Source organism: Primulina tabacum, chromosome 6 (genome assembly GCF_025594145.1).
Source record: "Primulina tabacum isolate GXHZ01 chromosome 6, ASM2559414v2, whole genome shotgun sequence".
NCBI classification, from domain to species: domain Eukaryota; kingdom Viridiplantae; phylum Streptophyta; class Magnoliopsida; order Lamiales; family Gesneriaceae; genus Primulina; species Primulina tabacum.
In genome coordinates, this window is record NC_134555.1 from 7,025,099 (window position 1) to 7,097,187 (window position 72,089).

General features: G+C 34.9%; 6 protein-coding genes and 1 long non-coding RNA gene across 8 annotated transcripts; 3 read left to right on the top strand and 4 right to left on the bottom strand.

The window, feature by feature from the left end:
• The first annotated feature begins 2,367 nt into the window (after positions 1 to 2,367).
• LOC142549052 (putative alpha,alpha-trehalose-phosphate synthase [UDP-forming] 7) lies at positions 2,368 to 7,876 on the top strand. The gene is made up of 4 exons (XM_075657797.1): positions 2,368 to 2,665; positions 2,939 to 5,032; positions 5,828 to 6,101; positions 6,737 to 7,876. The coding sequence occupies exons 2-4, from the start codon at positions 3,045 to 3,047 to the stop codon at positions 7,073 to 7,075; spliced, it is 2,601 nt and encodes an 866-aa protein (XP_075513912.1). The 5' UTR covers positions 2,368 to 2,665; positions 2,939 to 3,044; the 3' UTR covers positions 7,076 to 7,876.
• Positions 7,877 to 8,861: 985 nt separating this feature from the next.
• Positions 8,862 to 11,327, top strand: LOC142549053 (nifU-like protein 3, chloroplastic). The gene is made up of 4 exons (XM_075657798.1): positions 8,862 to 9,136; positions 9,230 to 9,347; positions 10,265 to 10,563; positions 11,052 to 11,327. The coding sequence occupies exons 1-4, from the start codon at positions 9,074 to 9,076 to the stop codon at positions 11,241 to 11,243; spliced, it is 672 nt and encodes a 223-aa protein (XP_075513913.1). The 5' UTR covers positions 8,862 to 9,073; the 3' UTR covers positions 11,244 to 11,327.
• Positions 11,328 to 11,885: 558 nt separating this feature from the next.
• Positions 11,886 to 12,470, top strand: LOC142549975 (uncharacterized). The gene has a single exon (XM_075659221.1). The coding sequence runs from the start codon at positions 11,886 to 11,888 to the stop codon at positions 12,468 to 12,470; it is 585 nt and encodes a 194-aa protein (XP_075515336.1).
• Positions 12,471 to 14,069: 1,599 nt separating this feature from the next.
• On the bottom strand, positions 14,070 to 17,501 carry LOC142549054 (cytochrome P450 CYP72A219-like). Its single transcript, XM_075657799.1, has 5 exons — positions 17,126 to 17,501; positions 15,816 to 16,036; positions 15,381 to 15,625; positions 14,779 to 15,163; positions 14,070 to 14,658 (listed from the first exon to the last, which is right to left on the bottom strand). The coding sequence occupies exons 1-5, from the start codon at positions 17,421 to 17,423 to the stop codon at positions 14,215 to 14,217; spliced, it is 1,593 nt and encodes a 530-aa protein (XP_075513914.1). The 5' UTR covers positions 17,424 to 17,501; the 3' UTR covers positions 14,070 to 14,214.
• A 9,787-nt stretch (positions 17,502 to 27,288) lies between these two features.
• Positions 27,289 to 35,228, bottom strand: LOC142549056 (putative sugar phosphate/phosphate translocator At1g06470). Its single transcript, XM_075657800.1, has 13 exons — positions 35,031 to 35,228; positions 34,027 to 34,832; positions 33,774 to 33,940; positions 32,027 to 32,112; positions 31,313 to 31,362; positions 30,723 to 30,790; positions 30,465 to 30,565; positions 30,301 to 30,313; positions 29,815 to 29,999; positions 29,073 to 29,159; positions 28,808 to 28,902; positions 28,066 to 28,200; positions 27,289 to 27,611 (listed from the first exon to the last, which is right to left on the bottom strand). Exons 2-12 carry the CDS (start codon positions 34,545 to 34,547, stop codon positions 28,098 to 28,100), a joined length of 1,476 nt encoding a protein of 491 aa, XP_075513915.1. The 5' UTR covers positions 34,548 to 34,832; positions 35,031 to 35,228; the 3' UTR covers positions 27,289 to 27,611; positions 28,066 to 28,097.
• A 17,671-nt stretch (positions 35,229 to 52,899) lies between these two features.
• On the bottom strand, positions 52,900 to 53,375 carry LOC142548043 (uncharacterized). The gene is made up of 3 exons (XR_012820848.1): positions 53,270 to 53,375; positions 53,098 to 53,124; positions 52,900 to 52,974 (listed from the first exon to the last, which is right to left on the bottom strand). It is a non-coding gene; the product is annotated as an uncharacterized LOC142548043 (long non-coding RNA).
• Positions 53,376 to 55,010: 1,635 nt separating this feature from the next.
• Positions 55,011 to 56,843, bottom strand: LOC142548044 (uncharacterized). 2 transcript variants are annotated; one of them, XM_075656409.1, is made up of 3 exons: positions 56,645 to 56,843; positions 55,797 to 56,124; positions 55,011 to 55,490 (listed from the first exon to the last, which is right to left on the bottom strand). In XM_075656409.1, exons 1-3 carry the CDS (start codon positions 56,766 to 56,768, stop codon positions 55,166 to 55,168), a joined length of 777 nt encoding a protein of 258 aa, XP_075512524.1. In that variant the 5' UTR covers positions 56,769 to 56,843; the 3' UTR covers positions 55,011 to 55,165. The 2 variants fall into 2 exon arrangements, with proteins under 2 accessions (XP_075512524.1, XP_075512523.1); XM_075656408.1 differs by having other exon boundaries at positions 55,797 to 56,142.
• Between the last annotated feature and the right edge of the window lie 15,246 nt (positions 56,844 to 72,089).

A 72,089-nucleotide genomic window follows, 5' to 3' on the forward strand; every position in this document is an offset into this window, starting at 1 on the left:
TTCTAGATATACAAAATGATGATATATGGTATGTCATCACAGACGGACCAATGAGGATCATGAAAGCAAACACCGCCATTGTCATTTCTGATGGTACTCCTCAGATGATTGAAAACCGAGAATGGAATGGACTAGTGATGACAAGAAAAATTTAAATCTGGACAATGTTGTCAAGGACATACTGTACAAGATATTGGATAAAAATATATTCAACAAGATCAAAATGTGTCCCACTGCCAAAGATTCATTGGATAAACTGATATAGTTATGCGAATGAAATGATAAAAACAAAAGAGAACAAACTGTATGTGGCAATACAAAAATTTGATAGTATCAAGATGATGTTTGGAGAATCCATGCCAGACTTCGATGAAAGTGAGCATCATTATTATTGAAATGGTTGCTCTTGGAAATGGATATGGTAATAGATAAATAACCTTGAAAATTATTAGGACATTCCCAAAAGAATGAGATGTCAAAACAATGTCTATGTGAGAATCAAAGAAACATAACAAGCTTGAACTCTACGATCTGTTTGCAGATATCAAGGCATATGAATTCAAATTAGAAACAAGAACTGATATGGATCTTCAACCAAACTGACAAAGGCTTTAGCTTCTGCAACTACTGAACAAAGTAACTCAAAAGAAAAGTCAGTTGAACAATTGAACAGTGATGCAATGCACAATTTGTAACAAAATCTGGGAAGCTCTTAAGAAAGAATCATGGTAACTTTCAAAGCCCAGACAACACAATCAGCACAAGAAACAGTCTACCAATGAGGATAATGCATGTTTTAACTGTGGGAAAGTTGAACATTTCATAACCGACTATCCCAAGACAAATAAGGATGACAGGAAGTCATTCTAAAATAAAAGATACCAAAAGGTGCTTGCAGCTGAAGACAACAAAGCCAAGTGAGCTGACTCTGAGTATGACTCATCATAGTCAGACTGCTTAACCAGTGAAAGTGATGAAGATGTGGTACAATGCCTCGGCACTGATGTTGAGCTGGAACCTATCAATGACGAGGTATTTTACTTTAACTCAAATGATTTCACACGAGAATATCTCATCACTCACTTAATGACATGATAATAGAGTACAAGAGATTTTCTCGATCATTCGAGGAAGTGAAAGCAAAGCAAGCAAGCCTAACTGACAATGATGTTGAACGTAATTGGGAACGGTCAGGAGAATTATTAGGTCTTAAGGAAGAAATTGCTAAGTTGAACTGAGAATAAAAAAGTAATGAATGAGTATCAAAAGCTTAATTCTAAGAATAAGAAACTAGCTGAATTGATCAATATTTAAAATAAGTCATTAGTAAAGTCTTGAGAAAATGCAAGAGCCGCAAAAGCATTCAGGAAACAAAACCGGTATCGAATTCAGCGGTAATGATAGCAATCCTACTGACTGTTGTACTCAATCGAAACTAAACATGTGCAAAGAGAAATACATTCAATTTTTAAAGTCCAGTACAATATATGATCATCAGAATCTAACTAATCAAGCTTAGAAACATGTCGAACTAAAGAACAAAGACAAAAACTTTGGTATTAGGTATACACCAGAGAGTTCATTTGTCAAACCCAACTGGTCTAAACACCCCCATTGAACGACCCTTTGCATTAAGTCAGCTTATCTGTCCGCATTTGTCCATCCCTTTACAAGGATTACCTGATGTCCTCATCGAAGATCGAGATTTGTTCTTGACTGCTAACACGAGTTGAGAGCCTCAAGTTTTAGAATATGAAGTTTCTGTGAGGTGTTTATTCATCTCCTCTAAACATCTTCCTAATCTTAATATAATATTTCTATGAAAGAATAAAAAATTTAATCGGTAATATTTATGTTTACCTGGAGACATTTAATTTTTTTATATATATAATCTATTTTGGAATCCTATATTACAGAGCATGATATATTATGAAAGAATAAAAATATCTTTAAAAAAATAAAAATAAAAATAAAAACAAACATTCCCACAATTAATAAATACATCGTGTATTATTCTATTATCAAAATAAGAAAAGTCTACTCTACCGGCCACTTCATTTTTTTCAAAAATCAAATGTTGAAATCGTTTTTGGTGTTCTTGTGTGTGTAATTTCCAGCGCAGGACCTACTTGCACTTTTCAAATAAATTAAATATTTAATATACAAAATCAAAACTCAATTGGATATGTAACAAATAAACTATACTTTGATACTTTCGTTTTCATATTATTATCAACTCGAACTCGAACTCGAAACTGAACTCGAACTCGAATATCAAATATGCAAATAATGAGGTGAATTGAATGGGTTTGTGTTCAAATTGTATTCTTTAATTTGCAGACACGTTTTGTATTGCAGCCCAAATGATATTCTGTTCACTTTACCTAATAAAATAAAATATAATAATAAAATGAAATTATTCTCTTGAATATTCATATCCATTGCTTTTCTTTCACATTATTTTTTGCAAGAGGGGATCGCGTTGATTCATTTTATATATCCATATGCGCAAATTATTCTACTGCCGTAGCCTGCATATTTGTTTTCCCTCTTGACGTGAAACCCTGACTCCCATTTCGCTGAAGATTTGAGCCTTGAACACCTGAAGAAACCAATATTTCAACCCAGTTTCATCCCGGAGGCGATCTTTGATTCTCAATTTAAGGTACTTTTTTGGGTTTCTTTAGATGTTTTTGGAAATTAGGGTTTTAAGAATTGGGTTCTTTCACAGATGTGTTGACGTTTTACTTTATGGTGGAAGCTCTGACGAGTTATTTGTTGGAGTGTACTTATTATGTTGAATGTCTTATCGATTAATTAATTATTGGTTCGTCTGGTTTACATTTGATTGACCATGTTCTTGAATTGATTTGGAATGTAATGGTGTTCATTACGGTATGTTGATATGAATAAGTACCTTTCCCCATTTCTCGTTTAGGTTATTTGATTTTGAACAGAGAGGGGATTGTGATTTTTAGCAGTTTGCGGGATTTGAAGAAAAAGTTTGTATATTTTTGGAGGTTGTTAAAGGAAATTTTGCCAAGATGATGTCAAGATCGTATACTAATCTTTTGGATTTAGCATCCGGAAATTTCCCTGTTATGGGTAGGGAGAAGGAGCGGAAGCGATTCCCAAGGGTAATGACCCTCCCCGGGAATATAGCCGAGCTTGATGATGATTCTGCCGTTAGTGTCGCATCTGAAAATCAGTCTTCTATCGCGGGTGATAGGATGATTGTTGTGGCTAATCTTTTACCGCTGAAAGCAAAGAGAAGGCCGGACAATAAAGGGTGGAGTTTCAGTTGGAACGAGGACTCTGTGCTTTTGCGAGTCAAGGACGGATTTCCAGATGAGATGGAGGTGCTATATGTTGGGTCATTACCTGTTGATGTTGATCCAATTGAACAGGATGATGTTTCCAACTATCTTCTTGAGAAATTTAAATGTGTTGCTGCCTTTTTACCTCCTAATATTTTGACAAAGTATTATGACGGCTTTTGCAAGAAGCAGTTGTGGCCTCTTTTTCACTACATGTTGCCTTATTCGGCAGATCACGGGAATCGTTTTGATCGATCTATGTGGGAAGCATATGTGTTTGCAAATAAAATGTTCTCGCAGAAAGTTATCGAGGTGCTAAATCCGGAGGATGATTTTGTGTGGATTCACGATTATCATTTGATGGTTCTACCCACATTTTTGAGGAGGCGCTTTCTCCGATTAAGAATGGGATTTTTCCTCCACAGTCCATTTCCTTCTTCTGAAATATACCGGTCACTTCCAGTTAGAGAAGAAATACTCAAGGCTCTTCTCAACTCTGACCTCATTGGTTTCCACACCTTTGACTATGCTCGTCATTTCCTCTCCTGTTGCAGCCGGATGTTGGGTTTGGAATATCAGTCCAAAAGGGGTTATATTGGATTGGATTACTATGGAAGGACTGTTGGGATAAAGATCATGCCAGTTGGAATACACATGGGCCATATCGAATCTGTAATGAGACATGCAGATAAAAAAATGAAATTCGAGGAGCTAAAGCAGCAGTTTGAAGGTAAAACAGTGTTGCTTGGAGTAGATGATATGGATATATTCAAAGGTATCAATTTGAAACTTTTAGCGATGGAGCAGATGCTCAAGCTACATCCAAATTGGCAAGGACGGGCTGTTCTGGTCCAGATTGCAAATCCTAGCAGAGGGAAAGGAATAGACGTGGATGAAATTCGATCTGAAATAGAGGAGAGTTGCAAGAGAATTAACAGGGAACTTGGGAAGCCTGGATATGAACCCATAGTTTTAATTCACAGTCCATCATCAATCAGCGAGAGAATGGCTTATTATAGCATTGCTGAATGTGTTGTAGTGACAGCCGTGAGGGATGGGATGAACCTGACTCCTTATGAATATATTGTCTGCAGACAAGGAGTATCTGGTGCAGAACCAGGGTCTGATTTGAGTGGGCCTAAGAAGAGCATGCTAGTGGTTTCTGAATTCATCGGCTGTTCTCCTTCCTTGAGTGGTGCGATTCGTGTCAATCCATGGAATGTTGAATCAACTGCCGAGGCAATGAATGAGGCTATATCAATGGCTGATCCAGAGAAGGAGTTGCGACACGAGAAACACTATCGTTATGTTAGCACCCATGATGTAGCTTTTTGGTCAAGAAGCTTCTTGCAAGACATGGAGAGAACTTGTGCTGAACACTTCAGGAAAAGATGCTGGAGTATTGGACTTGGTTTTGGTTTTCGAGTAGTGGCCCTGGATCCTAATTTTAGGAAGCTTTCTATGGATGATATTGTAGATGCTTACTGTCGGGCTAAAAGCAGGGCTATATTGTTGGACTATGATGGCACATTAATGCCTCAGAATTCAATTGTTAAGACTCCAAGTGCACAAGTTATCTCTCTGTTGAATAGACTCTCTGCTGATCCCAGGAATATAGTTTTTATGGTAAGCGGAAGAGGAAGGGACAGCTTAAGCAGGTGGTTTCTTCCATGCAAGAAGTTGGGACTTGCTGCAGAACATGGCTACTTTGTAAGGTATATCCCTATTTTTCTGCCTTGTCATATTTATTATCTCTTGTTCTTCCATTTAATACGAGTTAACTGTTACTGTAAGGATTATCAGTGAAAAATTTAGATAGCTTTTTGCTATTGAGTGGGGTTTCTGCGTGGATAGGACTTTAGGTATGAAGTAACCATGGAAACTGCATGAAACTATTGTGTAGCCTAAACATACCTTCCTCGTGGTATACCTATAAAAAATAGAAAAATATTGTGCATGGTTAATTTTATTTTCATCTTATTACGGAGGAAATGTTTGCCTGAGAATTCTTGAGAATAACTAATATTTCCCTTCTTTCGATATTTCTTGACCGGGTATCTTACTTTTTCCTTGCATTACTCCATCTGTTGTATGCACATCTAATTTTTGTATGATTAATGTTTATGAGGAGGAGATGTACATAGGTCAAATGCACATGCGGAACTGCAGTGTGCAATTTTGTGTGAAGGCTATGTTCAGTGTTCTGGGCCTCATTTCATATGATCATGGATGAACTTTATTATTTTTTGTGCTGGATGATTCTTTTTCTTGTGTCTGTCTTACAAGTAAGTTTCAACTCTATGTTGTCCTCAGAGATGATCTTTTTTTTCCTTAGTTGTTTCCCCTTCTTTGTTCTTTTCATTCTTGGGGAGTTGTGGGTGAGAAAGGGTACACAAATACCATCAGTAATTTCAATAAATTCTAATTGGTCCTTTGATCTTTTCTATGTCCTTTTTAGTTTTATTGTATTGTTTTGCTACATTATGGCATATGGATCTTAAATTTTGCAGATGGCCACAACTAGAAGAATGGGAAACATCTGCCCAGAGTTCTGATTTTGGTTGGATGCACCTCGCAGAACCAGTTATGAAATCATACACTGAAGCTACTGATGGTTCTGGAATAGAAAGAAAGGAAAGTGCATTGGTCTGGCATTATCAGGATGCGGATCCTGTATTCGGCTTTTCACAGGCGAAGGAAATGTTGGATCATCTAGAGAGTGTTTTAGCTAATGAACCAGTTGCTGTCAAGAGTGGGCAATTTATTGTAGAAGTCAAGCCTCAGGCATGAATTAATAACTGTCTTTCTGCCCTTACATTTTCTTTTCAGCTTTTTTTTCCACTAGTTCTATATCTTTTGATATTTGTCCAATGTGGAGTCTCATTTAATGTTGTCCAGCATGTCCAACCTTGGTTTTCATAGCCTTCTACGGGGTCCAATCTCTCAAGCTTAAACTTTTCACAATCATCTCTCTTTCATCAAAATTCCATTCTAGTTGATGTATGAAGATTTGTGGCAAATGCGACTTGTTTCAGATATTTAATTTCATACTAGTAGTGTACAACTTAAAACATCTGAAATGGGTAAATTCCTTATTAAAAAAAAAGGAAAACAAACAGGTGAATTCCTATAGCCAGAAATGAAAATTTTGTGAGAGTTCTGACCAAAATAATATTGTTTTTAGTTCCCTTATTTTTCTTTTAAAATATTTTTAACAGAGGCTGGCAATCACATACGTCCACTATCTGCATCCCGCTCCCACATTACGTGACCTGCATCTTAACTCTCACTCTTTTCTCTTTTACCCTTTTCCTTTGCATGCATAGGCAGATGTTTATCCACTTGAAAATTTTGGGCTTGTGTTTCTATAATATAATTTGAAGTTGAGTAATAACAATGTGAATGCCTCTTCGATTCAGGGTGTAACCAAAGGCCTAGTTGCAGAAAAGGTTTTTGCATCAATGACCGAGAATGAGAAAAAGGTTGATTTTGTGCTCTGCGTGGGTGATGATAGATCCGATGAAGACATGTTTGAAATAATCGGTAATGCAGTGTCGAGGCGACTTCTTTCTCATAACACTGAAGTTTTTGCCTGCACAGTGGGGCAAAAACCAAGCAAAGCCAAATATTATCTGGATGACTCATCTGAAGTGATAGAAATGCTAGAATCTCTAGCCGAAGCTTCTGGTTCTCCAGCTTCATCTGATGAGGAATCTGATAGCTCCCCAAGAAAAGGCAGTCACGTATCATTTATTTGAATCTGTTTAGTTCTCCAATCGGACTCCCTAGAATCAGTTCATGCTGTCAGTCCTCATGTTAGATTTTAGGTTCTTAAGAATGTATATGTTGCAATCTTCTGGTTTATCACTTTTCATCTCCTTGCTATTCTTTACTTTTAGCCGAGTCTAAAGGTGCAATTACTTATGATTTTATCGCATGGGATACTTTGGGTGATTCTAGGTAGAAGTCTGGAACTAGTCGAGAAATCAGTTTCCTAGGCTATTCTTATAATGCTCTTTTAGATAGTAAGCAAACTTTGACTGATCTTTTGGCATCATAATGATTCTTGCTGCAATGAAAGAGTAGCAGAATATCTTCTTCAAACTAGCATGAAGTCCACCGAGAGAGATGTATTGAGATTGGTTTCACCTCTGTTTCATATTAATCAATCTCAAGGTGAAATTTCAAGTTCTTAGAAGTCTTGTTCGTCGATTAAAGCAAACTCAATGTAACATGACCAATGGTGTACTCGAACTGATAAATTCTTGTAAAGTTGCTATCGTGGCAGCCTATCCATGTCGATTGGCTCTATTGACTTCAGCAAAGTGCTATATATACAGGTCAAACCTGTTTTCTGTTCCGTGAAGGGGATCCAGACAGATAATATGTGCATATGGGTTGGATAATTGCAATAAAGTCTTGCAGAATGTTTAAGTGACAACTGATAAATATTCATCATTCTTTTTTGTTTTTGTCTTTTTTCTTTTTATGAATTCTTGGATGCTTCGATTGTTGCATTGTTTCTTTTAGCAGTATGAGTGTTGGCATTGTTGCTCTCATTCTCATCTACAAAGTGTATTAAGAAGTTGGTAGTTGGTGTTTGGTGCGCTGTATTTTGTGGCTTCAGAGTAACATTTAGTTTTGTATAGGCCTCGAGGAATGAGCATAAACAGGATGATCAATGGTATTGGTAGCGTGAGAAAAATTATCGAAGTTGGTATAGTTGCCAAGTTTCGTCTGCTCAAAATAGTCATTCCATTCCATCAAAATTCTTGAATATTCTTCAGGGCATGAAAAATTGTTGGAGAATTCGTTAGCTTTCAGTGTTATGTCCTTTAAACTTGGAGAATGGCTGTTCTTGTTATGTTAACACTTGCTGTCATGTATTCGAACATAATTTTTAAAAAAGAAAATAAAAATGTAAATTGCTTGCTTGTAAAAAAAAACAAAATACAGATTCCAAGATTTAAAATACATATTCCAATTAATACACAAAATTATATGAGTGGTTGTCCTATTTTAGTAATCCGGAATTTTATATATTTTTAATTTAATTGGGTTTTTTTTAATATTTATATTATTTTATAATAATCAAGAGACTGATAAAAACTGTTTTGACGATGATACTAACTTTTCTTCCCAATCTACCTTTTTATTTATGATTAACATTAACCATCTCATTCTATTTGTGTATTTGGAATATTGTGCGGTTATTTTTTCTCAATCTATCTTTTTATGATTAACATTAGTCATCTCCTTCTATTTGTGTATTTGGAATATTGTGTGGTTATTTTTTCTCGATCTATCTTTTTATTTACGGTTAATTTAACTATCTTTTTCACTTGTGTGCTTGTAATATTTGTCTGGTTGATTTATTGTTTTTCATAATTCAAATATAATATATCAACGACATATATTTACGACACACAACATGCCTACCTCGATGATTAGTTTTTTATTATAGATTTACAAAATTTACCCTACGGTTGATATTGTTATCAACCAAGAGATTAATGACGTGGCCTCATCTCAGCTCACCTGCAAGAACTCCTATTCTATCCACGAATTCAATCCTATTTGTCTTCTTCCTTAAAAAAAATGGCATCTTTCAACCACAATTTCGTTATTCGTTTCAATACCTCCTGGAATTCTTGTATGTTTTTCTTCTGTTCTTCGTATGAACTATTATTCAAGTAATCTTTAATCTGATACTGGGTTCTCTCATGATTCCTTGAAAGCAAACGACAAGGTGCACGATGTGTGCGCTCTCCGCTCATATGAATCATTCTTTTCAGCAATTTGTTCCTTCTTTTCGGAAGGTAATGAGCTAAGATTTCCTTTTTGTTTTAGGAAATTTCCCACGTTTTGAAGTGCGATTAATCTTTTAATTTCCCTTTTTCTTTTCTTGGCAGAATCCCATTTTAGAGTGGAGTACATTTTCATCGAAATGGAGTTCTTTTCATGCAGGTAGATTTCATGGCAAACACTTTATTGGATTTACATTCGGTCGCCCAAGGAAACATAATGCCGGTAATTGACGCGAGACGTTTATTTTTTCTCTGTTTGTTTTTTCAGAATGTTGTTTTTTTAGATGTTTATAAAGTGGATATTTTGTGTTGCATCAACAAGGTTTTGTTATCCTTTAGAATTGGTTACGGAGATTGAATAATTTGGTATTTTCTGCAATTCAACTTTGTAAATGATGGTTGTATGATTTAAAAATAAAGTGACCTTGTGTTTCAATGTTAAGTGTTGTGTGCGAACCAGACACAACGTGCAGCGGAATATTTCAATATACAAAACTTTATGCAAATAAAACAACATACAAAGAATTATGTACAATTATGTTCATTTCTGCGATGTCTTAGGATCAAAAGATTCATTAAAAAATATTTTTAATTTACACAAAAAACAATAATAGTGAATTAAAGAAAATCAAACTCCATTAATAGAGTGAGAAAGCAAAGAATAACCAAAACACTTATCAAACTAAATAACCAAAACTATATATGCAGCTTTTATGAAGTCGAAAATCTTTTTGATGAACAACACACTAGTATGCACTTTGATTAGTTGTTGTGTTTGCGTGTCTTCTACACTTCACGGAAACACAACAATATGCCTTGACTTGAGCACTTATCTCTCGATGTAAATCTTCAATTCTCGTGCTTGTTTCTGTGGCGTCTCTCTTCTCTCCTGCGCACACCTTTCATAACAGCTATCTTTTATATTTATATGCTTCTTTTGTCTTAGATTTTATTCCATAAAAAAAATCATTCAAGATTTGGAAACAAGAATTTTATTAGAAAGTAAACTCTTTGGAGAATGAGATCTAAAGTTGAATATTTCGGGCTATTGTGAGAATCTGAATAATATTCGATCCAAGTTCATGATTCTTGAAATTTTGTGTGTTATAAATTGTGACTTAAGTTGTTTGATGAATGAAGGACTTGTGGTTTCACCTATTTGCGTGTTGCCATTAACTGAGTATAATGTTGAGAAGGTGTTGGATGAAGTGAGGCCAGGTCTTATGGCAGATGGAGGAAATGTTGTACTACATGAAATTGATGGTCTTGTTGTGGTACTTAAGCTCCAAGGTGCTTGTGGATCGTGCCCGAGTTCAACCATGACACTCAAAATGGGGATTGAGACTCGCCTAAGGGACAAGATCCCCGAGATTGAATCAGTTGAGCAGATACTTGACACGAAAACCGGCCTCGAGTTGAATGAGGAAAATGTGGAGAAGGTAACGCAGGCATTTTTCTTTCAGACTATAGTTTTTAAGAATTTCAACGTTCCATCAAGATGCCCTGGAGCTGCTCACTACTACTACTTTCACAGTAATAAACGTTGATCTAAAACTATGTCATAATTCAATATGATACTTTCAAACAGAGTTAGAGGGAGTTGGTATGTTACACTTACTTTGTTTCATGGGTCTGAGTTTTGATGGGGAAATACCAGACTGCAATCATGTTTCTTGTTAAATTTATCAATATTTGGAAGTTAATCGAGCTTGCAAATTATAGCCATGATTCAAACATTAGCTTCATGGAGCCCGACACTAAACGAATGTTTACGATGAACTGAAGTCTTGAAACTCCAACTCCAGCTTAGCTTAAATAATAAAAAGTTTCTTTTTTGGAGCTTGGAATCAGTTTGAGTAAAACACAAGCTCTAGATGTAAAATATAAACGGAGAACGACCAATATTTGAGCTTTGATTCTTTTCCAGGTTCTATCAGAGATCAGGCCGTACTTGTCTGGAACGGGCGGTGGTATACTCGAGCTCATCCAAATAAACGACTATGTTGTAAAAGTTCGACTGAGCGGACCTGCGGCTGGAGTGATGACAGTTCGTGTAGCTCTAACGCAAAAGTTGAGAGAAAAAATACCAGTTATTGCTGCTGTTCAGTTGATAGAATGAAATATATATTTTTTTGTAAGAATCCAAATTAAGGTTGATTTACATTTCCAGAACATTTTTTTATGGAGAAAAGTTCCGACTTTAGAGGATTTATTTAATTGAAACCTGTTTTGCAATATTTAATTAATTACATTTAAAAAAAAACAACGAGCATGGATCGATGGGCAGTTTGTTTGGGCAATACAGAACGCTACAACGCAATATCCACAGTAGCATGTATCACCATGGCTGTATGGACAAATTAATTACATTTAAAAATCATATTTATAAAAATCAGACGTAAAATATCTTAGAAATAAAGTAAGGCAAAAACTTATGTGACATGATTTTACATGTCGTATTTTATGATACGCGTCTCTTATTTAAGTTATCCATGAAAAATATTATTTTTTATGTTAAGAATATTAATTACATTTGAAAACTCGTATTTATCCACAATATCCACAGTAACATGTATGACAATGGTTGGATGGGACAAATTAATTACATTTAAAAACTCATATTTATAAAAATCAGATATAAAATATCTTAAAACCAAAGAGGTTGAAACAAACCCCCAATATCGGTAGTTGCAGTTTCTTGATTGTGTACCAAATTGACTTTGTCCCACCTCTGCCATTTTCTTCTCTGGGAGCTATGAAAATGGCGAAGTGCGTACCCTCTATCCTCGTCCTCTGCCTCCTCGCAGCCGCCGTCTCGGTCTCCGCCCGCCCCTGCAAAACCATATTCTTTATCACCACCACCACCACCACATATTACCCCCGTGACCCTAATCCAGATCCCCTTCTTCAGAACCCCCGGTATCTCTCTCTCATATTCACCACCGCCGCCGCTCGATTCCCCCACAGTCAGCCTTCTCTCAGATTCGGCTCAAACTCTTTCGACGACGAAGCCCACTCGTCGTCGATGGCGTCATCCGAAGCTCCTGTGAGATTCTACTCCTCCGTCTCCAGCTCTATTCGCGATCGCAGCAAAGATATCATGGGAGTTGTTGGGGCTCTTCTTGTTGGTGTTGGTTTTGGGGTCCTCACCGGCGCCGCGATATTCTTTGTTTGGGCACTCTTCTCCCCCCGCCATTTTGACTTTTCCGATGGTTCTGACAGCGAAGACGATGACATCAGCGCCGCCAAGAAATTCGGGTACGTTAAGATTCCTGCAGAATCTAAGGTGATTGATGGTGGTGATGCCGTCAAGAAGGCCGCGCCGCCTGCCAATGAAGTGGTTTGATCCTTTGTAGAATTATCTTCGTATGATTGTTTTTAAGAATAATCAAATACATTCTGTATAAGGATCTGTATTGATATGTATCAGTTCATGTTATGGAATTGTGTTTTGTCCGGTATTAGTGTATTACTTGCATATTTCAATTTGCAGCTAATTTCCATTTGCTTCTGTGATATATATTATTAAATTTGGGTCCGTGATTTGAACTTTGAGATTAATGGGTTACACTTAACTGCTTCTGATGGTAAATTTCAATGGCCCTAACAATTATTTGAATTTGAAAAGTGAATTTAATTTTTGTAAAGCCAATTTTGCATGATACATTAGGGAGACGGAATATAAATCCAAGAAGCTCAAACCTATGCATCCAAATGCTGTTTTAAAGTTTGATATTTTGTTTTTTTTAAGGATAACTGGCCCTCAACCACCACTGAATTCTAATAATTTACTTCGACCTTGTAATAGAACTTGCACGTATGGTATAATGGACTCGGTGAGATGTAGAATGTATTCTCTACTTCATTGCATTTGTTAAACTTGGCCACTGCTTTCAGTGTGGGAATAATTCTGGAATTTGGTTAGCATTTGTCTCGAGTTGAATCCAAACTCTAGTTTACCCATAAGTGTGACCTTGTCATAGAACTCGCACATATGGTATAATGGATTCAGCGAGATGTAGAATGTATTCTCTACTTCATTGCATTTGTTAGACTCGGCCACTACTTTCAGTGTGGGAATAATTCTGAAAATCCAAACTCTAGTTTACCCGTAAGTGTTTTCTTGTCATATATGAAACACGCTTGGGAGTTAAAAAGTATATATCTCGGAGTAGACTCGGCCGAAGGCTTGCTTACTACAATGGGTACGGTGAGATTTGGAGGACCCCTAGGGATAGGGTGTGGTTTTCCTTGAAGTTTCAGGTTCTTTATTTTGTTATCTTTATTTCTTGAATGTTTGAAAGAGATTACCTAAAATCATCAAATCATGTTATTTAACAACTCAATTAGAACGTGTGCTGTGCATTAGGCTTACTTGTTTTGTTTTGCGATTTATGTAGAAAGATGACTGAATTTGATTTAGGGATATTTATTTTTAAAAAAATTACCTTAAAAATTCGAACAGGTTTCTATTTAGCAAATCCGGTCTGCATATTTGATCATGTTCTGTTGAGCATCAACCAAGATTTGTATATGGAATATCTGAAATCCTGAAAACTTATTCGAGCTGTGAAGCTTCTTGAGCAGGGTGCTCCACGCATGCAAAATGGTGTTGCACGATAACTGGAAATCCTTTGATGGCAAAGAGAGAAGCCATGGAATCCCAACTTATGCCACAAATCAGTATCTACATTTTGAATTCAGATACCATATTGCTTAATTCCTGGTTTATCTTAGATGGCTACTCATCATATTTTGTGTCGTTAAATTACGTAGCTGCCTTTAACAACCCAAGCAGTCAAGAATAACTGAATGAGTTTTATTTTTTAAAAATAAAATAAAATTCACCCAAACTTTTTTTTTTAAAAAAAATTGTAATCCAATCGCATGATAAAATAGTGTTCTTAACATGATGCATCACTTGTAACGAAAAGTAGCATCGATATCGAGCACAAAGCAAGATATATTTTATAATAATATCATACCAATTATCCATATATCATTATCCCAATGCTATATCACGCCCTTATTGCATCACATTAGCTATGTGGTATGGGGTTTAATCAACACATGATATGCTACTATTCTAGCTAATTATTTTGCTTGATGATACACTTTTTCAGGACCAAGTGTGCACCATGTTGAGGCTGAAGAAGCACAAATCCCTGAGGAGCGTGCGTATAGGAAGCTGAAAGCTCGAAAGAGAATCGTTGCAGAATCATAACCATTGCCATTTTTGCCTCTACCATTGCGAAAGTTTGTCCAACGCAAATTCGGGGTCCCCAACCGAATGGGAAGAATATGCCCTGGCCTTTTTGTGCCTTGGACACTCCATAATTGAATCTTTCAGGATTGAACTCCAATGCATCGTCCCCCCAAATCTCGGGCTCGTAATGCAATAACATTATCGGCATGGACAAATGCACGCCTTCCGCAAACGTAAATTCCCCTAGTTTCATTTCTTCAGTAGCCCTTCGAGTAAGAGCAACTACAGGTGGGTAAAGCCTCAAGACCTCGTACAAAATCATGGTAACCTGGAAAAAAACAGAGAGAGAGTTACAAAAAAAAAAAAAAAAGATGCTAGGTCAAACATGTATCAAACATTAGACTTGTATGATTAGGTAAATGCAAATGTTGAATTGAGAACTACAAACAATTTTCAGTTGATTCAAGCCATCGAATTCCGGATTTTGGTTCCCAAAGACTTGCAAAACCTCTTCTCGAGCTCTCGCTTGCCACTCGGGATGTTTACTCAATAAGATCATTGCCCACACGAGTAAAATAGAAGTAGTCTCCTGTCCAGCAAAATAAAACAGTTTGCACTCTTCTACTACTTCGTCAATGGTCATTCCATCGCTCTTGTCACCACTTTGTTCGATTTCTTTGAAATTTGATTCCAACAATATGCTCAATAAGTCGTCATGTCGTGCTTCCCCCGCTTTCGTTGCCTTAACCCTTTTACTTATAATACTCCTTATTGAAGACTGAACTTGTTTTTCAATCTCTTTCATTCTTCTGTGCCTTTTAGTAGGCACAAATCTGAGAAAAAAATGAAAGTAGCATGATCAGAAATGAGAAGCTCTCACAACTCATCGAACTAACGAAGATGGTTCAATTCTTGAGAACAGTTTCTTGCCAAATTTCACTTATCCTTTACTTAAAATCTACATGCTGCGTCAACTTCTATAATATGAAGTCTCTAGAAAAGATTATATGGAGATGTAGAGTTTACAAACCATTATCTCATTTTCGTTACCTCCACCCAGGTATGTAAACTGATCGGACAACCTTAGCAAAGTGCTGCATCTGTTCTTTTTGAAGTTCGAATATTTTTCTTCCTTCTTGATAGCTACTACCAAATGCCGTTCTTGATATTGCATCACTCGTTAAGTTTTGTAGATGTGGCCACACGTCCACCTCGCAAGATCCTTCTGGGGACATGCTTTTATCCCACTTGCTCAACACGTCCTCACAACTCAAATTGAAGGCCGGAATCATTAGCTGCTCAAAAGCAAAAGAAGCATATCAACATATACAGTAACTAACTAGTTAAAACAATATTTCTCGACCAGCCTATAATAAGGCTTCCCAATTCTCATTTTGATTACATTCACAGATAATCTGCCTAGGTTTTCTATCATGATCTGGGAATGGAATCAGCATATCAAGGGTATGATTCAATAGAGAAAACCTTCAACTTTTCGAGATGGAAAGCGGGATTGATGATTTTTCTGTGTTTTGCCCATTTATCTGTCTCGTAGCTCACTAATCCTTGCGCAAGTAGCTTGGTCAGAGGATTCTCATTTTTGGGCTTCTGGTATAGATTACTCTTCGACATCACCTCTTTTACAAGTACAGGATCTGTGATAATAACTATAGGCCTTGGCCCAAGCCAAAAAAACGATGCATTTCCTGCAAGGCATGAATACTAAAATCAGACACACTTGAACTACTTAGCCTGCTTACAGAAAAATATTTATGTTCATACCAACTGATGTTTTTTCTTATGCATAATGATCGTTACATATGTTTTCTGTGAAAAATATCCATTTAGGCCATAAATTTTTTGGATTCAGCGGTTATTACTGCCAAAAACTACAGTTGACATAACATCTTTATTTAAACTTTCTTAAACGCTTTACCCTAACGCAAGTACGATCATCAAGTTTCGATCGTTCTCCAAAGCAAACTATTATTCCCCAAGAACTCCCTCCCAATAATCATACCACCTTGTAACTCATGGAAATAAAAAATACAACCTCCACTCTAATAGCAATGGTTATACTGAATGTTTGTCACTTTGTCAACAATGCAACTCAAATCTTTAATATTATACAACAACTCAAACATCATATCTCGATCACTCTCCGTCAGCTCTCCAACATTTTTTTAAAAGAAAACTACTCTTCAGACTTTAGTTCAGCATGTATTGATTTTTGGCTCTTCTGTTATAAAGTCAATCAGGTGACCGCTAACCAAATCTTCACACTCATTACCCAACTCATGCTTAAAATTGTTTCACTCAGCCAGTGCTAACTCGAAGCAACCAATTTTCGATCCTCCTATAATTCCAACATCTTTGATATGCTGTTAAATGAGTGTCATCAATAGGTTGATCCTAAGAATGTGCAGCAACCAAGAAAAAGGAGTATTCTGATAATTGCTCTTTTGAAAGAAGCCACTGGCGGTTGTGACAGTTGAGAAGAGTTGTTGTGCTAGTTCAAGAAAGTGACTGGAAGGTATACATATATATAGATGGTTTCAGGAAAAGAGAAACAGAGACTTTTCTTTTGGATCTTTTCTGGAGGTTAAGAACTCGGACAGTTCTCTCGATGTTGGAAGCAAGTGTGAACAAAGGAGAGGAAAGTGTCATTGAGAAGAGGGATTAAACTCTTGCTCTGTTTTGTTTTAGATTCCAAAAACATAGTGTAAAATTACATTTGAAATATTCAGAAGACAACAAATTCAAGAAAACGAAGTAAAATCAGAAGCCGGACATACCATATTTTTTGATGGTTTTGAAGGGAAATGGAATGACCCTTGGTCTGATATCATCATCGAGACTTATGGGCTTTGATTTTGCTTCTTCCATTATCTTCCACAATTCTTTCAAGTCCCCATGGATGAATCTATAGGGATTCCCATTGAAACCCTGCTTCCTCAACAGTTTCTCCATCTTCTTCGGCCTGAACCACACCCAATTCGCCACTCTCCATACGAAAATGAGCAGCGCCAAGACACCAAAAGCTGAGATTGTATTTGTGGCGTACCTCATTAGTTCTTGAACTCCCATTTCCATTACTATGTTGATTACTTGTTGCTCTTGCTGACTTTTCTTTTTTTCTTTTTACGGTGTGGAATGGATAGATGGGTGGATAGATATAGATATATAGAAGAAGAAGAAGTATTTTGATAACTTCAAAACCTACGTGGCTTTATAGTTTAAAAGTTATGACAAAAATCTGTGTGTGACACGGATTTTTTATTTGGGTTATTTATAAAAAATATTATTTTATATGTTAGGAGTAATATTGTTTATTGTGAATATCGATAGCATTGACTCGTTTACAGATAAAGATTTATTAGATCGTCTAATGAGAGATTTAGTCAAAAGTTAAATCTTTTTTTTTTTCTTTTATTTAAAAGTAAAAATTTATAATGGTATTTCATGTTTGAAAATTGGCAACATTTATTATTCACAATTGCGACTTGAGGTAATCTCTTCTTTGGGTTTGACTCGATTAAGCCAGCAAATTCCTCTAAAGCTTTATCTTAATTCTTTTTTGGTTAAATAATATACATATATATGCAACATGTGCCTGAACGTGTCTAGCGGCAAAAGTGAGGTCTCGAGTCCGAAAATATAATTATTTTAAAAAATAGTTAGGATTAAATTAAAACATTGATAGCTATGTTAGAACAAGAGCATGGATATTTGAAAATAAGAGATTAATCTATGTATTGTGTTGATTGATCTATTGACGAAATCAACGCTACTATGATTTCGTCTGGTTTTTTTTTTATTATTTTGTGAAATCGAAATACATTAATTCATTCGACTCAAAAAAACTCAAAATCTTCATATAATAATGAAAATAATGATCAATGTGAACAAAAATTTATTTAATTTAAAGTTGTAAATTGAAATTACACATTATTTAAATCTGGTTGTTTTTTTTTTAATATAATTGTAGTCGGAAAACTTTCAAGTCTTCAAAGCAACATATATAATAAAAAAATTGAATCTCAAGACTCGAGATGTAATTATAGAATTAAAGCGTCCAACAATAAACAAAGAAAGAAAAAAATTAATGTTAAATATTCGAAAAATGATAAAATGACAAAAGTACGATATATCAGTAAAAACAATACATGTAAGTGCATCGACTCATCAAATTTCTATTGAAATATTATCCGTATCAGGAAAAACACTTGTCATTCGTTGGTTATTAGTGGTATCTCGAAAACATCTGGGTCAAAATATGACTTTCAAATTAAGTTTGAATTAATGGATGCTACCAAAAAGAGTGGTGCAAAGATTGAACATCCAGATGTAACTCTGGAATTAAACCGCCTAATAAAAAACAAAGAAATAAGAAAGTCAAAGTTAAAAAAGCAAATGACAAAATAATTGTTAAAATATTTAGGAATTCAATCTCTAATATTATTTAAATTAAAACTATTCAAAGTAAATTATTTATCACAAAATTTTCAATTTTTCGTATTTATCTGATTATAATAATTTATATGATCTCATTTCACATATTTTAATTAACACACTTAAGTTGCAGTAATTTTTTTTAAAATCATATTTTAATTTCATTTTGATTTGTAATATTTTATGGATAAAAATGTACTTGATTTTTTTACGCAACTACAATACATGTTCTTCTTCTTATTATTTTTATAACTTAGATATATTCGATCATGTTTTTTTTTCATTTTATGATAATTTCATATGACGATTCAGGTAATTTGAATAAGTTATTTTGTAAACCAATGCCAATTCTTCAACGGAGTATTGTATTTTTTTTCATTTTTTTCGAACAATCAAATTTTATATAACACGTGTTCAAATTTTTTTCTCCCGATGTTGGATATGTAAAATTGTTTAATTTATTTGTTCTTACCATTATGTTAAGTTGATATTATTTAAGAAACTATATATGACCCTCATGATTTTTATGTTCTATTTTTTTATATTTCAAATTTTTTCTTTCAAATAGAAATGTATATATAATTATTATTCTTTATTATTATTAATAAATTATAAGTTGAAGTGATTATTGATTTGTTAATTGATAGATTTTTTAATATCATTGATTCGATAAAAATATTGAGAAAATGTGATATATTTCAAAAAATAAATATATAGTTCTTTCTTGATTCCTTTATTTTTCCCCTCATTTCGTAACATTATTATAAATCAAAGTTCATACCCATGCATGAATAATTAGATTATTACGTTGAAGTGAATATCATTTCTTAAAAATATAAACTATACAAGTAAAAAATCAAATTTATATTTTAGTTTTGCTATATAGATATGTGATATTTTTTTCACCATTTATTATTTGAATTTAGACATTATAAAATGGATTTTATCATTTGATTTTAAATAATTGATTCGTCTATTAATCTAAAATATAAGGTAACATATACCAGTTTTGAGGTTGTAGTGTTTGTCATTTATCTCATGAAATAATAATTTTGTGGAATTATCAGTTTTTCTGGTTGAATATATAAATATGTTGGGACATGAAATAAATGAGAGTTCTATGAGAGTAATATTGGATGAATTTTTTTTTATGCTTGTAAATTGCCTGAACGTGTCCAAAGAACTGAACTGAAAACTTATTTAAGTATGAATTAATTCATCTACGAAGAAAAAATATGTCTAAACTTAAAGAGAACCTTAAATAACCAAACAAGAAACATCACAAATTTCATTTCAAATTAGACAAATTAGTTACTAAGAACAATAATGTGTTGTCAATTGTGGTGAAAGATGTGGAGAAACCAAGTGAGACTTAAAAAAAAACAAGACAAAATAAAATGGAATAAGACCCGAAATATGAACGACTCAAATAAACAAAATAAGAAGGTATTAAATAGACTAATCAACATCAACTCTGGTGATAAAAAAGAAACATGTAAATCAGATATGATGATGGATTGCTAAATTTAATCGAACGAAGTAGCGAGAAAAATAATAAATTTAAAATAGATGAAAATATATTGAATGATTCAAAAATCAAAGAAGAAAAAATGTGAGAAATTAAACCATGATTGTTTGAATTGATAAATAAACTGTGAAATAATATTTGTCATTTAATAATTTATGAAAAATTATGTGTCTACATTGATTTGTAAATTTAACCTAATATTTATAATATACTCAAATTCGTTACCCACGTGCAAATTTTTTTTTCTACTAATAGTTTAAAAGTTAATTTTTTAAGTAAAAAATTATAATGGTATTTCATGGTTGAAAATTGGCGGCAATATTTATTATTCACAATTGCATGTTGAGGTAATTTTTTCTTTGGGTTTGACTCGATTGAGCCAACAAATTCCTCTAAAAGTTTTATCTTAGTTGCTTATTTTTGTTGTTTGTTGAATAATATATATACATATTATGCAACATGTGTGTGAACGTGCCCAATTGGTCAATTGGACCAATAATTATTTGGTAGTGAGGTCCTGAGTCTCGAAATATAATTTCAAAACAAAAACATTCCAGAAATTATATAAATAAAATAAAATAAACATTCAAAATTTTCCAAAGCACACAAATCGAGGCGGTGAAGCCTACCATTTCCTTTTACAAGAGCAACAAAGCAATAAAGTTTTCATTTATCATTTTAATAAAAATGTAACGAGTAGATTTCTTGTGAGACGGTCTCACGAATCTTTATTTGTGAGACAAGTCAATTTTATCGATATTCACAGTAAAAAATAATATTATTAGCATAAAAAATAATACTTTTTTATGGATGACCCAAATAAGATATTCGTCTCATAAAATACGACATGTGAGACCGTTTCACACAAATTTTTGTCATATGTAATGTCATAGCTTTATTCATGCCTGAGAAAATTGAATTTTTTTTAAAAATATTCCTTTGTTTCTGGCCCTTCTGTTAAATCTTTACATAAAACAAAATATAATATGATATAATATATGTAAATGTATTAATAACATCTATCATTTACTATAGCTATAATAATGATCATACTATTAATAGTCTTTGCCCTTCGAAACTGACGCTTCCCAGCCAAAGTCCAAGAATAGTGACTTAAGCCATGACGGATGATTATTGTTCTAGAAGCTCCATTGATAGTTTATGGTAAAAACTTGTGTGAAACGGTCTCACAGGTCGTATTTTGTGAGATATATCTCTATATATATATATATATATATATAAACATTGGGTGTTCTTCTAATGAATCTTTTGAATGTCATACGAGTTTGAAATACCCAACAAACTAGAGGCTGTTGATCCCACGTGCGGCAACTTGAGATAATATATATGGAAAATAAAGAATAAATTGAACACCTAGATTTACGGGAAAAACCCCTAAAAATTATTAGGGTAAAAACCACATGTAATATGGAAAGAATTTCATTATAATATTTTATGTCATAAATAAGACAACCACAACCCACTATCTGCCAACCTCCCTCAATATTAATTGCATTAATTGCGACATTTCTCCCACTTGGATATTTGATTGATAATCAAACATATTTCCATACATCTTTTCAATCTTATCATTCCCTGCCGCTTACGTTTTCGCTAGGTCACTTGAGGATCTACACTACTCAAAGTTATCAATGTTCACTGGCTTGGTCAGAAAATCAGCTATGTTATCCTTTGTATGGATCTTTTGCATATCCACACTTCCTTATTCTACTACTTCTCAAGTTGGACTCCAATTGTTTAGTCCTGGAATGAAAGACCAGTCCAACTGAACCAGTTGAACTGATTGACCAGTTGACCAGAGTTGACCAGTCGAGAAAATGTCCAGCAAGACGAATTTGACCGTTGCAATTCCAGAAACAGCACAGAAACTTTCCAACGGTCATATTCCTGTGTCTAACGTATATATCAGTGTTGGAGCCTATAAATACAACATATTGAAGATCAAACAACAGCTTTTGAAGTGGATTCAAAGCATGGGCAGTTAGCATGATGATATCAGCTAGTTGAGAGCACAAGCCCTTGTGTGAGGATACATTTGAGATATACACTGTAAATGATAAATTCCTCACACACAATCACTCACACATATACAAGAGAGTTGAACTTCAAATATTAGTTGAGTGAGTCTTGCACAAAGACAATAAACTTGTGTATGTAGTCTTTGCATATGAGACATTAAACAATATGCTGATTGTGAGGTGCTGCCTACAATCTTGAGTGCTAGGAGTTCTAGTTGGGTGCTGCCCTTCCGGAATGGGTTTGTACAAGTAGTTGTATAAATCAAAGTCTTCTAGTGGATCCTTCCCAAGGGTAAGAAGGGGTGACGTAGGAGTGTTTGAAATCTCCGAACATCCATAAACAAATTCGTGTCTATTTGTTTATTGCATTTGCTTATCATTTTCACTGTTTTTAAAGATGCATTGTTGAAGCATTTTATGTGTTCTTCAAATATCAAAATATTGTATACCAAGTGTTTGATAAAATGCTTCAACTGAATATTTTTTACTCATTCAACTTGCATATATTTTAAATGGTTTACAAAATATTTATTCGGTTTCTACGAAGGATTATTTCGAGTATTTTTCGCTTGGTTTGAACACCAAACTCGATTTAATTCATCGGTGTTCAATATTTCAAGAACCGAGCTATTTTAGCTCAACGATTACCCCCATAATCGATCCTAACAATTGGTATCAGAGCGGGTGTTCTTGAAAGAACATTGAAACTGATTTTGATGTTTAAAATTCGAAAATTTCAGATTTTTACACATATATATGCAAAACTGAATTTTCGCGCAGCTTGCAGCAACCGTAGGAAAAATGGCATATCTTCTTGCTCGAGTGTCCAAATGACAAACCGCTTTTTGCGTTGCAAACTAGACTCATAGAGGTTTACAGCGGTATAAAATTTGCAGCCTAATTATGCCCGAGAAAATACAGTTTATTCGTTGAAGGCATAGCATATGTGCTGCAGCAGAAAATGAGCCATGAAGAAAATTAGTTAGTTATCCTTCTTCTTTTATAATTTTCAAAATTTCAAAAATATAGGGGGAGAACTCATTGTAATTTTAATTGAGTTATTATTTTAAAATATTGAGGGGGAGAAATTTTGTTTAAAATGTTTTGAAAATATGACTTTTTGATTCACACAAAAAGGGGGAGAAATATGTTAGTTGAGTTGATTGTTTATCCAAGTTTTGTGATCATCAAAAAGGGGGAGATTGTTGGAACTTTTCAAGTTCGCAATCTTGATTTTGATGTTAACAAAACTTGTTATTGTGTTTCTAACATATTTACTCAAGTGTGAAGTTGCAAACACAAGAAGCAAGCTGAAACTGAATTTTGCACAAACTGAATTTCTGGCGAGCTTCGGTATTTTGATGATATCTCTCAACTGGATTATCCAAATGACAATCCGCCAACTGGACTGATTAGAAAACTCAATTTGGAACAAATCGTATCTCACATCAGTTGGGAAAAATCGGATGTTATCATGGTCTAACTGATCGCTCAATTACCGAACTGATCACACGAAAACAACAATCAATTGAGTTTGAGCAGCTGCGGTATTTTGGTCATATCTCTCAGCTCGATTATCGAAATGAAGTGATTCAGTATGTGTTGGAAAGATAAGACGATGATCTACAAATCATCTTCAGAAGTCAAAGTCTGAATCAAAGCTTAAGATGATGATAAATGACGATGAAGTTACTGGTTCTGCACAAACTGAAATCAGCTAGGCTGATTTCAGCACACCAGCTGAAACTGAGCCAACTGAACCAACTGCTGACCAGCTGACCAACCAACTGAACTGAACCAGCTGCTGACCAACTGAAACTGAACCAGACCAGCTGAAGACCAGTTGAACCAGACCAGCTGAACTGAACCAGCTGAAACTGAACCAGACCAGCTGAAGACCAGTTGAACCAGTCCAACTGAACCAGTTGAACTGAACCAGACCAACTGAACCAGTTGAACTGATTGACCAGTTGACCAGAGTTGACCAGTCGAGAAAATGTCCAGCAAGACGAATTTGACCGTTGCAATTCCAGAAACAGCACATAAACTTTCCAACGGTCATATTCCTGTGTCTAACGTATATATCAGTGTTGGAGCCTATAAATACAACATATTGAAGATCAAACAACAACTTTTGAAGTGGATTCAAAGCATGGGCAGTTAGCATGAAGATATCAGCTAGTTGAGAGCACAAGCCCTTGTGTGAGGATACATTTGAGATATACACTGTAATTGATAAATTCCTCACACACAATCACTCACACATATACAAGAGAGTTGAACTTCAAATATTAGTTGAGTGAGTCTTGCACAAAGACAATAAACTTGTGTATGTAGTCTTTGCATATGAGACATTAAACAATATGCTGATTGTGAGGTGCTGCCTACAATCTTGAGTGCTAGGAGTTCTAGTTGGGTGCTGCCCTTCCGGAATGGGTTTGTACAAGTAGTTGTATAAATCAAAGTCTTCTAGTGGATCCTTCCCAAGGGGAAGAAGGGGTGACGTAGGAGTGTTTGAAATCTCCGAACATCCATAAACAAATTCGTGTCTATTTGTTTATTGCATTTGCTTATCATTTTCACTGTTTTTAAAGATGCATTGTTGAATCATTTTATGTGTTCTTCAAATATCAAAATATTGTATAACAAATGTTTGATAAAATGCTTCAACTGAATATTTTTTACTCATTCAACTTGCATATATTTTAAATGGTTTACAAAATATTTATTCGGTTTCTACAAAGGATTATTTCGAGTATTTTCCGCTTGGTTTGAACACCAAACTCGATTTAATTCATCGGTGTTCAATATTTCAAGAACCGAGCTATTTTAGCTCAACGATTACCCCCCTAATCGATCCTAACAGTGTGATACATTAATTCTCATATTTATAAAAGCATAAAAATCTCAAAATTGTAATTTTTATTTGTTTTTGCAATTAGACCACATAAAAAAATGCTAAATATTTGTCAAATCATTATCAGAAATGCTTAATCATAATTAAAATTAAAAAATAAACATCTAAATTATAAACATAATTTATTATTTTAAAATAAAAGACATACCTTCATAATAAAAAAATTTAAAAATAAATAAATGCGATTAATTATGTTTAAATACACTTAATTAAACGCCTTAATTACTCTTAATTCGGTCAAACTATAGTTTAATCGTTTTTTCCGCTTTTCTCCGAAGCAGGACGTTTTGTCGGGATCAAGATCTTCTGCTGCTATGCACTTTGTTTTAGTCCACAACATTACTAAAAAAAATTATTTTTTTAAAAATTGATATTTTTATATTTTAATTATTTTAAAATCAAAATTATATTTTTTAAATTAAAATATGTGATTAATAATCTAATTTAAAGTTACAATTTTATTTTTGGTTACAAATATATATCTGGGGTAAAATGACGTCTCTTTTATTATTTTTTCTTTTATAATTTTTTCAACTATTTTTAAAAAAAATGTTAATAAAAATTTAATTTTTTTTACAAATATGTGATTCCGAACGAACAAGAAAAATCGACGGTACATTCAATTTTTTTTAATATTATAGTTCTTTTTAAGAAATAATCCAATTTTAAAAAAAATGTAAAAAAAATTTAAAAAAAGACTAAGTGTTCGAACAAGAAAAAATTATATAAGATAATTTTTTTTATATCGTATCAATATTTGATATTATTTTTAATTGTTCGATAGGTCCAATATTTTTTAAACTTTTTGTACATTTTTTAAATTGAATTATTTCTTATATCCCTAATATATATATATATATATATATATATATATATATATATATATATATATATATATATATATATATATATATATATTTCCTGTATTTAAACGTCTATTTTATTTTTGTTACAAATATGTGATTAATAAAATTTTAACTTCTAAATAAAAATTTAACAAGATAAAAAAAATGAGAAAATAGTTTTTTGAAAAAGAACTATAATATTAAAAAAATTGAATGTATCGTCGTTTTTTCTTGTTCGTTCGAAATCACATATTTGTAACAAAAAAATTAAATTTTTATTAACTTTTTTTTAAAAAATAGTTGAAAAAATTATAGAAGAAAAAATAATAAGAGAGACATCATTTTACTCACACAATATACATTTCTAACCAAAAATAAAATTATAATTTTAAATTGAATTATTAATCACATATTTTAACATAAAAAATATAATTTTGATTTTGAAATAATTAAAATATAAAAATACCAATTTTTTTAAAAAATAATTTTTTTTAATAATGTTAGACTAAAACAAATGCATAACATCCTCTGCTGTGCGGTTTCCCACAGTAGAGGATCTTGATCCGTTTTGTTTAGAACACTGGATTATATAAGTGTACACTATCTTTTCAGTTACCATCCAATAAATTTTCTTTGTCTAACATCTCAATATTCATAGCTTTAATGCATGATGTAATATCACTTGCTGGGAGGATTTTTTTTTCAGAAAATGATCCTTTGTTGATGGTCCTTGTGCTAAATCTTATATATATATATATATATATATATATATATATATATATATATATATAATTAATGAAATACTAAATTATTACCAAGAATTGAATGCGTAGTAAGCTAAAAAAAAAAAAGCTATTACGGATGATTAATGTTCCAGAAGCTCCATTGGTATTTCATTTACTTATTTAAATTAATAATAATATTTTATGTGGTTTTTAATGATTTATCGTGAATAAGTTTTTACATCAAAATATTTTGATAAGAACGAAAGGAGGATTTGACTCTTAGTGACGTGATTTATTTATTAATTCAATGGAGGAATTATGGACTTTGAAATAATGGCCTCCTCCCCTTTTATTGTTAAATAAATTTGTGAAATGCATTTATTTCTAACCTATCCATCGATCTAAAAGAAAAAGCATATATTCCACTTCATAAACAAACCAGCCAAAAAAAATATAATGCATAATAAGTATTATAATCCTGGAACGAATATTCAAACATTTGATTATCGAATATTTTACAAAAAAAATTTAATGAATGAAATCATTGAAAATCACAACAAATTTTAGATATCAAAGACGCGTGTGGAGAAACAGGAGAGAGAGATAATGAAACTGTCCAGTAGAGAACTAAAAAATAAGCTGAAGGCTCCATCCACACAATTTTCTCCATCGGTATGTTGTGAAACCTCGAACACCATACGAAAAAGTACCATGCTGTCGACGAGTCCAGGTTCGTGTGAGTAGGTAACACAGCCGGGGGAAGCTCAAGTACCGCCTGCAACAACCAAGAGGCTAAATCGATTAATCAGATTCAACACTATCCTTGTTGCTCAAAATGGCTTGAAGTGTATAACAAGAGATACGCCAATGCATGAGAAAGATAATCTTGCATTGGTTTGGTGAACCAATCCTTGTTTTTATACCCGTTATTAAAAAAAAAAAAGATGGCATCACACGATACTGCTCACAGGATCAGATCGTACCGCCAAGTGAACAAACTCAATACAATGGTTTAGACTACTTAAAATCTAGTACATGTCCATACCAACCCCTCCAACACATGGATGGTTCCCAGAGAAGTCCGACAAAGTTACATCTAATTGTGACACAATTCATTAGTTCAAATCCAAGAGATAACATGAGAAAAAAAGACCGGGAGAATTTTTGCTGCTTTAAGTAAGATTATACCAAAAGCAAGGTTCATGGCTGGAAAATCACTAGAAGCTTACCAAAATTTAGTAGCATTTACACAAAGTTGTTCTTAAGGAGTGTCCTCATCCTGTTCATCAAGGATAACGTATTTCGAAGGACCACCCTCTGTTGTTGGGTGAATGTTTTTCTCGCCATTCTGCAATTTCTGGTACCTGATATACAAAAGAGACCAAAATCAACAACGTAGAATTTTGCAGCAATGCTGAAGATTTCCATCAAGACGTGAAGTCAGTCCACATTTTTAAAGAGTGGTGAAATTGCAGTTATTTACGATTTTATTGTATATTTGCAATAAAAGCATTCAATATAACATTAAAATCATGAAAATATCATGCTTCCCAGTTAGATGTTAATTGACAAGAGAAGTGAGACCATAGATGTTGATTGTCAAATTACAAGCTAATCTTTTAAAAATTCAGCTTGAAAATATAGAAAATAGTGATTCACTAAGGCGAACTTTAGGTGTTCCTGCTTTTACATTTTCAGCGTGAACATATGCAACATACTTCTTCACAAGGGAAACAAAATATTTTTTTTCTTTTTTAAAAGTAAAACATTCACATTACACACTCAACGTGAACGAAGAACCCAATACTAAAATCATGGAACACCAAAATCTTTGCTGCTAGATTAATATGGTTCATCACAAGTAAACTATAGGTCAATGGTATGTGTTTGATTACTGTCTTACTTTTTTTATGCACATACACACTCTCGTAATTTAAACACATAATATCTAGACGGAGTTTGATCACTTACTTGTACCAGTTAAACAAACCAACACCAGCCATTATTGTTATGAGGCCAAGACCTTTTAGCCATGTGAACTGGTCATGGAAATAGAAAACTGCCACCTGATCAAAATTTCAAAGATTCACGGAATGGCTTTAATATATTGGTTCTACACGAAACTGAATAAAATTAAACTAACTAAACATTATCTTCCTCACAAATTCAAAATTGTAGTGGGAAAACAAAAGAAAAAACTAAGATTTACGGCAAAATGGAGCATGCAAATTTATACCAATATAGTCACAGCCTCCTTCACCACTCCTGCTATTGTCACAGTTACAGCACTAGTCACTGACACGAGAATAAACTCTGTCAATACCTGCAATAATAAGACAGAACTCTAGCTTCTCATAGAACAAGGAATTCGTATTTTGAAGACAGACAAAACATAAACAGTTGAAAGCAAGAATCAATTTTACTTTAATGATGTTAATCGAAAATCAAGGAAAACCATAAGTGGTGGACACAAAATACATATAAGACACAGTGGCGACTCCTGATACTGTTCTATCTATTTTATGAAACTGTTTTGGGATGTCTTCTTGGAATTACGATATATCCACATTTTTTTTTATTTTTATTAACTGAAAACGTCATGTCATGCAACAATTTTGTTGGACTAGTGATGCCTAATCGCATAGTTTTAGTTATTTTCATGGTGTGAGGTGTTTTAAAATTTGAAAATTATTGGGTTAAAATATAATATATCGATATAGTACTTATAAGAAATGATAAAAAGTTGTATTAAAAACTATAATTATATCAGGAGATACAAAATGAGATGAAAAATACACTTTCCGGAGATTGTATGGGAGAATACGATATATGTTTGGTGTTTTCGACAACTGAAAATATTTTAAAAAAATATAAAACAAAGACTGCCCATGCTTTATCGAGTTATTGAAACTGCTCAGATAAATCGTACTCCATCTTTAGAAAAAGTAGAGTAAAAGAATGATATAAAAAATATTTACCATGAAGAAAGCAAGTGTTCCACCAAACAACAATAGAAAACAACTTCTAGTAGTGTGCCACGAGCTGTCAAAATAGCTTGTCATTTTGAATTCGCGCCATGGATCCAACATCAAAGAAAGTAGAGCAGTTGCAATTGCCATAATTGCGGTCACATAGCTCATCAAAGTAAGTGGATTTTTAAGGCCTTGACACATAGGAAGGAAAACAACCAATTAGTTGGAAAGCCAAAAGAATGTTGTGGAATTTGATCTAATTCATCTAATTGTGGCAACGGTGAATTGTATAAATAACATATTTTGTCTGGTTTTGTGGTGGAAAGCAACTATTTTAACCACTAGGATATCATGATCAACCTGAAAACCGCCAAATGATTTGACACCAAAACATGGTAATTGATTCACAATAATATCTACTCATCGCTTAGTCTCATAGTTACAAGGCCAGAAAAGAATTGAAGGCCAGACTGAGGGATTAAATGCACTTACCGTAGACTTCTTTCTTCACGTCAGATTTGATCGGCACAAACCGAGTAATATAACACAAAAGCAGAGAAGAAGACATGTGAGAACAATAAAAAAAATGGAAACAAGGAAATGAGATCAGAACCAGAAATTTAACAATTAAACTAGCAAAAAAATATTACTCATACTTGGAGGAGAATCTGTGTCATCGTCCATCGGAATCCAGACATAACAGCAGCAAGCATAACAAATATAAAGCCCCAAAACTCAAATTCAGTTTCCTTTGCAACTGCATTAAGAACAAAAATGTCGGCGGTGAAACAAAATAATACAAAAACTGAAGCATGCAAAATTTATATTTTGCTTTTGACATATCACAAAACAATAGCCACATTAATATACCGACATAAATGAACCAGAAGTATATAATTAAAGAATACTCTTACCAGTTAATAATACCCCGACAGAGATGATAAAAATGATGCCTAGCAGCTGCACACTTGGTGACTCCAATCTTCATAAATTTTGAGTCAAAAGGCAGGTTAAAATGATGAATGACTGATCTATTATGGTACTTCATTTAAACAAAATTGCCCATAAAAACTTAAATTCTAGCATCCTTGAAATTAAGGATTTTAAATCCATTTTAGCTCTTTGAATGATAATCTTGAATTCCAGCAAATTTAAAATCCATCCCATCACATTTTAAACTTATTTATTAATAATACATCCAAATTGATGTCATTCGAAATTCAAGCTCCAAATCCTTTTGCCAATCAAATTGATCCACCCAAATCAATTCCCTCCATCCAATGGTAATCAAAGGTCCTCACCAATCCATGCATATGTTTGTCCGACTTCCTTCATCCTAATGATATTGAATATACAACCTACTTGCAATTTGATTTCAGGCTTAAATTAGTTTGGATTGCCTTTTTCATTGTTTAATGCGAGAACAAATTGAGTTCCAATATATGTTTCGAAATAATGCTAAATTGTACTTATGTTAAAAATTGGGGGAGTTCAAGGAAAATACCTGAAAGCAAAGGCAAACAGAAGGAGAAATATAGGCGCCACTGATTTACACTGCAAAAAAGTAATGGATTTAGCTAAGGACTTTGTGTCGTCTAACTGAAGGATTAACTAACTGATCAAGAGTTGATTTAAAAAATAAAAGGCATGGATCAAGCCTGATGATTCTATTTGAAGTTCCTGAATGCATCATCAAATAACAGGAAAACCAAACTAAATTAGAAAGAAATAACCAGGAAAGTCTTAGTGAAGCAAGTGTATGCATCAGCCAAGTGCATAGACCAAGTAATAAACATGAGGAAACAAGATTACACTCCTGCGCCATCTAAAAAGGTATGTAAGTCTGGAAGGCCTCATCAAGATCACAATCATAAGTTTTTTTAGCACTTCAATTTTCTTGCGTAGTATTTTTTAATTTTTGTTTATTTTTATGCCTCATCGTGAAGCATGTCAATTTTTTTTCTATATTATCTAAGGATTCAGCAGTCTATTCGTAACTTAAAAGTCTGGATTACTACAGTCAGCCACAACACGTCAACAGCCCTTACTAGATCCATCCATTGGATATACATGGCAGGAAATTGCAGCCAAGAGAGGCCAGTGGCATTTCTCAACTATCTTACACAAAATCCAAGAAACTGAAGTTTTGAAATTTTAATTGAAGTATCCAACTCTTAAATCAATTTTCATACAATATGATGGAAGAGGAAAGACCAACCATTGTGGCAAATGTGACTGAGATGAATACCAGGGATTCATTGCTTAGATTAACATCCAATGCAGTGCTGAGAGCCGTAGGTACAACTGAGAAAGGCAAAGGCCGTCTGTAGCATTAGTTTGTTAGAGAAGTTAATGATACTTGCTGCCAGAAGCAAGTTTCTTTAAGAAAGGAGTATAAACGAACAGTAATATGTTAATAAGCGAGTAGCTTTAGTGCATAGCGAAGGGCCAAAAGTCAAGAGCATGGTGTAGTAAAAAATAACTCGATGAATCACGAGGTTTTGTAGATTTAGGACTCCGATAATTCTATAAATATTAATACTTGTATTATGCTTATTGTCAAACCTTTGAATTAAACTACATTGTTTAATTATGTTTAATATTGTTTGATCGCATTATTGTACTAGCACGAGTATTATGAAGTAGTATGGTTGACCCGGAAAGAAAACCAGATAAATATCATAAGTTGGTATCCCAGTACACAAACAAATATTATCAACAGAAATGGGTAGAAACAATTCTGTCGGGACATCATTCTACATACTTATTACAGACAAAGTTTCACATGACCCTCCACGGGAAAAAAATTCTGAAGCTACACCCCCAAAATAAACGTGTTAACATATTTTGATAAACAATGTCATGCAAATTAAATTCCCAAGATCCCATAGTTGTCAAAGGCGAGCACTTCTCCCGTTGTCAAAGGCGAGAGGTGCCACCAGGCGAGGACCTTAGCGATTCATTAAGGAGAGCCCAGACACTTGCCTGGACTAGCCTTGGAAGTAAGTGCGCGTGAGTGGAATTTTTTTAATTACTTGTTTAGAACAAAAAGCGCAAACCCAAACCTCAGCAACCCAACGCCCCAATGCCAGAATTAGAAGAAGAGAGCCTTGAACAGAAGAGCGAGGTGAGGACATCTACATCTACAACAACTCGAAAGACCGATTTCACATCTTTTGGATGAAGAGGAAGAAGAAATTGATGTTGATCAAGAAAATAATGAAAATGATGAAGACCAAGAAGAATACAAGTCCGAAAGTTCTGGGTACTCTGATGTTTCGATGGAAAAAGATGAACTTAATTTGGATGATTGAAGAATTTTAACCATGTTACTAATTACTATGAACTTATTGATTATTTTTTGTTTTGTGTGACATTGTGATCTAGTTATTTCATATTTAATATATTTATTATAAGATAAATATATTTTTTTTAAAATTTAAAAATGTGTGCCTTGCTTCGGTAAGGCGCACACCTCGCCTCGCGCCTCAGGCTCCATGGCCCTTGTGCGCCTCGGGCTCCATGGCCCTTGTGCGCCTCGGTGTGCCCTTGACAACTATGCATGATACCATCCCCACAAAGAGCGAAAGTAAAGAATCATGTAGCTTCTCTCGAACAAAAGTAGCCCATAAATTATTGTGTCCATGCTACACCGATTGAAGTAAGGACTAAGGACCAAGTAATCTCCTTACCATTATCCAAAAGTAACTATTTCATTTTCACGGGCAGTTGCTAAATATTCAATACTAACCTAGTTGCAAGTTAAATTTCCATAATTAAAAAAAGAAGAAAAAAGTAAAAACGATACAATGCATAAGTGTGTCATTAACTTTGTCTGCGTGTTCAAAGACGAAAACGATGGACATTAAATAACAAATAATCAAGCTAACATGGGCGAGACCTACATGAAAGCTGCAACACTAAAACTAAATAATAAATATAACAGTAAACGATCTTTGTGCTACCTCTCACAAAGTAATCCCTCCATGACATGGCAGAGGAATGAAATCTGTCCGACCAAAACCAAGTAATGGCATTTGACAAAACAGCTTGCATGACAAAGTGGACAGTGTTCATCAACAGTGGGGCAGGGAATTTCCCCATGTTATCCCCTAATAAAGTTTTATTATACCTGTTTGAAGTAAATGATAAGTGAGAAACATACTCTTAAAGAAGCAACATCCCAAATTACTAATGATAAAAAAAGGAAGGACTCACAGCGTTAGGATTGTACCGAATGTGTACCAAACCAGTATGAAAAACAATGTTTTCAGCACATCAACAACAGAAATAGGGTCCTTTGTACTCGGCCTAGATGTGCTATTGTAATCCATCCGAGTACTGTCGCTTGTACCAGTTTCATATCTTCTATCAATTGCATCACCATTTTCAACGTCAAAAGACAAATAACTCTCATTCTTATTCGCCACACCATTAGTGGAGTTATCATCAATGTCACTACCATGCTCCATCCTTCGTTGAATGTTACTGAAATGGGAACTCTTCCCATTTAAAATACCATTTTCTGGCATATTCTTCTGAACTAAAGGCAGATCAAAATCCAACGCTAGCTCATTTAAATTACTATTTTCTAAGTGACAAGTATGTGTGACATCATCTTCATCGCACCAGCCCGAAAACGAAGGATCCCTTCCAAATCCCCATCCCTTTTCTTCACTCCTTAAACTGTCATTTCCACTTTCCTCAACCCTTCGAGTTCTTTCATCACTCTCTACCATTTCTTTCACTACCAACCATTCAATCACATAATAACCAGGGTAATAAAATATTCTTACATCCGAGTTTGCTAGAATTGTAATATAGAGCCTCAAATTAAGAATCAAGCAAGATAAAAAAAAGGAAAAAAGAAACAAAGGAAAAAAATAATCTTAGCTGAAGAACCCTTATCCCAGAATCTACAGTGCCGCCGAAAATTTTGCCAACATGAAGCAACCGACCAAAAAATCAGATATCTTTCGAAAAAATATGATAAAAAAATCCAACCTTTAATCATCAGTCAACACCTATACAACACAAAAAATAGTTAACGTACTTGCTATGGAACAAAAAACAAATCATATCCAAAAAAAAAAAACAACAAAAAAACAAGAAACAAATTCAGACCGGTGACGCAATAGAAATGAGATCAAGAATGCAGATCACATAAAGGGTTAGGAAAAGAATAATTAACAAAGATTTATAATAGAGAAATCAAAACTCACCCCGTTTTAATTTGTCTTTCCTTTATTTCACTTATGAATCTCATCAAGAGGAAAAACATTTGTATTTTCCTACGTTAACTGGATCTGTATTTTTTTTTCTTCCTATTTTATATTTATATTCAAAGTCGAGGTAGCGTTTGGTATTGGGGTGGATTCCCATCGGTAGTTAAACTGTCGATTGTTTTTCTGTTGCAACTTTTGAGTACAATCTACGAAACCAAAGAGATCAAATGTAGAATTTAGTTCTTTTTTTAAAAAAAAATACTCTTTTTGATTAGAAAATAGTATATTTTGATCCTCTAAAAAAATATTATATTTTGTATATAAAAAGCAAAAGAAGTTTGGGTTTTAATAGTAAAAGTAAAAACCAAAATTAAATTCTGGGTTAGAAATTTAAGCGTCAATATATAGAACTTTTTAGGTTTTATATGTTATTTTATACCTTCTTATGCCAAAACCGATGATTAGATCTCACGAATTTTTATCTGTGACACGAGTCAATCATACCGATATTCACAATTAAAAGTAATACTCTTAGCATAAAAAGTAATAATTTTTCATAGATGACCCAAATAAGAGATCTGTCTCACAAAATACGACTCGTGAGACCTTCTCACACAAATTTTTGCCAAAATAGATGTAATTAAATGAGTTGTTTTAACATTAATAATTCATCTATGGATCAATTTTTTTTATTCATATTATTAGTTTATTATTCTCATATCATACATCCTCGTTTATTTCATTTCATTAATCAAGTGATGCCCAAAAATCTATATGGTTTCAAAGTTGCATATATTAAAAAAATGTATTAATAAATTTACCATCCACCTAACCCAATAATACAAATGTAAAACTGAAGGCGAGGACTATTAGATTATTGTATTAAGTTCATAAAATAATTATAGTCAACATATTTCATTAAGATAAAAATGAGGGACATCTTATATTTAATAGAAGATAAATCAAATTTTCAGGATTAATATGGTAAAAGCTTTCAATGTTCGTGAGATCTCGCTAGTTATTATCTTAAATTCAATATCAATAGCTAGAGGTTAGATTTCGTTCATGCCTTTAATTTTTCACATGTTGATCTTTACATGTATTTATACGTATGTAGATCAGATATTATTCAGTATTGTTTGTCACGAAAATTGCGGGGCGTGTCAGGCACGTGTTCGTGCCAAATATGAAATGATCCGATTTCGTTTATCAAACGTTGCGAGTCTCGATTCGACCGTTAGTTATAGTTCCCTCGATATGACTTCAAAGCTAAACGTATAAACTGAGGAAAATAAAGAAATTATAGAGAGAATTCATGTACAACATCAAACTTAAATATGCTGTTATGAATTTTGATCAACATTTGAAGAAATGATAAAATAGAGTGCTTGAAAAATGGAAAATGAGCGAGCAATTAATGACAAAATTCTGCAGAAGTTTGCTGTTGAATTGTTGAATGTGTTTGTTGTGTTTTCTTTTGGATTCCTCCTTCTGCTTTTGTCACATTTTTGCACGTCAGTTTGGGATCATTTCCACGATCACTCCACGATCTTTCATCTTGTGTAATGGATGTAAACGGATGCAACCTTCTTTCACTGGGCCAACTGCAACTCCACTAGGCTTTATCTGTTGGGCTTCTCTTATGGGCTTCTAAAATAATGAAATAATTTTAGGCACAACAATTGCCCCCTAGCCAATTTGGGCCAATGGTCAATTTGGCCCATTTTGGCTATTTGACTAATTTTACCAATTCGGTCCAGTAGGCCAAGTTGATTATTTCTTTGCTTTATTCGTTCTTCTACCTATTCAGAGCTCAACGTAGAATCATATGGTTACAAGGAATAGTTCTACGGACTTGAAGAAGAATTGACAGATGAAACGCATGTTCTTCCTCCAACAGAGTGTGCATTCACTGAACCCTATCCTTATCTCTTTCTTCCCCCAAATCTCCATCGGAGTCTATCGATCTTCTCGAAGAAACCGCCGATTACATCGACTTTGTGATGCCATCCAAGTTTCTGAAAATTGCCATCATCAATCTCCTTTACATCAAGCCACACCTTCTCAAAGTAGGTATATTTCACCATTTTTCCAATCCTCATCAAAAAAACATTGTAGAATATATCACATTTCATGCTGCACTCAAGGTGTTTGTGAATATGCCTGAATAAGTTTTTGATGAGTAACATATTGCAACACCCACTGTTTGCACCTCAACAGAGCGGCTCTCTTGGTGTGCATATTCAGAGCTTGATCTATAGCTTGTGCAACTTATGTAATCTTCCATGTGCTGAAAAGAAATGCACCAGCACAAGGAATTGTGATGCTCCACCAAATTCACTGATGATGATATACCATTTTCTGGAATCTTGGCAAGACATAAATTAAAAAAATGGCAAGATTCATTCCATCTCACAAAAAAGTGACACGTGCCACATAAATGACAACATATAGTGCACACGAAGTATAGTTTTGTTGATCAACACTCCATTATTTCTCATGTGGTTCTCATTTATTTTTTAGGAAACATGGTTGGAGAAATCAATTATTTGAGAATCTCAAAGCCCAATGCAAGAAAGTACCTTAAAGATCAATGAAGATGAAAAATCCTCATGATAGTGCCGCTGGCTAATCCAAACGAAAATCAGCAAGCTTTGATGAATATCTCTGCCAGCGGCTGAGCATATACGTATGGACTGTCATGCACATTGAGAGGAAATAAAATATATAGGCTTAGGACAGTAGGTGTACTTTTTTTTACACTTGTTTGCCATGGTTTGACAAGTGTCTTTTCTGATATGTAGACTTGAAAAAGTGGCTTGAAAGCCAAACTTTGTTATTGGAAACATGGCATTTCACATTTATAAGGGAAAAGCTGCCAAAATTTTCTAAAAACTAAACAAACGACAAAAAAGTCTGTTTTCTTCAAAATTGATGCAAACATGGTTGGTCAACACTGCTTGTTACCAGTCAACTGTTAAACAACATTTTTCAAACGATACTCCCCAAGGTTTCAAGATATGTCATAAACAAACTTCACTTTTTCATCAATTTGGCCGAACAACACAACAAATATTCATCTCAAAATACATTAACTACATCGGATTCCATGAACAATCATTTTATTTATTCACAATGCTCAATCATTATTTACAAACAACTTCAGCAAGGAATGACTTAAAAGCCTATTCCTCGCATATTTATAGAAACTTCTTATGAGTCAATATGACAAAACTAACCAAAGTGGCTATCCAGCCTACTTTGTACAATACTTCTCATGTATTCCATCTTTATGAACCATTTGTCTCCGACTGTCGATCTTTCATCTGAGCCTGAGCTAAGATTAAATCCTCTATTTGTAACTCTTCTTCCTCGCTACCTCCACATTCCTCCTCAAATATTAATTCAGCTCCATCGATATCCCACAACTCCTGAGACTGCACTTCGTTCACCAGCTGCTGCATTTTGGCTTTCAACTCGGAAGTTGCAGCGACTTCAATATCTTCTTTAGTGAACTTAGTTATCGACCTCCTCGATAATTGATCTGACCATGGGTCTAGGAGAGACCATGGAAGTAGGTTTGAGAACCTTCTCAACTGCTTCTTTAACCTTTCGAGTGTCCATATACACTGCTCCTGGTTGTCCATGCACCTTGTAGTTACGAAACTTAATTGGACCAAAAGCTCCATCATAATATCTAGCTTTCATGGCATTGGAATTAGATTGATACGGCTGTGAATCAGCCTGTATCACTTCCACTTCATCCTCTTTCCACATTAACAATAATTGGTGCAAGGAGGATGTCACACAATGATTGGAATGAATCAAATCCCTTCCTAACAAGGCATGGAAGCTAGCACTGGAATTGACCACGAAAGGGCTGGCATAGAGGATCGAGACCCTACAGTAACATTTGCTGGTAAAACTCCCAAGGTTTTGGTGGATTCTCCAGTAAAAGCTCCCATAGAGACTTTTGTCGGAATCAAGTCTTCCACACATTTCCCCAACTTCTGCAGAATTCTGTGGGGTAGAATATTGACAGCAGATCCACTATATATCAATACTCTAGATACATGTTTTCCATTAACATGCGCTGTGATATAAAGTGGTTTGATATGTTTAGTCATTTCATTGGTAGGTTTCTTCATAACCATTCTTTTCTCTTCATCAACGAGAACTCCAGTACAATCTTTTGAAACATTATTCTGGACGGAATCTGTAGCACTTTCATTTCCTATAAATCCACCAGACCCAAACATTTTTTTGCGTTTGAACTCATCTGGTAACATTAATGATCCTGTGGCACACTCAAATGAGACAAGAATCTGCCCTACCTTGAAGGTAGCTTTCTTGACCACGTTACTGTCTTCCTCCGACAGAAAGTCATCACCTTCTTCCTCGTTATCTTCAGTAGTCTTCCTCCCAAATTTTTTCTTCTCTTTGAATGAATCCTCCATCTTAGATCTGCGTTCAATAGCTTTTTCTCTCAACACACGTCGTTTTTGGGTCCGAGAAGAGGATTTGGGAACTTTGGATGTTCTATGCGTTTCCATATACCGTCGGGGATTGCTCTGGGAGTAACAACAAAACGGAGTTTCCTTTCATATTTTTGAGGTGCTGGCCTCTGTATTATCTTCTGGAATAACTGCGGGTAACTTCTTCTCTCGCTAGTCACCAACCCAGGAGACGAGTCCCTTCTGAGGTACTGGGTCTCTGGCCTTTTGGCCATAGATTCCTAACATACCTCATATTCTCCCACCATAATGCACATCACTCCCATTGTAATAGCGGTCTTTTTCATGAAAATTTCTGTTTTCTTCCCCTTAACCTCAAATATCATTTTCCAAGGCACCCAACACTTCTTTATAGTAACTCCTGGCCTAATGGACTTGTCTTCACCTCCATTCCTTCTCCTCTCATTGATTAAGAAACGCAAATCGGTACTGCTCACATTCACATTGGCCAGTGGGGGAAAATGATCTTCATCCACTATCATTGTTTCTTTCTTCTCGGGAAATTTTAGGACTCCCTTGTTGATTTTCTTTCCTGCAAGACATTTTTGAAAGCCCAACAAATATGGTTGAAGGAATCGTGATACTTACAGTAATCTCTTCTTTTCATCTCCTCTCTGGTGGGCAGCTTATGATATGGGGAGAATGTTATAAACTTTTCCTTCACCAAGTGATTAAATATTTCTTCTGTCTTTGACGCATCGAAAGTATATGGTGTTTGCACTGGAGAAAAGTTTTTGTTGGAAAGTTCTTCCCTCTTGCGTCTCAAGAAAGGGACGATGTGTGATCCAGAATTTGCCACTTCCGCTAAAGCGACTTCCTCAACTTCTTGGAAGTAAGGGCCCACTGTCGATTTTCTTTTATGACTCTCCTCCCTCAGTAATTCTTCATATTCTGATACTTTGGCAGCAAGGTCATAAAAATCACGGAATTCCATCCCTGAAACTTCTTTATAAGTTCAAAATCAAGGCATCGCTGTGCCATCTTCACATATTCTGATTCGGGAAGGAAAACTCGGCATCTACTTTTCAATTTCTTGAATTTATAAATGAAGTCATTAGCAGATTCCCCCGATTTTTGGACCACCCTTGACAATTCCGCTATACTAATCTCAGGTACTGTTCTGAAGAATTGTGTATGGAATTGACGTTCCATATCATGCCAAGTCATAATAGAATTTCGAGGTAGCATCGCATACCAAGTGAAAGCAGTGTTAGTCAAAGAATTGGGGAACAATCGTAACTTATAATTAGAAAAATTCTCCAAATTTGCTAACTCCCCACATTGGATTGTAAACCTTGCTACATGTTCCACGCTAGATTGGCCATCTTCCCCTGAGTATAAGGTAAAGTCTGGAATGCGATACCCTCGTAGATAAGGATTTTTATGATCAACAACATCGGGGTATGTCTTGTGAAACTCTGGTCGGTTGATTGGCCTAACTCCTGGGCCATACAACTCTTGAATAACATCATGTACAGTCTCGAAGTCCAAGACTGGAGCTTTTTGCGATGGGTGCGGGGAATAATTTGCCCCCTGAGTGTTATTCCCCGAACCTGGAACTAAACACCCATGCATTCCTCATCACCATACATCTCTGGATGCATGCTAGGAGAAGTGACAGCGAACATATTCCTACTACTTGTTTACCGTTACTGTAACTTTGGCGTTTCAGACCCAACTCATATTCCCTCCTGTGTGGAGGAGTATACTTTTCTTCCTCAACATATCCCAGAGTCGGTGATTCCTCCAAACGGCGATTTTCACTTGCTTGAGAATTCCCCGATCCCTGGCCTTGGTCTTCAGACAGTTTAGTTCCAGTTTCCTTGGGTTTATCATCTTTTTGCAAAGGCCCTCGAACTACTTGCTTGAAAATTTGCGGAAAATTAAATTTTTTTTTTTTTTAAAGAACTTAATGGCCTCGCTCATAAAATCACTGGTGAAACAAGTTTAATATTTCAAAATAATTGCAGCGGAAGAAAATAAAGTTTTCCAAAAATCACAATTTAAAAATATACATCAGCTGATAAAAATTGTTTGCGGAAAAAACATAACAACTGCTGCACTGAGGTCCTCGGGTGCCACTACTGCCGACCCAAGCTGGCTCACTGGTCCCCGCCCTCGGCCCTGGCCTCATCAGTACCTACAACAATCAAGTCTAGTGAGCCTAAAGACTCAGCATGCATAAATCGCAGGTAACGAGTAAAAATCTGAATTTAAAATATGCATGGGATAAAATATCCTGTCCTGATGCATACTGAAAATAATCTGTACTGAGCAATTATAATACGTGCATAACTGAACTGGAAATCACTGTAAAAATATTTGCTCCTTGGAGCCTGTACTGAAATATCTGGTAAAATTTTCTGTTGAGATTATGTTTTAGCCTGTGGCCACTGCACTAAGCTGAACTGATCGGTAACTGGCTACCGGGGAGGCTGAAACTGAACTGAGCTGGCCGGTCACTGGCGACCGGGTGGTACCATACTGAACTGATCGGTTACTGGCGACCGTATAAAATAACACTCCCACATAGTGAATGAACCACAAGCCATATCGCATAAATCTCAAAAATAATCATTTTCTGTTTAATGCACGTAAAATAATTAACTGGCATAATGAAAATTCCTGTAATTTTACCAACTGGATTGGATTGGTTCGTTCCCAGGCTCGCTGCAACCTAACTGTGCCATGAAAAATATGCAATAGTTTAAACATGACCAACTATGCAATTTACGTTCAAAAGATGCGACTATGACGCCTAATGACTTCGCATTTAATCATGACTCCGAGCCAACCTGAACCGACACTGAACTGACGTATAGTCATGATTAAAATACGCTGAAAAATCATAAAATAATGTTCCTAAAATGATAGGGTCGAAATCTAGGTGGAATGGAGGCCAAAACACGAAACGCTCTTTCGAGAGTCAATTTGGCACATTGCACCGTAAATTCTCGTACGACCTCAAAAATGATCCAAATGACGAACGGTCGAAAACATGACCTTCCTAACTCAATGAGGCACTGTCCAGTCCAAGGCCATGGGCTAAAAGCCAACCAAGAACTCGAACGAGCCTCTGAACCGACACAGCAACTTGCTGTAATTTCCAGCAGCTGCGACCTAGCTTGCATCGCGTCGTTTGCGAGACTTTTGGCCATTGGGGCTTGAACCACCGACCAAAGCCTCTCCAAAACGTCCCAAAGAATGATTTGAACCATGGCTAAGGGCCCTAGGCCAGCCACAATTCGCCTCATTCCAGCAACCACCCGAAAGTTCTCACCGAGGGCCCTCATGCGTGCGTGTGTAGTGTTTATGCTATGATCGATGTCTTGCGTCGTTCCAGTGGCCATTTGATTGACCATGGCACGATCTAGACATCTAGGAGTATGATATGAACCGTGGCTAAGGGCCATAGGCCAACCAAGATCCACACCAAGCCAACCAACTCGAAGTACATGTGCTGTCAAAACCAAAGGGGCCGAGAGGGGAGGGGGCTGTTTTCACGTTTTGATTAAAAACCGAGGGGCCATGGACCAAGCCACAAAAAGGGCAACTTAGTCACGTCTTAGACATGCTAGGGAAGTGATCCAACCATGGCTAAAGGCCTTTGGGCAGCCAAGATCAGATCCTTCCTCCTTGACATCCAAACTGAATTTTCGAATCACATTTCTGCACTTATGGGGAACTTGCTGTCATTTCGGTTTTCCAGCAAGTATGGGGCTGGTTTGAATGGACCAACATGGTCCTAATGCATCCTACTACATGTATACAAGCCGCCTTGGGAGCCTGGAGTCGATCCAATACCTGAAACCATCAAAACTCAGAAAAACGTGAAGCTTGTCAAGGGAAGTCGAAAATTCTGCATGTGTGTTCCAAAATATTTTGACATGGATCTCGATTTTGCTTGCTACAACATGATCATGTACTGAAAAATAAATGATAATATGACTTGATTGAGGTTTGAAAGAAATCTAGACATGCCTGGTTTCGTTTCGAAAGAAAACGAACGAAACAACGACGACGCGGCACGGAGGAGGTGGAGCGCTTCTTGTCTACCTTCCTTGAACTCGATTTTCTTGCCTTTCTCCCTAGCTATGGCTCACGATTTTTACCTCTGAAAAGGGTCTTATTTTCACTCAGATTTTGAAAGAAAGGAGAGGGGGAAAAATGGTTAGGAGGGTGAGGGAAGTGGGTGCAAGATATAAGGAAGGATCAAGACCAAGTCCACTCCCTTTGAATTTGAATTTTTGAATTATGGTTTGATATCAAATGAGTTGGTGGATGCTTCTAGGAGGTGGTGGCCGAAATTTATCTTGATTCTAGACTAGGATATGTCCATTTATTTAATTAAATTGTGCTCCCAAAAATCCTAGAATTATCCTACTAATTACATGCAAAGAATTGGTCAAAGTTGATGAGTTGGAAAATGAATCTTCTAGCACTAAGGGTGGCCGAAAAATGCATGATAAAATAAAGGGAAATGTTGATTATCTAGTCAACTAATAATCCTTGAAAGCCTTACTAATCCTTTAAATAATTTAGTGAGCTAACCCCTTAATCTAATAATTTAAATGAATTCATTTCTTAATCACCTCAAATAATTAAATTAAATCTTCAAACCTCCCTTTCTAACTTAAATGAACTTAGTTACTAGCTAAATTAACTTCTGGAAATATTTCTCGAATCTTAAATTCTATCTCAAAACTCCAACTCCGGTCCGGCCTCACTGAAAATACTGAAATGCTAAAAATCATACTACTGAACTGAAATAATAAATAATTAACTTCAAATAAATGCATTTAAAATAATCATGCAATGAAGTCAATTAAATTTAAAAAAAATCTAGAATTATGCATGGCTTATACGTCTACTGATTTACGGGTTCTACACTTTTGGTGACTTATTCTCTTCATTCGAAGACTTCCACCATTCCCTTATTTCTGCCATAAATTCCATCATAACAGTAGTAAAGGCTTTGGTCATTTCGTTGAGATCCCCACAGATATTTTTCTCCATGGACAACATAATGTTTGCTGAAAGTCCCTCACCACCAGAAAATGAAATTCCTTCCTTCACAGCCTCTTCTTCGAACTTGTGTACCAGTCGTTCCACTGATCTTCCATCAGCATCGGTCTCTTCCTCCTGTGAACGATGACCTTTCCCCTGTGATGGAGGAATTACTTCATTCTTATCAGTACACTTTGGAGGCATTTGGTCCCACTGGGCGTGCCAATTTGTTTGTCACAAAATTGCGGGACGTGTCAGGCACGTGTTCGTGCCAAATGTGAAATGATCCGACTTCGTTTATCAAACGTTGCGAGTCTCGATTCGACCGTTAGTTATAGTTCCCTCGATATGGCTTCAAAGCTAAACGTATAAACTGAGGAAAATAAAGAAATTATAGAGAGAATCCATGGACAACATCAAACTTAAATATGCTGTTATGAATTTTGATCAACATTCTACAATAAAATTGAAGAAATGAGAAAATAGACTGCTTGGAAAATGGAAAATGAGCGAGCAATTAATGACAGAATTTTGCAGAAGTTTGCTGTGGAATTGTTGAATGTGTTTGTTGTGTTTTCTTTTGAATTCCTCCTTTTGCTTTTGTCACATTTTTGCGCGTCAGTTTGGGATCTTTTTCACGATCACTCCACGATCTTCCATCTTGGGTAATGGATGTAACCGGCCGCAAATTTCTTTCACTGGGCCAACTGCAACTCCACTAGGCTTTATCTGATGGGCTTCTCTTATGGGCTTCTGAAATAATGAAATAATTTTAGGAACAACAATTATTATGTTATATTTTTAACATTTGGTATCAGGGCGATTTATGTCTCCTCCTTGATTATTTGAGATTTTCGATCCTAGAAACATTATGAAAATTTAAATGGGTATAATTTTCTAATTTGCATCACCATGTTACATAATTTTTAAAATTTAAAAATCTCCATAATTTTTTAAATTTAAAAAATTCTCATAAATTTTGAAATCGGACAAGAAACCTTAGTTTTGTATTTGGTTAAATTTGTCGTCGTATGAAACCTAACTCCGACGACTAAATTTACTGGTCGGAAGTTCATGTCAGGGAAACCATGGTATGCCACTGGCTGGAATATAAAATAAAAAATTTGGCCAAAATATTTTTGGTTGATTTCGCTTATTTTCCAACCAATTAATGTGGCTCTGGACGTTTATCGTCGATTAAAGTATGAACTGTCGTGTGATTGGTTCAAAAAAGTTAGGTCATTGTTTCGTCGGACTTATAAGTGAAGTTGCGCGACGGGTTTTTTTTTTAAAAAAAAACAATAGATGGCCGATTTATGATTGACGATGGTGAGGCAGGGTTGGTCGAGGTCTTGGGACAATGGGACGATGTTGGTCGGAGTTGGTGGCAGCGTGAACAATTTAATTTGAGACTAGGGTTATTTTGAAAATTAGAGCTTTTTTCAATGTAAGGCTTGTTTGACTTTTAGGATTTGATTAATAAATTTAATAATTTCAAAATATTGACTTCAGTTTTGGGATTTTGATTTCCCAAGAAATTTAAACTTTAAAAATTAATTTTGATAGTCAAAATTATTAATTTGAGAATTTAATTCTGAATTTTCAGTCTATGCTATTTCCAAATTAAGAATTTTCAAATTTTTGAAATTTTGATTTATAGACATGTTTGCATTGATAATGTATGGAAATTATGAAAATTTTAAAAGTTGATTGTAGAAATAACGAGACTTCAAAATTACGATTATTAACCTATTTAAAATTTATTAATTATTTGCATGAAATATATTACCCCAAAATCATTTGTAATTATTTTTGTTATTATGTAATTTTTAATATTATGATTATATTTATTTTCTTAATCATACATGCAAATAAAATTTAAAAATTGTCATATTGAGATTCACATCTTGTCATATTCAATTATTTATTTTATTTGCTATAATTTTATATGAAAAAATCAAGTTAAAATGTGAATTATAAAGTTAACAAATTAATAAAAAAAATTGACTATAAAGATCCACATTATGGATAATTATTTTATTTGGATAATAATTATGAGTTTACGTATGAAAACATGATTTAAGGGAGTTCTTTATAGACCGATTAAATTGCATTGGTTTGCTGCTGATCTTTTTAATGAACGTTGCTCTGTCTAAGGAGTTAGGTTTTTAAATAGGCATTAGCTCTACTTATTTTTCATGTGAGAACTCTTCAAAAATGTTGATTGTATTATCAAATAATTATTATAAAGAGTATTAAGTAAAACTAAAAATTGTCCAGTGAACGCATATAATTTTAAATAATTAAGGTTTAGTCATGCCACCTTTATTTATTCGAAATAAGTGAGTTGATGATCATATGAATGACATTTATGATGGTAAATTATTAACATCATAAATATTATACATTTGTGATTTAATGTCTTAGTGATTCAAATGATTTTAATTTATTAAAGAATAGCCGCAACATTAATTAATTGAATTAAAATTATAAATTAATTTTTGAATAACATTTAGTTGTAACATAAATATATAAAATTATTCTTGGTTTTGGTAAGATTTGGAGATGAATAATTATGGAGAATAATTATTTTATGCATAAATAATTCAATATCCTGGTGATTCTAATTAATTGAAGAATAAGAACAATATTTTCGTTTGAACTAAAATTACACATAAATTATTAAAAATCACATTTGGTCATGATGTATATAAATTATAATTAATTATATTCGAATAGTGAAATTTATCCCATATGAAATTTAATCATGTTAAATACAATTAATTACGATATGATATTGAATTATTTTCTTAATTTATCCACGAGATTAAGAATATATATAATTCAATAGTTACAACACTGAGTTGTATGAATCTAATTGAATTAAAAATTTAGCTCACATGCAATTTTTATATCAGTGATTCATATGCATATCATGATTTATATGAGTAAAACATGACACCAAGAGCTAATTGATCATGTTACCACCGTTAATGGAATAAAATAAAATATTAATCTTTCTTTTAATGGGTTGATTTAAATTTTGGATCTTATAAAAAATGAGGGATTTCATTTTTAAAATTTTCTCATAATTAATTTTAAAAATTTGTGTCATGTCTGTTTGTATGCTTGTCGGATTTATGCAACTCTTACTACTAATAATAACGCACATACTGATTATTTACAATATATCACATACATCATAAATAATAAAGAATGATCGATAACCGAGAACTAATTGATTCATATAAGCCATATACGGATCTATGTCCAGAACCTAGGTAAATGCAAGGATACAAATACAATATTACACAAGCTCTCAATATTTTACATGTCTTCGATCTTCAAAACTCCTTTTGAGGATATGGACCCACCATTTTCAAATCTTGATCTCTTTTTGATCGTCAAATCCGGTCCACAATTAGATAGTATGCTTTTCGCTTGGATCGCACTAGAGAAGCCAAACAATTTATGCATTGAGACTAGATTGTCCGATTTTTCAAAATCTGGACCCATGCAGCAGCGCAGGACACGGTCGCGGAAGAAAATGGTGGCCAAAATATTTCACCAAATTCTTGGAGATGGACGAGAGGTGCTTTGCAAAAGGATGGAATTTCGGTGAATTTTTGAGTGCAAAAACTCTATCGTATTATATGTCCCATAATCATATATTTATAGAGTGTAATTCCTGATCCCATTAAGAATCCCTCTTCCATCAGGATTTGAAATCCTTGTCTCACCAGTACTCTTAATTTTCATTAAATAAATTCTCATATCATTACCAAAAGCTATAGCTAGTGGTAATGATGTAACTCAAATCTTTTAAACCGCACATCAGCTCAAGCACCACGGTTCGATCTCTTTACCGAGCAGGGACAATTATTGCACCTAACAATCTACCTACCAATAATTGCACTTCTTGCAATAAATGGAAATCGAATCCGTGATCTTGGCTAAGATACCAATTGTAGTACCGAGTTCTTACCGTTTTACCAAAAGCAATAGCTAGTGGTAATGGTGCAACTCAAATCTTTTAAACCGCACAGCAGCTCAAGCACCACGGTTCGATCGCTCTACCAAACAGGGACAATTATTGCACCCAACAATATATATATATATATATATATGAACATTAATATATCTACACATATACATTTAATACATGCATAGACATATTAATTAAATAAACATTATTTAATCAATATAATTAATTCATTAATTAATTAATTTTAGACCCCTTTAGAACATTTTATAAAAATTTTTACATATTAATAGTCACAACTACTAGTACGATCATTTAATCAGTATATATATAAACATTAATATATCTACACATATACATTTAATACATGCATAGACATATTAATTGAATAAACATTATTTAATCAATATAATTAATTCATTAGTTAATTAATTTTAGATCCCTTTAAAACATTTTATAAGAATTTTTACATATTAGTAGTCACAACTACTAGTACGATCATTTAATCAGTAAATCTAAATTCACTAAGTAAATGATTCTGAACTCGTTATAACCCTGTTTGACGATCTGACATCGTCGGTGTGTCAGGGATACAAGTTTTGTTCATATAATGAAAATAAAAAATTTCGAAGATTAAAATTTTCGCTTAACATATTGGACAGCTGTCAGTTTAGTGAACTTCTTCACCAAAATAAACAGCTCCACTATCCTTACTCAATTAGCAGTTAAGCTAACTTTCATTTCTTACATCCTATTGAATCAACTTATAAATTTCTTTATAAGCATCATGTTTGATTTCCATCAAATTATAGTCGTCAAATTCAACTCCTTGAACTTTGACTTTCTCAACGAGAACACAGAATCCAATACTTGATCAAGAATATCATAATCATTTCTGATTGCACCCATCGGATCATGATAAGAGCGTCTAGTACCATCGCCCCATGATCCCTAGGTATCGCTGATAGGATTTGCAAAAACCTTAAGTTATGGTTAGCGTACAGTACGGTCCTTTCAACACATATATCCCGATCGAATTTGCAACCATTAGTATATCGAGAGTTGCATATAAATTCGATAACAATGCGGTTTATGTTTGAGTACTAATAGTGACATGATATGTGCAACTAGGAAAACATATTTCCCTAAAATACATTTCTCGACCCGGCCAGAGATTCCTAACACTATTAACTCATCATATCACATAGGATATCTTCACCCGTAGGCAAACGGTGAATCTCAGACTACAATGCATTTGCTCTTACGTATATCGAAACTACACTCAACCTCGCCACTTGATGACCCTAAATGGAGTCGGTAAACAGATCAAAGTGCATGCTACTACGTATAGGCCCTACATTGTCCTAGGTCAAAGAACTAATGGTATACAACCATAACCGCAGATTATTTCACTCGATAAGTGAGAATCACTTGGACAGTCCGAAGGATGGTTGTTCAGTGCATCATCGTATGATCACCCATCTGTATGAATGTACATCTCCATGCCCTTGCTAATGAAACATGATGTTTACATTATAGATGCTAGTTTCAAGCTCAAACGACCTTTATCCTTATTTTAGGCGGCTGATTCGATTAGAAACTAGTTTAGAATATACGGTACACTTCCTAATAAGTTTCATTATCTTACGTTGCGAGACAGATCTCATGGTGCCTATTGTATATTCAAGAACTTTATTTATGCAGTTTGCATTGATATACAGATAAAGCATAATGTCATAATTGGATTAAATCGTAAAATAATATTAAAATAAACATCGTTTTACATTATATTCAATAAAAGCACAAGCCATAACTTGGTCCGCTGGGCACCTACTCTAACAATTGGAAGACTCTTCTTACTAAAGAAATGGTGGATCGAATAGACCAGATAACAAATTAAAGAAAAAATTCGGGAAATCAGAATAACATATGGAGATATTTCTTCATAAAGTTAAGTCGCCCGTTTCCATCTCTGCCAATGTGTTATTTGTTGTATTCTCTGTTTCTATTGTTGATGCATGCTGTCTCATCTGCCAGGGTTTGTAACTTTTTGAATACTTCAATATCTCCAAGCTGTTTAGGCCCGATGGACAATGTCTATTTGTGTGTGGAGTTGGTGTATATATATTGATAAAGTCTTTCATTATTTATTAGATATATGAAAACAAAATGACAGACATATATCAAAGCAAAGTTCTTTAATTTTATTCGATAAATTTTGAATACTCTAAAATACATATGGATTCTCATCCCACGACTTGGCATGAAGACTGAAATATTGATCATAATTTTCAAATATTCAAAATTTAACACATCTGGGAATTTACAAATGTTTTGAGTTTAATAAATTCTGCATGGATTCATCTTCATCACCACATAATATAAATACTTTGTTCATAAACGATATCCATGTCTTCATTTCCTTGCTTCTTTCTCAGCCTGCGAAAAGGTAAACCTTTTCATCAACTTATGCTCTGTGCATATACGTCTCAAGCTACATAAAGACGTATAGTAGTCCGAAATACGATATATATACGTTCTGTAAAATCGAATTTTATAAAAAAATACAGGAAAATTAGTGTAATATGGAGTAGAAAATTTGAAATAGGTTAACCACCCTCGGCTTACCACTTTGACTATTATATTCTATCAAAAGCTTCAGGGCCATGTTTCTCAATGTATCTTTCAACTGATTTTCTTGCATCAAGACTCATCATTTGAAGGACATTTTTTTAGCCATGACCAGGATATTGATTGTTGGAATCCATATAATTGCTAATGTCTACATATTTCCTCACAAAGTTTTCATATATATAAGCTGCTCCATTGAACATTGGCAACACCAGCCATACACACAACAGAAGCTTCATATATATGCATGGCCAGAATGGAAGCCTGCAATGAATTTAAGTTGCACATGATTAAATTAATAAAAGTCGAGTATTTCGGTGTCGACATATGATAGAATATCGAATGATCGAGTGTATTACGTGTATACCATTGAAGAATTTTCCAAAAAGAAAGCTCGAATAGAGTTACGATGGAGTAAAGTGAAGAAATAGAGAGTAAGGGAAAAGCTGATCAAGCCGTAGTATTATAAAACTGAATAGAGAATACAAATAAATATGTTTATATAGCTAAGGTAAACACAAAAAGAGTAAAATGACTAATCTATCCTTGAGAGCTAACAATAATATATTATAACATCCCCCTCAAACTCACGATGCTACAGCTAAAAGCATGGAGAGTTTGTTAGACAAAAAACGGAAGAGCGAAGCGGAATGTGCCTTGATAAACATATCAGCTATCTGCAGAGAAGAAGGAACAAAAGGTAACGTGATTGTGTCAAGCTGTAGATGATAGTGAGTGACGTGACCAGGGGTGGAGCCACTGCATTTTTCACCCGGGCTCCAAAATTTTTTTAAAAAATTTATATGTAAATTTGATATTAGCGCGGATAGATCAATTTAAAATATTAAAGGATTTTAGAGTTTAAAATTCTAGTCCGAGTAGAATCGGATTCCTGGCTCCGCCACTGGACGTGACAATTGATCTCAATGTGCTTTGTCCTCTCGTGAAAAACTGAATTGCGGGCAATCTGAATTGCACTCTGATTATCACAATATAACGGAGTAGGATGATGAAGAAGGATACCGAAATCCGCAAGCAACCTACGTAACCAAACAATCTCGCAAGTGGTTGAAGCCATAACACGATACTCCGCTTCGGTAGAAGATCTAGAGATAACAACTTGTTTCTTACTTTTCCAAGAGATAAGAGAATCTCCAAGAAAAATACAGAAGCCAGTGGTTGACTTACGATCCGTGGGATCGCCAGCCCAATCAGCATCAGAGTACGCACGCAGCTCTAAGGAGGAAGTAGAAGGAAACAAAAGACTTTGAAACTGAGTGCCCCAAAGATACCTGAGAATGCGAAGAACAGCAGCCGGTGCAGCCCAATGAACTGTAGTTGGTGCAGTGACAAATTGACTTACTACATGAACAACATGCGCAATATCTGGACGAGTCACAGTAAGATAGACCAAGCTGCCAACAATAGTACGGTATAAGGTAGGATCCGGCAAAGGAGGTCCATCCGACAGAGAGTACCGAGCATTGGTCTCAAGAGGAGTATCAACTATCCTGTTATCAGTTAGACGTGCACGCTCAAACAGGTCTGCTAGTACTTTGACTGGGATAAAAGATAACCTTTGAAGAAATAGAGAGTGAGCGAAAAGTTCAAGCCGTAGTGTTTTAAAACTGAATAAAGAATACAAAGAAATATGTTTATATAGTTAGGGTAAACACAAAAGGAGTAAAATGACTAATCTACCCTTGAGAGATAACAATAATATATTTTAACATAAAGAACCCAATATGTCAACCATTTCTGGTCATCTACTATGGAAGGGCTCTCTATTGCTCTCATCGATGCATACCTGTTATTGAATTCAGTATTAACAAATTTTAAATACACACAAATCATTGAAAATTTAATGCTATATAGCTTCATTTTATTTAGTTTCTTTGATCTGCAGGGAGTAGAATTTATTTAATCTGACAGGGGAAATAGAAGCATCACTCCAGTTCTGCAAGACAAATTAATCAAAAGAAACAAAAATAATATTCAAGCAATCATATTGAATTAATAATAATAATAATTAATTAACGAATTTTTTTAAAAAAGGATGGCATAATTAAATAATAATGTGGTAAGCATTGTAAGAAAAACACCCCACAAGTGCATCCAAATGCCTTGCAATGGCTCCAAGAATACCCATGCTAGCCTCTTTTTTTCTGTGTCCAAAATTACTTTTTGTTGTTCTTATTAATATCGTACTTTTTTTGGTAGCCCATCACTGAATCGCATTGTATTTGATCATATTGAAGAAGCTAAGCATAACTTTTTGATAGATTCGATTGCTTCCTTTCCTCTAACAAAAGTAAAAGAAGTGTGCAAGAAAGTGGGATGGCAAGGAAGAGAGAATTTGACTTAAGGAGGTTGCAAAGTTGGTTCATTTTTTTATTTAGCTTTTCTCTAACTTTCTTTTTTTATGACGATGACAGCCGTGGTTGGTGTGCGCTGAGTAAAGTCGAGGACTAATGCAGTTGCCTGCAAACGAAAGTAGCTAGGGAAATTACATGGGGCAAACTATGTGTGACAGGCTCTTCTAAAAAAATTTTGGTAGGAAAAATCGAACCCATGATTATTGATCAAGTGTTCACCTATTTTACCAACTTGGATACTCTAATGGGTAGTTTTTCTCAAATTTGGACAATATATTTTTCACTTAATCCAACTTAATTGGTTTATTTTTTTAAATTCAATTTTCTCAAACTTGGACCGTATTCATTTTCTTTATTCTTATATGTACGATCATCAATGTGATCAGTATGGTACCTATGTTCCACCAATCTATTCTCTATTTCGATAATTGGATGAGAATGATTGATAAAATCGATGTTTTTCATACATTAATTGTGAAAATAAAATTATATATTTGGTCATTTTAATGGATTTCGAAATTCATTCCTGTCATTCTTCCAAAATATTTAATAATTAAAGTGCCAAAAAAGTAAATAACTCATTCAAAAATTTCCCAAATTCTCTCTCACTATCTCATTATCCTGACCATTATATCATTATTTTAAGATTAAATAAAATATATTATAAATAAATTCAAATTTTCAAAAATAACTTTTAATTTTAAATTATGTTTATATTATATATATGCGCTCCGCACACTAGTTATTATTATTATTATTATTATTATAATTATCATATAATACGAGAGTACCATATACTAATCGAATGGAGTCAGTAATTTTAGATTTTTCAAAAACACCTTTAATCTTATCAACAATTTGTTCTTCATTATCAACAATTTGTTCTTCATCTATGCTTTTAAATTTTTAAATAATTATATCACCTCTAAGATTAAAAAAAATATTATAAAAATACTTCATGACTAATATTTCACTCAAATATTGTTTAACATAAAAAATTTTAATGTGTATGAACGCATCGCGTCTCACGAGACGCTAATACATATAGATGATTTCCGAGATGAGTTATGCTACATGTACAAATGAGGGTTATACGTTGAGTTACAAAACTATCATAATTGCCCTTTTAAAAGAGTTTTTCCAAATAAAGTTTAGGGATAATTTGTAATTTTAAACATATTTTATAATCCAATTTATAACTCTTGTCGTATATATAAGATTTTTCTTTCGAGATAGATAGATATTAACTTAATTATATTATATAAATAAAAATGAAGCACTTCTAATAAATCGAAAGAGATAATTTTTTTTATAATTTAAAATTTATCATGATATATAATAAAGTTTATTATTCTGGATCACTCAAATTTAATAATATAATGTAAAATTTATATATATATATATATATATATATATATATATACATACATATATATAATGAATGAAAAAAATGTAAAAGTGGATTCGATTTAAAATAATATTTTTAAAGTTATACTGAAATCAAGATGAACATAAAATGGTGACCCCTAATCATCAAAAAAAAAAAATAAACCACAAACCAAACAGACTAAAATATTCAATGACAGAAAGAAATAAATCTCAGTGCTGATCATTCACTAGCTATCAGTTGACTCTACCCTCATTCGCCATCTTGTACAGCTTTGCCTGCGCTGCCGCGGCCCCGTTCGAGCTAAGCGCCGCCGTGAAACCTTCTCTGACCTGAGCAGTCGAGTAAGGGTAAGAAGCTGAGTGCGCCATGGAGTTGAGCAGCGCCGCCGTGCCTTCCCTGTAAAGGTCTCCATAGCCATCCGTTCGCGTGTTGGAAAGAGCTTGTAGCAAGCTGGTGCTTGGGGAAAATCCAGGTATGGTGGTTGTGTTGAATGCTGAGCAGACAGTGCCCCACCAGCCAAAGACGGAGAATATCAATCCTGGATTACTCTTCCAGTATCTGCATGCAATTTACGACAATTAAATGAGTAAAAAGTAGTCAAATCAATGGTTGCTCAAGCATTATATGTGACATTAAAATGGACAGAATAAGTGTGCCGTGAGCATTGATAAACATTAAATTAACAAGCCAAAACGTGAACATCTAGAAATTATATGAAAAACTTTCAAAAAGTGTTTTTTGCCTACTTTCATATATTATATTTACATAATAATTTCTTCGTCTTCTATTTAAATGTTTTTGGAAAGAATATTAAATCCAACTAGCTGTATAAAGGATAATAAGTTGTAAAAAAATTGTCCTTACATGCAACTGTAAGGCGGAGTCTGGGGAGAAGATGGCGGAGTATGGTATACTGGAGTTGGAGTGGAAACTGAAGGAGACTGGTACACAGGGCTACTCGAAGACCCTTTGCTCGGAGGTTTGCCGCCATAGCTGCCGCCTTTGGAGGGTGTCGGGGATTTGTAGCTGCCGCCTTTGGAGGGTGTCGGGGATTTGTAGCTGCCGCCTTTTGAAGGTGTTGGGGTGTAGCTACTGCCTTTTGAGGGTGTTGGAGATTTGTAGCTGCCGCCTTTCGAAGGTGTTGGGCATGGGTAGCTGCCTGATCCTGAACTTTGTGATGGAGGTGTGTAAACTCCAGGAAGAGTGTAAACTGCACAAAATTAACAAGACTTTAGCTTTCAATGTTAATTTTTCTTTTAACCCAAGATCAGAATTTTTTATTGGAATTTTATGTCAATTATATTTAGGACCCTTAAATCAACACACTAAGTTTATAGTTTTGAATTCAATTATTTTATAATTAATTTCACATTCTTCTTGGTTATGCAGTTAATGTTCACGTCCATAAGGCTCCAAAAGTACGTACATACTTTATAAGCTCTTTTCATTTGAGAACAAGATTCAACCGTTGGTTGGATTTCATTACTAGCTGTCAGCATGCATTTTCCATATTGGCACAAATCCTCAAACTATAACTTCAATCCATTGAATATTTACAGAAATTATAGAAAAAAATGTCTGTCATGCATGATGATCATAAATTAGCCAAGAAAATTCATGTTCATCCTTGCATGCATGCTGCAAGATATAAATTATACCCGTCTCGGAATATCATATATATTTTGGAAGCAAATTTCAAATAATGTAGTGACCTGAGGGAGGAAAATTGAAGAAGCTCTTCTGCTCCTCAAAGGTGGCTGCAGACAGGGACAAGCTTTGCGAAAGCATCACACTCAGAATCAGCAGAGATGCCTGCACGCTTGTTTTCTTCTCCATTCTTCTTGTCTCCCTAAGAGAAAACCCTAAAATAATAATGAAATTTGAGATACACGGAGAAAGAGGTAAGATTACTTAATGCTAAGGAATGTTTATATAAAGATTTTATGAGACATTGACATAAATATATACGGTTGAAGAAAGTGTGAGTTGGTTGTATGTGTTACAGGTGCATTAATAATGTAAATCCTCCAATTTCTGTATGTATATTTCTCTTTAATTTTCACAGACGGTGATAAAAAATGCATGGTTAGAATTAAAAATCCCATCAAATAACGAATTTTTTAGGCAATGTGCAATGTTCTTACTTGATGTTGGGATTTAATTAAGCCTAGCTATCAGAAGATTTCAAACTAGGTGAAAGATCAGTATCTCAAATTGCATATAAATACTTGCCACTCAACTTACCGTAAACAAATTAAAATTTTATTGTAAACATATAGAAATTGTTGGCTTTCGGTCATATTTACTCCGAAAAAATGTTGATGTGACATCGAAAACTGCTAAGTTATCCATCTGATAACACATCTGCAATTGAACAAAATAACCTAAAATTTAAGTTAAAGTACCAAAACCAAAATTTGAAAATTTAATAGACCAAAACCTAAAACTGGACACATTAATTAATCAAATGTGGCACTTTGCTATATATTGTGGCTACAGAATTAATAATCATACCACCCTAATTTACACATTTAAAAATTTGTGTGAGACATTAGAAAATTTTTAAATTAACAAAAAAAACTTAAATGATCATTACAATTAACTATTTAAAGAAATTTGACAAATTATCTCTGTCTTTTCTACTTTAATATAATTTTTGAATTTTACATAAATATTACTTAAACACGAAAAACAAAAAATCAATCCATACAAAACGTGCACAAAGTTACTAAGAACGTATAGTATTAGGGAAACATGGACGTGGAACTTAATATATATGATTTTAATTATTTTGCGGGACCTCCAAATCGGAAATCTTAACAAACAAAATTAGATATATGGGATTTGTATTCAAAATAATTATAGCTTACAGTCTAAGTTATAGTTAATTAATGTCTACATTTAGTACAAAATTATGTCGATCGCATGCATCTTTGAATGACAATAATTTGTTCGTGGGGGCAAAGTCACATGCAATAGGCTGCCAATAATTATTATTTTAGAGTAAGTATATATATATATACATATATATATATACACATGCGTAGATATATAGGCCGAGATAATCAAAATAATTTAATTGCAAATTAATTTGACATCAAAGATATAATTAATTTGCCGGCTAAAAACAAATGTTAGGCTAACAGTCTGCTGATAATAATATGTTTTTTTTTAAAAAAAAAAAATCAGTTTTTAGTTGATTTCTTTCTATTTTTAATTATTTTATTTTATTTATAGTATGTTTTTCTAGTTCACAAGATTTTAAATTCAAACTTATGGCTGCAAAAAAAAAAAAAAAATTCAGCTTTTGTTGATTTCTTTCTATTTTTAAATATTTTATTTTATTTATAGCACTCTTTTTCTAGTTCACAAGATTTATATTCAAACTTATGGCTGCATTTTACCGACAACATATCCCAAAAATTGAAGGGGAGTGTGTGTGAATGACATCGCCACAAATTTTCTGTAGTAGAACCTAATTCATTAAATCCTCACATGTAAAGTTAAAAGTTATATTTGGATTCATGTATTTCAAATTTATAAATTTTAATTGTATTCAAATATATTTTTGTTGTTTTTGAGAATCAGAATAAAAAACTTCAAATATACTTCTTGCATGCTTATACAACGTTTCATATTTATTATGATGAATTTCAAATTCGTTAAAAAATAATGCCATTTGAAATTCATTCTAATTTGTGTAATTAATATGTAAATAAGTAGGTTACATATTTAAGATTTAATTTATTGTTTCATTATTAACACTAAAATTATAATCGAAATCCAATAATTTTAAATTCATATATCCAAATATTGTAAGGTCCAAAATGTGATAACGTAATACATATGCATGCAAATCTAGGAAAATGGAAAATGACTAATTAAATTATTTTAATTACATGAATTGAATGTGGTAAGCATATTTATATGTTTAAAATAGGTTCTCTACTATGATACATAAAATTGTGTTTTTAAAGATTATTCGAGACGCGATTGAGAAACAGAGATCGAAGACCATAAAGGGAAAATATTTTTATTAAATATTATTTTTAATTATTTAATATATGCTATATTTTAAATGAGAATTTCAAAAATGGTAACTTTTTAGGTGTTTTTACGCGCCGAGTCGTATTTTAAATCGATAGTCGATTTTTGACGAAAATAGGGACTTTTTGGAGATTTGGCTAATATTTTCGAAAACTATCCTAAACGAAATATTTTACCTACTATCTAATGGGCCTAATGTCTACTGTACTAAGTTTATTGGACCTAGCTTACTACACAATTATTTATATAAAAATTTAGAGTTTTCAAACCCTAAAACAATTCAAAACACACGCACGCCACACTAGGACTCCTAGGGCAGCCGACCACACGCACAATCCTCACGTTTTGAAGCACATTCACGTGAAATTTGAGAGCAAATAAATGCAGCAAATTCCAGTCCCTCTCCGCAACATTCTTGGCATCTCAAATTGTTTTTCGTGCGTGAAATACTCAAAGACACGCTTTAATATTACTTCAATCATCTTTCATACCATATTATGTGTGTTAATACATGTTTTCATGAAAACTATGATAAACTTTCTTATATTTTCGTTTTTATGGCAATACACGATCAAAACTTGAGCTTTCATGCTTTTAAATTCATGTTTTTGATGCACAAAAGGGCTGCCATGGTAGGGCCATTACAAGGGATGAATTTCAGAGGGTATAAGAGCCTTAGAGGAGGTTGCATAAGGATTGGATTTGAGGGAAATAAGGCTGAACGAAAAGTGATGGCATGAGGGCTAGGGCTCAACTTTTGGGAAGAAAATATGAAGGAGCCGTTCAAGGCCTGGATAGGCAAGGGGCTGGGCTCATGATGGTCCTAGCCATGAGTCATGGTGGTCCAAGGACGACGGGATGGTCCAGAAAGGGAAGGCGCCCGGCTAGTATCCAATCTAGCCGTGCGCTTGAGAGGTAGGAGTGGATGGTGAACGTTCGCGTGCATGGGCTGTAGAGCTGGTGTAGGAAGGTTCTAAGGGGTTTTAGTAGAAATGGTACAACTCAAATCTTTTAAAGCTCACAGCAGTTCAAGCACCACGATTCGATCGCTCTATCAAGCATGGACAATTCTTGCACCCAACAATCTCCCTCCCAATAATTGCACTCTTTGCAATCAACGAGTATCGAACCTGTGACCTTGGCTCTGATATCAATTGTAGGACCGAGTGCTTACCGCTTTACCAAAAGCTATAGCTAGTAGTAATGGTGCAACTCAAATCTTTTAAACCGCAAAGCAGCTCAAGCACCACGATTCGATCGCTTTACCAAACAGGAACAATTATTGCACCCAACAATATCAATTTTTGTACTAATACGAATTTGAACTCTAAAATGAATATTCTCAAAATGTCGCTTTCTTTCTTATTTACCACAATCAAATACCTATTTATAACTTTATTAAAATATTACAAATTAATTAAATATCAAACAATTAATTAAATTAATTTTTTAAATTTATAAATAATAAAATATTCGTGTTTGCAATAGCGTTAGCATATCTCATGCAGCAATGTTTCGGGTGTCAGGGGATTGAAGAATATAGCAAATTTGGGGTTATATGTTTGTTTCTTCATTATTTTTATTATATATTTTTATTAAATTTCTGTTTTAGTTTTCTATATTTCAATTTTTGCAATTTTTTAGTCCTTTTTCCGGTCGGAATACTAATATGTGCACAAATCAATGTCATGTCAAAAATATATAGATTAAAACTAGGGATGTAAATGAACCAAATCATTTGTGAGCTATTCGAAACTCGAATCGATAAAAGCTCGTTTGAGCTCGTTTAATGAGGCTCATTAAGATAAACGAACCATGTTCAAGCTCTACAATATTCGGCTTGTTAGCTTGTGAACATGTTCGTTAGTAAATTCATAAGTAACATCCTAGATGAAAAAATAATAATGTTGGTATTTAATTTATTGATTTAATACATTAATTACGAAATATATAGAAAAATCTATTAAATTTATTTATTATAATAAATTGACAAATTTTAATAAGAATATTATATTTTTTTCTAAATGTATAATTTATTTTTTAATGAATTTAATGAATATTTAAATGTACAATTCATATTTATTGAGCTCGTTTAGGTTCGATAAAAGTTTGAATAAGCTCGTGAGCCATGAATATATTCGTTAAATAAAGCTCGAGCTCGGCTTGATTATAAACAAGCCAAGCTCAAACATTCAAGAGTTCGGCTCGGCTCGACTCGACTCGATTACATCCCTAATTAAAACCATTAAAAAAGCAAAGATACAGGGGTGTGTGTATATATGTATGTATGTGTGTATATATATATATATATATATTATAAGAAGAAAATAAATCTATAACAAATTATGAAAATATAAAAACCGAAACATAAATTACCAAAATCGAAAAAACACATATATGAAAAACAAAAATTTCAAATTTCCCTCCACTCGAACACATAGACGTAGACGTTCACGAGAGTCGGCATTATACACGCTCAACTGCAAATTAAATGTCAATGATTTTTATACATAATTTTAACCAAATTGAGAACATTTTTCACCTCTTAAAATACAATAGGGGTCCAAATCTCTTTAGTTTTTATGATGCATATAAAGCAAAAATAAAATTAAAAATGCGCATAATTTTGACTTGTTGGCATGGCGGAGAAGTAGTTGAAAGCACACGCAAATAATAAGGGTACATTAAATGTAGCAGTAAATGAGAGAATGCATGCAACTGAAAATAATTATTGGCCAAAATTATTTTTTATAATTTGGATTTCTCATCTTTCATCTCTCCCCTCTCTTTAATTATTATCAGCTCACACTTGCACTTTCTTGTGCTAATTAGGAGACAGGCAGCTAGCTAGCCACCACTACAGTTGGACCTAAATTAACCATTCATAAATGTGAAAACTTTTAACTAAAACTTGCAAGATTTTATAGAAATTAATGCAAACGATTTAAATGGGATGAAGGGTTTTTTTTTATCTTCTTAAATAATATTAATTTGAAGATGAAATAATTATGGTGGATAGTTCACACTAGTTGGATAAATTTTGTAGGAGTTGCGTATATGGACTTGGACAATCCTCCCTCTTTGAGCTAGTTTTTAGGGTTGAGTTAGGTACACGTCTCAATTTTAACATAGTCTCAGAGCTCATGTTTTACCGTAATGTGTTAGACTGCCTATAGTTATGTCACTCGTTCTGCCCATAATTTGGTCCTGTAAACTTCACCATCTTCATCCACCATTAATGGTTGAACTGCACCATCTTCAATGAACACCATTAATGGTTGAACTCGAGTTTAAACTTGTCGGGAAACATTTGAGTCGAACTTGTGTCCAAATTATATTTTGTTCTATATTTTGAGAGTTTACATTTTAAAATAAAACTTCTATAGTTTAATTATTACTCTAATATGTGACCTTTGTTTCTAATTATATATGTTTTTCTCCTAATACAAAAATAACTAAGTGTGCATCGCTTATAGTTGAAGTGACAAAATGAAAATTTAATATACTATTTGAAGCTATAATATTTCTTATCCTAAGATCAAATATAGGCCAGATAACTAACTGATAATACTCAAATGGCATTTAATAAATATAAAAACATGGAAGCATTTAATTTAATTTGATTTCGCACGATTATTTAGATCCATTCTTACCCATTAATTTCATTTAATTTTAGATCAACTTCATTGATTTATTTTTGATTGAAAATTAAAGATTCATCAAACAATTCTGATCCCTTTTATTGGATTGAGCTGTCAAATTGAAATAATAATACAAGCTGTGAGCCGTTTTCGTGAGCTGTAAAATTATTAAATTACATTCAATGTGTCAGAAAAGTTGAAGAGATTATGTTCAGAACTTCATGTGAAAATTCTAAGAATCTTGTTGTCTCCATTCTTATTATTATTTAAGGTTAAATCATTGGATTTCAATTTGATAAAAGGTACGAAGTTTGCAGCATACATTTTGTGGATCAGACTTTTAGATCAGGCATTGCAGATATCGGATTACCATAGTTTCCCCTAATTGATAATTTGACATTTTTCTTAAAATTCACACTTTAAATAAGATATTATTGTGAAACCTCAATTTTAATTTTGTACTGTATATTCAACCAAAAGTTTTACTGCACTAGCAATTTCGATGAAGCTGGAGGAAAAGAAAACAAACCTTTTATCTTGTAAAGTTATCATCGAAATCAAATTGATTAAAATTCAACAAGCAGAAAAATTATTTCAAGTAAGATAATGATTGAAAAATGCACGGATTGTAAAGGGGAAGCTAAGGGTTAGTTTATGCGTATATTGAACCTTATTTTCCACTTCATGAATTTTATATCAGGCTTGATTCTCTTAGTCTCTTGATAAATAATGTGAAACGTGAAATGAGTTGACGCATCTATATTTCTAGTGGAAAATAATAATTTTGACACAAAAAGTTATATTTTTTCAGATGTTGTGTCGAGTCAGATATATATCGCATAAAATTAATACCAGAAATAGTCTCGCATATATTTTTGTGCTCTAGGAGTCTGTCTGAAGAGATGGCCTCACATACGGGTCTAATGATCTCAAATGCTTGAGTTAATTGATTTTTTATTTACTCAAAAACAAAATATAATTAAAAAAAAGATATACCAATACAATTACACTTCAAATAAAGTTTAAATTTTATGCATAAATCACGTGTCAAAAAATATATACACTTCAAATTATTTGCAATATGTTCACTTCGGCAACATTTTCACCAAAATTTAGATTACAATGTGATGCGAGTTTTCTTTTTATGTATAAAAGAAGAAGTAGGTCTTTTGTGAGACGGTCTCACGAATCTTTATCTGTGAGACGGGTCAACCCTACCGATATTCACAATAAAAAATAATATTCTTAATATAAAAAGTAATATTTTTTCATGGATGACCCAAATAAGAGATATGTCTCACAAAATACGGCCCGTGAGACCGTCTCACATAAGTTGACCAATTGCTAATCCCTTTTGATGTGATCCGGGTGAAATGAATGAGCCGGGTCGGGTGCTCCACCGAATCTACTATCAAGATGTTGGGAAAAATAAGAACAAGACGTCTGGATTAAAAACTTGCTTCCCAGGATAGATGTGAAGATCTGCAACCAAGAATAACCACGTGAATGAGCGCCGGAGGGGTGTCCGGCGTGACCATTCCGATGCTTAAGTCAGTGAGGAACTCAAGCAAGAAACCAATGTAACCAAGTGATAGTTGTGAGATTGGTGTGGAAGGTGCACAATAAATGAGTGTAGTTAATATCCGAATAGAGAGTGAATGCAAAGAGTGAACTTGATATTTATAGTAGGAGATGTATGATGACCTCGTTCTTTGTGTTGAGCATTAATTATAGTAGGACGGCTGATTATACCTTATTGTTCTGATATGTCAAATCTCATACTAGTCACATCCAGCCTACTTGATTTTGTCAACCACTTGCACTGGTGTCAGAGATAGGTCAGCCACACATACCCTACTTTGTCGGCGTAATTAAATGTGGCACGCTTATCGAAATATCTCAGGTAAAATGCCTCTCGGGTATTTCCATGAGAGCCCGGGCATCTCATAGCCCTGGTAGTTTGAGTCCGGGTGTTCCAATAGCCCGGTTTTTGACTAGCCTCTCCATAAAGTCTCCCTGCCAAGTCACTGTCACCGTCCCGGATAGCTAGAGATCTGGGTCTCCATTCAGATTATCATCTTATTGACCCGAGAATAATCCACCCTCCTGACCCGAGCATCACGAATGGCTCGGCTTCTTGTCCCGGGTTATCCCAGGACATCCCGGGATATCATCAATCCCTCCTTAAATAGTCGGGCTAGAGTCATACTCGCTGTCCCGATCAGTCTTATGTGCCCGGTCAGGAGAAAAATTTGTCGTTTAGTCTTCCCGAGATGATAGGGATGATGTCACACTATCAATGCTGACGTAAGCCCTAGCATTAAAAGCCTGTCAGAGACTCTACGAATTCCGAGAAGATAAATATCATGGCGCCTCGAATCCCGCGCTTGTCTTTTCAGATACCCCGCGCGATTTCCCATGTTAATATGATCCGTCCGATTCATTTTAAATCAACGGCGTAGATTAACTCCTCTCACTATATATAGCACTTCACTAGTTTTTCAAAAATCATCTGCAAATTCGAACCAGTGGCCAAACTCTGTCGAATTTCTCTCTCAAGCTCTCCGACGTGCAAGTCTTACTTCCGGTGATCTCTGCCACCACTACCGTCTTTATTTCGTAATTGTCTCTCACTTCCTCTTTTATCCTTTTTCACCATGTCCAACTCCACATCCTCCACTTCTGGCAAAATTGTCCGGGGTCAGTCGGAGGATAACTCCCCGACTCCTTCTGAAACTTATGTCCATATTCCCGTAGCTATCCCCATCCCTTCCTCCCGACTCCTTTCACAAACACAACCCAAAACATCTTCCTCACGACCTACTGGCCTCCAGGGTAAGGGGAAGGAGAAAACTGCGGGGCCACTGTGATTCTCCACTGTGACTTCCAACCTTCGCCCCGGGACCTCTGATGAAATTAGGTCCCTTGGAGCGATCCCCTCTACTTATAAAATTTTGATTCCCAAGCCTAGTGATCACCCGGACTGTAGAACCCGTAACTTAGACTACGTATAAGCCATGCATAATTCTAGTATTTTAAATTAAAATGATTTTTATTTCATGAGTATTTAAATGCTTTTTCTTAAGTTAATTATTTTATGCAGTATTTTGATTTTTTATCATTTCAGTTAATTCAGTGAGGCCGGGCTGTAGTTGGAGTTTAGAGATAAAATTTAAGATTTAGAAAACATTTTCAGAATTTATTTTAGCTAGCAAGTAAGTTAATTTAAGTTAATAAAGAAGTTTAAGGAATTATTTAAGTTACTTGAGGTGAGTAGAAAATAAATTTATTTAAGTTCCTTAATTAAGGGGTTAGTTCACTAAATTATTTAAAGGATAGGTTAGGCTTTTAAGGGTTATAAATTTAGAAACTAAACAACATTTCTCTTCATTTTTAGTGTTGATTTTCGGCCACCCTTAGTAGATTGAGCAAGGATATGCCAACTCACTTTTGACCCATTCTTTGTCATTTTTTAGCATGATAACCTTTTTAATTATTGATCAACCTTAATTAGTTTATTAATAAGCAATATCCTAGTCTAATTATCATGGATAATATCGGCCATGCTCCCCCCAAAAAGACTTGATCAAACCAATTCAAAATTTGAATGAGAGGTAGACTTGGTCTTGATTTTCTTCCCTATATTTTGCACCCATTCTCCTCACCCTCTTAACCACAATTCCCCCTCCCTTAGTCTCGAAATTCAGAGTGATTTTGGAGAGAAAAATCGTGGCTAGCACTAGAGGAAATTAGAGAGAAAAATCGAGAGCTAGTAAGGTAGGAAAGGAAGCGCTCCACCTCCTCCGCGCCGGATCGTCTCGTTCTTTCGTTTTCTTTCAAAACGAAACCAGGCATGCATATATTTTTCCTTGAATCTACAATCAAGTCATACTATCATTATTTTTATGTTTCATGATCATCCTTTCATGTAAAAACCGAAATTTTCAGCAACAAGAACAAGAAATAATTTCTGCACCGATTTAGTTTCTATTATGCTTCACGTTGGGTATGCTTCTTTTCGATTTCAGGGATGGCTCGTTCCAGGGGCTCGAGGCTGCATATATACATGTACTAGGACATGTTAGGATCATGAAAGAACGTTGGTTCCAGCCCCATACTCACGGGAATTCAGAAATGACATCACATTCCCCACGAGTGTCATATTGAGTTTTGAAAATTCAGCTTGTTGTCAAAGGGAGAAGTTCTGATCATGGCTGCCCAAAAGGCCTATAGCCATGGTTAGATCACTCCCCTACCATGTCTAAAACGTGACTAAGTTGCTTTTTTGGTGGCTTGGTTCATGGTGAATCGGTTTTCAAATAAAACAACAAGAACAACCCCTTCCCCATTTCGGCTCTTCATTTGTACAGCGTGTGTGTTTCGAATTTTGGTGGATTGGTGTGGATCTTGGTTGGCCTATGGCCCTTAGCCACGGTTCATACCATACCCCAAGATGTCTAGATCGTGCCATGGTTAACCAAATGGCCAGTGGAAAGGTCCATGACAGCAAACGAAGCAAAACTCCCCAAGCGCGCAGATTACGTTCTCGGCTAGGAGTGTGGTCTTGTTTCTGGTGTGGTTCGGATTGTGGCTGGCCTAGGGCCCTTAGCCATAGTTCAAATCATTCCTTGGGATGTTGGTAAGAGGTTTTGGTTGGTGGTTCAAGCCCCAATGGCCATTAGCCTCGCAAACGACGCAAGAAACCAAAGCACAGCTGCTGTATTTTGTTGACAGCAACTTGCTGTGACGGTTCAGTGGCTCGTTTGAGTTCTTGGTTGGCTTTTAGCCCATGGACTTGGACTGGAAAGTGCCTCATCAAGTTAGGAAGGTCATGTTTTTGACCTTTCGTGATTCGGATCATTTTTGAAGTCGTACGAGAATTTACGGTGCGATGAGCCAAATTGACTCTCGAAAGAGCGTTTCATGTTTTAGCCTCTATTCACCTAAGATTCGACTTGCATCATTTTAGGAGCATTAATTCATCATTTTAAGCGTATTTTAATCATGACTATATGATGTTTAAGGGTTGGCTCGAGTTGGTTCGGAGTCATGATTAAATACGAAGTCGTTCGGTGAAATTGTCACATTTTCAAATGTTATTGCATAGTTTGGTCCCAAAAATCTATTGCATATTTTTCATGGCATATTTAGGTTGCAGCGAGCCTGGGAGCGATCCAATCCAAGCACTAAATTATTACAGGATATTTAATTGTGCCATTTAATTATATTACGTGCATAAAAATATAAAATGTTCATTTATGAGATTATGCGATATTGCTTGTAGCCATTTCACTATCATGGGATTATTGCTAAATCCGGTCGTCAGTTACTGGTCCGATCGCCAGTTACCGGTCAGTTCAGTTTGTACCACCCAGCATACTGTGGCATAGTCTGATCAGACGTTTACTATTTTACCCGGTCGCCAGTTACAGGTCATGGGAGCATTTTATTATCCGGTCGCTAGTTACCGGTCAGTTTCAGTGCAGGGGCCACTTGCGTAGACCATAATCTCAACAGAAATTTATTATAGGCTATTTCAGTACAGGGCTCCAAGGAGCAAACATTTTTACCATGATATTTTCAGTTCAGTTATGCACGTATTATAATTAATCATGACCCGACATTTTTACGATATGCCTCATGACATGATATTTTTACTCCCACGAAATTTTACTATATTTACTCGTTATTTACGATATATGCATGTTGAGTCTTTAGACTCACTAGACTTGATTGTTGTAGGTACTGATGATGCCGGGGCCGAGGGCGGGGACCAGTGAGCTAGCTTGGATCGGCAGTAGTGGAACCCGAGGACCTCATTTTAGCATTTACCATTTTTATGCTCAAACAGTTTATCCGTTGCTGGATTATTCTTAAATTGTGCTTTTGCTAACAAATAATTTCTTCCGCTGCTATTTTTAACATTTAAACTTTATTTAACGGTCTATTTTATGAATGAGGCATTTTACTTACTTCACAAAGAAAATTTTTAATTTTTCCGCAAATATTCAAACACGAATTTTCGGGCCGTTATAGCTGGTATCAGATCCAGGTTCTGTATAGGGTTGTACTATTACTGACTACGAGAAGCTCATGAGGTCACGTCTTCGGTCTGTAAGTTTTACATTTACGCATTTTATTTAAAGCATGAATTATTTTTAACGGCATGATTTCATGAAGCATTTTATGTCCAGATTCATTTTATTTGTTCAGTATTTAAATTTAAATAAATTATGGAATTATGCATGTTAGTTACGTATGGGTTATGTATGGAACAGTATGCCCCCTATACGCATCCTTGAGCGCACTATTGAGGATGAGCCTCGCCGAGAGGACAGGGAGGAGCCGAGGCAGGGGAGAGACTTACCTCCACCACCCCCTCCATCGGACATGAATGCCCAGATGCTAGCTGGGATGACGCAGTTCTTCGCACAGTTTGCGGGGAACCATGCTGTGGCGACCAGGCCGACAGGGCCCAAGGCTGTCTACGAAAGATTCATGAAGATGCGTCCGAAGGAGTTTTCTGGGACGTCTGACCCCATGATTGCTGAGGGCTGGATCAAGTCCCTCGAGGTTATCTTCGAGTTCATGGAGCTTGGAGATGCAGACAGAGTCCGATGTGCCACATACTTATTCGGAGGAGATGCCCGCTTATGGTGGAAAGGTGCATCGGTAGCCCTGAACGTGGCTACGCTGAGTTGGGTACGCTTCACGGAGGTGTTCTACTCCAAATACTTTGCTGAGGAAGTGCGCACCAGGTTGACCACTGAGTTTATGAGCTTGAGGCAAGGAGATATGACTGTTACGGAGTTCATCCGTAAGTTCGAGAGGGGTTGTCATTTTGTACCCCTGATCGCAAATGATGCTAGAGCCAAGATGATGCATTTTCTGGTGGGTCTACGGCCGATCTTGCGCCGTGATGTTAGGGTGTCTGACCCTACTTCTTATGAGGTCGCTGTCTCCAAAGCTCTAGCCGCAGAGCAGGATCAGCGGGATATCGAGAGAGATCACTTGGGAAAGCGACCAGTCCAGGTACCGCACCGCCCTCCTCCTCAGCAGCATCAGCAGCAGAACAAGAGGCCTTTCACGGGCCGCCTAGAAACAGAGGCCAGCAGCTGCAGCAGCAGCAGCAGCGGGGATGCCCAACCCCGAGGGCTCTTGAGCGCCCAGTCTGTCCTAAGTGCTCACGTCGCCATCCTGGAGCATGTATGTACGGCTCAGGGAAGTGTTATAGGTGTGGTAGTCCAGACCACTTATTTCTGCAATGCCCTCAGAGGAACCTGCCTACCCAGGGCAGAGTGTTTGCTCTCCATGCGACGGAGACGAACCCCGATACTATGCTGATGACAGGTACCTTAAGCATTGAGTCTGCATTTGGAACTTAATGTTTTGGGTTAATATTTTGAACATAGAATTGCGATAGGATTGCATGCTCTACTTTGTAATATTTTGGAAATTTAAGTTAGAAGAACTTCATTCTTTGCATGTCTATAAGTTTAGTCTTTGTAACTATTGGGTCCAACTTAGGGTTCCGATCTTTCAGGGAGAATTTTTATATCCGGTTCCGCTACGAAGGTCTTGATAGATTCAGGGGCCACTCACTCATTCATTTCAGAGGTCTTTGCTAATTTCCTCAAAGTTAGACCATTGGGCTAGATATAGCCTATTCCGTAGTACTGCCGTCTGGCGAGGAGATGGCAGCCATCAATGTGATCCGAGACATAGATCTTGAGCTCCATGGCAACCTTGTTTATGCGGATCTTATCGTACTGCCGATGCCAGAGTTTGACATTATTCTAGGGATGGATTGGCTATTGCGGAACAGAGTTTTGATTGACTTCCAGCGGAGATCTGTTCTAGTCCGACCGCCTGGAATGACGCAGTTCTTATTTGAGCCAGACATGTACTTTCCCTTACCGCGTATTATTCCTTATGTCCAGGCTAGGAAGCTCATGCATACAGGGTGTCGGGCGTTTCTAGAAACCTTTGTATTTTTCCCTGAGGCGCCCAGTCAGTCAGCCTCAGATGTTCCGATTGTTAGAGACTTCTTAGACGTTTTTCCTGAGGACGTCTCTGGTATGCCACCTGAGAGAGATGTGGAGTTTTCCATCGAGCTTATGCCAGGTACGGCTCCAATCTCAAAAGCACCGTACTGACTTGCACCGACAGAGATGGCAGAGCTTAAGAAGCAGATTCGGGAACTTCTTGACAAGGAGTTCATTCGCCCTAGTTTCTCACCTTGGGGCGCGCCAGTCTTGTTTGTTAAGAAAAAAGATGGCACGATGAGGCTTTGTATTGACTATCGAGAGTTGAACAGGGTTACAGTGAAGAATAAATACCCACTTCCGAGGATTGAGGATCTGTTTGACCAGTTGCAGGGAGCTTCGATTTTCTCTAAGATAGATCTGCGTTCCGGTTATCACCAGTTGAGGGTGAGAGATGCTGATGTTTCAAAGACAACTTTCAGGACTCGTTATGGTCACTACGAGTTCCTTGTGATGCCGTTCGGTTTGATGAATGCGCCAGCGATATTCATGGATCTCATGAATCGCGTATTTCAGCCGTACCTCGACCAGTTTGTGATAGTGTTCATAGATGACATTCTCGTCTACTCCAAGAATCGGGAGGATCACAGCAGGCATCTGACCACAGTGCTGCAGACATTGCAGAAGCACAAACTATTCGCAAAGTTTAGTAAATGCGAATTCTGGTTAGAGAAGGTGGCGTTCTTAGGCCACATTGTTTCCAGCAGTGGTATTGAGGTAGACCCAGCGAAAGTTGCAGCAGTCAGAGATTGGGTTGTGCCGCAGAATGCATCAGAGATCCGCAGTTTTCTAGGCTTAGCAGGATATTATTGGAAGTTCATTAAGGGATTCTCTTCGATTGCAGTTCCACTCACAGCACTGACAAAGAAGAATGTGAAATTTGTTTGGAGCGAGGAGTGTCAGAAGAGTTTCGATACTTTGAAGCAAGCTCTTATCTCAGCACCAGTTTTGGCCGTGCCGTCAGGGTCCGGTGAGTTTGTTCTATATACCGATGCTTCGAAGCTCGGTCTTGGCGCCGTATTGATGCAGCATGGGAAGGTAATAGCATATGCTTCTAGACAGTTGAAGACTCATGAGAAGAACTACCCTACCCATGATCGAGAGTTGGCCGCAGTAGTTTTTGCCTTGAAGATTTGGAGGCATTATCTGTATGGAGAGAGGTGCCAGATCTTTACCGACCACAAGAGCCTCAAGTATTTCTTTACGCAGAAGGAGCTGAACATGCGTCAGAGGCGTTGGTTGGAGCTTGTGAAGGATTATGACTGTGACATTAGCTACCACCCGGGTAAAGCTAATGTAGTTGCGGATGCGTTGAGCAGAAAAGTCGCAGTGATGGCTCATTTGACAGTTTCGAGACCTCTTCAGATTGAGATGCAGAGGTTTGATCTAGAGTCATATCCTCAAGGTAGAGTTCCCCGACTATC

Coding starts and splice junctions, on each gene's coding strand:
- LOC142549052 (XM_075657797.1), top strand. CDS start 3,045: ATGATGTCAAGATCGTATACTAATCTTTTGGATTTAGCATCCGGAAAT. Junction 5,033..5,827: donor GAACATGGCTACTTTGTAAG/GTATATCCCTAT, acceptor TAAATTTTGCAG/ATGGCCACAACTAGAAGAAT. Junction 6,102..6,736: donor TTGTAGAAGTCAAGCCTCAG/GCATGAATTAAT, acceptor TCTTCGATTCAG/GGTGTAACCAAAGGCCTAGT.
- LOC142549053 (XM_075657798.1), top strand. CDS start 9,074: ATGTGTGCGCTCTCCGCTCATATGAATCATTCTTTTCAGCAATTTGTT. Junction 9,137..9,229: donor TTGTTCCTTCTTTTCGGAAG/GTAATGAGCTAA, acceptor TTTTCTTGGCAG/AATCCCATTTTAGAGTGGAG. Junction 9,348..10,264: donor CCCAAGGAAACATAATGCCG/GTAATTGACGCG, acceptor TGATGAATGAAG/GACTTGTGGTTTCACCTATT.
- LOC142549975 (XM_075659221.1), top strand. CDS start 11,886: ATGGCGAAGTGCGTACCCTCTATCCTCGTCCTCTGCCTCCTCGCAGCC.
- LOC142549054 (XM_075657799.1), bottom strand. CDS start 17,423: ATGGAAATGGGAGTTCAAGAACTAATGAGGTACGCCACAAATACAATC. Junction 15,164..15,380: donor GTTTACATACCTGGGTGGAG/GTAACGAAAATG, acceptor TTTTTTTCTCAG/ATTTGTGCCTACTAAAAGGC. Junction 14,659..14,778: donor GCTTGAATCAACTGAAAATT/GTTTGTAGTTCT, acceptor GTTTTTTTCCAG/GTTACCATGATTTTGTACGA.
- LOC142549056 (XM_075657800.1), bottom strand. CDS start 34,547: ATGGTAGAGAGTGATGAAAGAACTCGAAGGGTTGAGGAAAGTGGAAAT. Junction 31,363..32,026: donor CAGTCACATTTGCCACAATG/GTTGGTCTTTCC, acceptor ACTTTTTTGCAG/TGTAAATCAGTGGCGCCTAT. Junction 29,160..29,814: donor GAACACTTGCTTTCTTCATG/GTAAATATTTTT, acceptor TTATTATTGCAG/GTATTGACAGAGTTTATTCT.
- LOC142548044 (XM_075656408.1), bottom strand. CDS start 56,768: ATGGAGAAGAAAACAAGCGTGCAGGCATCTCTGCTGATTCTGAGTGTG. Junction 56,143..56,644: donor CTTCAATTTTCCTCCCTCAG/GTCACTACATTA, acceptor AATTTTGTGCAG/TTTACACTCTTCCTGGAGTT. Junction 55,491..55,796: donor ACTCCGCCTTACAGTTGCAT/GTAAGGACAATT, acceptor AATTGCATGCAG/ATACTGGAAGAGTAATCCAG.